Raw genomic sequence first — 72,089 nt, forward strand, 5'->3', positions numbered from 1 at the left:
CTTTTACCCTGATCCAAGCTGCCGTTGTCTCTTGCCTGGATTAGGCAATAGTCTCCTAACTAGTCTCTCTGCTTTCGTTCTTGTCACTCACTGTACAGTTTCTTCTCAACTGCAGCTGGCGTGAGCCTTATAAAACATTAATCAGATTATGCCATGTCTGTGCTTATACCCTCCAATGGCTCTCCATCTCAATGAAAGCACGAGATAAAGTCCTTACAGCATTGGTGGTTCAGTGGTAGAATTTTCACCTTCCAAGCAAGACCCAGATTCTATTCCTGGCCAGTGCACCTCATGCGTAGCCACCACCTGTCTGTCAGTGAAGGCTTGTAGTTGGTCTGATGCTGAACAGGTTTCAGTGGAGCTTCCAGACTGAGAAGGACTAGGAAGGAAGGTCTAGAGATCTACTAATGAAAATCCTATGGGTCACAACAGTCCAAGCCACAACCTATCATGGTGCAGGACCAGGTAGTGTTTCCTTCCATTGTGCATGGGCTCACTATGAGTTAAAGGCCAACTTGATAGCAGCTCACAACAACAACAAAGTCTTTACACTGGCCCACAGTGCCCTGCATGGGGTGCCCTTCGTTACCTTCCTTACCACATATCTTATCTCTTCACCCCGTCTCTGCACCAGCCCCGCTGGCTTCCTTGCTGTTCCTCAGCCAGGCCAGAAGAGTGGTACGGGCCACAGAAGCAGAGCCCTAGGTGAAGGAGCCATCAGGGCCACCAGAGTCGGGGAAGGGCTGTGAAGGGGCAGGGCATCAGACCCACCTTCAGGAAGTCTAATCTAGTGGGTAGAACACAGTGTGTCTGGGGTGGGTGAAGAACAATATATGGGGCACTCAGGGAGAAGAGGGAGGTTGAGCACACGTTGCATGTCTCAGCAAGCTGTGGACAGCTTCAGTGGGCAATAGTGAAAGGTGACTATGATCATGCCACTGTGTAAAATCTCCACTGGCTCTCCGCCACCCACAAAATAAACTTCCCGTTTCTTAGTTCAGCACACAAGGCCCATCCCACTCTCACCTACCTTCCAGCTCTTGCCAGCATGCCCTCCTACATCCCTTCCTACAATCCCTTACTCCAGCTGTACCAGGCTGCTGAGAGTTACCCACACTGATCATGCTGTTCCATATTCCAGAATTTCACATTTGCTATTTCTCCTTTTCCTTCTTCCCACTCCCTCAACAGTCAAAAATCAGCTTGTGTCAAGGCAGAATTTCTCCCCACTCCCTATGTCTTCCTCACCTCCCTCGAGTAGACACACACATACACACACCCCATATGATTTAAAATACTCCTCCTGTCTGCTCCTATAATGCCACGTGCTCACAACTATCACATTATTTGACCCACTGCACTGTAATGGCTGAATTGCTTTATCCCTACAAGACTATGAGTTTTTTGTTGGCGGCGACCGATTCTTGTGTGCTTCTGTATCCCCAGCATCTAACACAGTGCCTGGCACACTGTAGGTGCTTTGCAGCTCCATACATGTCCACTGAATCAATGAAGGAACAAAAGCAGGTGTTCCATCAACACAGGACAGGTTTAACAGCAAGTATAGAGCAAGTCACATCCCCAGGCCTGGGGGTCTGAGCCAAACCTCCAGCATTAAGAAGGCTAGAGAATGCAAAGTAGGGCCTGGTCTTAGAGGAATGGGACATAGACAGGTTGTCAGAGAGCTTGCTTCAGTACAGGGAGTCAGGTCCTGGAAGAGAAGGGGTGAGGATTAGTCTCAAGGAAAAAGCAGAAGATTCTGAGATGGGGATAATTTTTGAATAAGTCTCACAACTAGACTGATGTAGCTGCTGGGCTAGGCAGAGAAATGGTGAATAAAGAGGAGGGCAAATAACCTCTGCTGAAGAGAACAAAGGGGTGCAAGGAGACCGGCCACTCATTACACGTCCAGTTTCTATGGTATCTTGCTCAGTCTTCTTCCTCACCAAACTTGGAATGGACCTACTGATGGCAAGACCAACAGGGCCATCCCTTGGCAGAAACTAAAATTCATACAGTTTTATTTCCACAGATCTGCTTAACAGGTTTCTCCCTCTTTATATCACTTCCTTTCCAAAAAGTCTAAGGAAAGAAATTTGATCACCATGTTCACATTTAGCATAGAAGTTCTTGAGCCAGATAGCTTGCGTTAAAATTCCAGCTGTGCCATTTCCTACCTGTGTGACCTTATGCAAGTTATATATTCTTGTTTAGACTTGGTTTTCTCATCTATAAAATGAGGATAATAATAATACCTACCTCACAGGGTTATGGTGAAGATGAAATGAGATCATGCATGAAAAGCACTTTGCGCAATGCCTGATGTACAATACTCAGTGAATGTTGGTTGCTATTGTAATTGGTGGTGTGTGATTATTATTCATGGCATAGAGGTTATGAAACCAATGAAGCCAGACCATCAGGTTCAAATTCTCTCTCCACCTCTCCCTAGCCCCCTAATCTTGGACAAGTCCTCATCTGTAAAATGGATATAATAAGAGATTTGCTTCTCAGTTAGAACAGTGCCTGGGATATAACAAGTGCTATATAAATATTTGTGGAATAAATGCATTAAGTGACTTATTGTATCCACCCTTCCTGAGATACTTGCATTTTTTAAAGGCCTGAGGGTACATCAATCTTAACTCCAGTGGCATGACACTAACGGACATGGGCAAAGATGATATTTGGAGTTTTCTGGTATCTTCCACCAAACCAGTCGCCATTCTGACTCATGGCGACCCCATGTGTGTCAAAGTAGAACTGTGCTCCACAGGGTTTTCAATGGCTGATTCTTCATAAGTAGATTGCCAAGTCTTTCTTCTTTTGGTTAGCAGCCAAGCATATTAACCATTTGCACCAGTCAGGGACTCCTGCATGTCCCAAACACTGCCCGGTAAGCAGCAGCCCTTTCTCTCTGCCACACTCCTGGCTTTACAGGACCCAAACCAGCCCCAGACTTGCTGGGAAGGTCCCAGAGTCCTGACAACATATAACAAAGGTGCAGGAGGGAGTGGGGCCCGCTTGGAAAACCGCTGACCCAGTAGACCGGCTGCTGCCACGGGATCTATTTCCCAGCGTCTCGGAAGTTGCTGACTTCAGCCTTTCCAGAGTGAAACACCGTCCCTGGTCAGAGACAGCACTGAGGCGAGCACGCAGCACAGCCATAAATCTGCGAGCTGTATTATTTAAGAGACCTGACTTTCTCGTGTTGCGATATTAAAGCAAATCTGCCTCCTGCTCATAAATCAGCAGGGCCATTTCCGACCTTGGCCACTCTGCCCAGTCGTTTCAAGATGCACAAAGCATATAGTTCACCCACTTGGGAGGTGCAGGTTGAGAAAGTAAAGGAAGATGCATATTTACCCCCTCGTGCCACTCTGTTCTCGGGACCCTGCCTGCGTGCTCCTTCCCTGTCCTATGTATGAGCTTAGATTCCCAGAATCCTCTGAAAAAACCACAGAAACTACAACATGAACACCTGATATGGGTACAAGTTACTCTTGAAAGCGCTCTGAACAGATAATGTAGGTATTGTTAATCCCAGTCTAGAGATCACGAAACTGATTATCAAAGTGTTAAATAAATTTCCCAAAATATTCCCGCTGGTAAATAGAGGAGCCTGGACTAACCTGTGTCTTCTATCTCCTGGTCATTGCTCTTTTGGAAGCATTAAATCTCTCTTATCATAAATTTCTTCATATGCATAAAGCAAAGAAGCCCGGAAGCTCTCCTGGAAGGAAAAAATGATCTCAGCTCAAAATTGTTAAATGAACCTTGATTATGCCAGATGCTTTTCTATCCATCAGCAAAGTTTATCCTTGCATCAAACCTTCTGGGGCTTCCCGTCACCTAGAATGAAACCCAAGTTCTTAGCATAACATGCGGGGGTGGGGGGCGGGCACTCATGATCTGAAGTCATTTGGCTTCATCTCCTCTCACCACAGATCACTTCATCATTCCTTCCTCCAGGAAGTCTGCTCTGATCCACACCCCACTCCCAGGCTGGGTCCATGTCCCTCCTCTGAACTCTTATAACACCCTATACTTCCCCTGACCTCAGCACTTCCCACATTACCTTATCACGGTCTCTTCACTTGTCAATCTCCCCTTTAAAACTGTGAACTTCTTGTTGGTGTTAGTTGCAGTCAAGTCAGCTCTGACTCATGGCGACCTTATGTATAAGTAGAATAAAACATTGCCCGGTCCTACACCATCTTCATGATTATTGGTATGCTTGAGTCCATTGTTGCAGCCACTGTGTATTTTGAGTGTCTTCCAACCTAGGGGGCTCATCTTCCGTCACTGTGTCCGACAGCATTGTGTTGTGATCCGTAAGGTTTTCATTGGCTAATTTGCAGAAGTAGATCACCAGGGTTTTCTTCCTAGTCTGTCTTTGTCTGGAAGCTCCACCAAAACCTACACCATGGGTGACCTTGCTGGCATTTGAAATAGCAGTGGCATAGCTTCCAGTATCACACAACATGCAAGCCACCACAGTATGACAAGCTGACAGACAGATTGTGGGTGAACTCCTTAAAGGCAGCAATGTAGCCATTGTTCCTGGTATAATAGTAGGTGCTCAATAAATGTTCTTGGACTGAATTCTCACTACCATCCTATACAATAAACATAGCTATCTTCATTTAACAGGTGAGGAAATGGATGCTCGGACACACTGAATAAGCTGTTCAGCATCGAGCCTTTAGGAAGGTCCCCAGCTAGGACTGGAACTCGCCCTTCCAGCTACTGTGCTACATCCCAGCCCCTCTACCCCTTCCAGCTTTATTCAATCTCAGATGTTTCATTTGACTTCTGCTTTTCCAATCACCTCCAGCCCTTTATAGCTGCATACAATGAATTAGCCTTGCCATTCAGTACCATTCAAGGTGAAAGGGAGATGGAATCAGTCCTAGGCATCTCACTCCTCTCTATTCAGCAAGCTTCAACCATCTCTTGAGAAAGGACTCCCAGGTCACCCTTGAAGGAATATTGTCCTGTGTGCTCCCTCGGAGGGCTGACCAGGACCAGTGGGAGAAAACCAGAGAGCAGAATATTTGCATTAATTCACAAACGTTGAATGTTTGCTCTGTGCCAGGCATAGCCTAATGACTAGATCTATCAGAAAAGAGAATAGACTGTTGGCCATTGCTGGAGGCAGGCAGCCTGAGGCAGGATAAGCACCTAGCAGGGTTGCCAGGGGAGACAGAAGCATTTGATGGGGAGTGGTCTTAGATGAAGAGCCCTGGTGGGACAGTGGCTAAGCGCTCAGCTGCTAACTGAAAGGTCAGCAGTTCGAACACAGAAGAAAGACATGGCAGTCTGCTTCGGTGAAAATTATACTCTTGGAAACCCTATGGGGCAGTTCTACTGTGACCTACAGGGTCGCTAGGAGTCAGAATTCACTCCACGGCAATGGGTTTGGTTTGGGCTTGGGTCTTAGATGACAGCTAAGATCTCTGAATTTGTAGCCCTGAACCCATAGCTACAGGGACCCTGTCTCCCTTACTCTTCCTACTCCAGCCCCTTCCCAGATCTTCTAAGCACTATAAAAAGCAAAAGACTTTAGAACTGTGACTAATTTTGTGAAAAGTCCAAAATGTTCTTTAAGTATTGCTCTAAGTGATGTTGTTTCCAATACTTGCTGACAGAAAAATATTACCCCTGCATTTCAATGCAGAGGAAATAAGCAGGCTTCATTTGGCCAACTTCATTTATTTAGCTTATTTCCTAAAGTGAGTGTAATTTGGAAATCACCGGTATTATTCTCTCCCAGTGCAGGTTAATGCCTTATATATGGCCTCTGGAAGGGATACTTCTTGCAAAGAGAGTTATTAGCTTTTTATTTAGAATGTACTGTATGGGTGATTTGTGGGTGTAACAAACGTGAATAATTTAAAGTAGTCTTTATTTGCTGAGAACTGCAGTTTAAAGAAAAGAAAAGTAGATTTTAAATCTTTAAACTTTCAGAGATTAAAGAGATTGGCCAGGGATTTATTTGTAGCAGGAATTTCTTTTTCTTATGCTTGCATCTTTCCCAGCATCCATTCTTCTTCTGTGCCTCCATCGAGAATCATGTAATGTCAGTGCTCAAAGAGACCGTGGACAGCCATCCTTTAGCGCAGTAGTGTGCAGACTTCTTTATGGCCAAATCCTTTACGCAAAGAAAATCTCAGTGCCACTACCAGTAAAACAGGGAAAGACAGAGCTGCTCTGGTAGGGGCCTCCTTCCTCCCTCACCTCTCTACCCCCTTGTAAAGCTTCACAGAGGAATACACTTTAAAAACCCAAGACCGCTTATTCTACAGGAAGAGAACTGAGGTCGGAGGATGAGGAATGATTCACCCAAGATCACTCAGCAAGTATGAGGAAGTACCAGAATGAGAACCTTATCTCTTGACTCTGAACCCATGTACATTCCACTAAGTCCGGCTACTTCTTGCACTCAGCGTTGCCATTTTAACATAGGTCTATCAACTATCTTTCAAATTCTCAGCTATTTTGCATCTATAGTGCAAAGAGGCAGCCGAACCCAGGAGTACAGCACAGGATCACACTTATTTATGTTAGTGGCAAAATGATGAATGACCCAGACCACAGGTTCTGGGCAGGCGCTCCTCCTCAGGATGTGCCTGTCACTCAGCAGCCATACTCAGCCTCCAGCAATACTTAAGAGCTTGTCATTTCTAAGCAGGGCACGTTTTTCTGCAGTCCCCTTTCCAAAGAGCAAATGGTGACAGCAGCCTGGAACGCAGAGTCAGCAAAAGGAAGGCACTTTGCCTGCAGAGGCCCTACAGAGATCTCGCCCCCTCTGCGTCTCCTCCTCATGCCTGGAAGCCCAGCCCTTTCCTGGGAATTGGGGTGCTCCATGCCAGCCAGCACCCACCACAGGCCTTTTCTCATGTCCCATAGCCCACACTGATTCCATATGTAACCAAGGGCAATTTCTGTTTATTTTTGTGCTTTCTATTTCTAAGGGGGGTGGGTAGCATCTTGTTATATGAAAGACTTTGTTCTGCTGAGGACTTTGATGGGTTTCAGTCTGAATTGGGGTGGCGATGGGGGTGAGGAGATTACTGAAGAGAGAGCTGAACTGCACTGCATGAGAAAACGGGACTAATTGGGGTTTTGCGAAGAGTGGTGGAGGGGACAGGAGAGGGGACAGGAAAGAGATCTGAGGGGAGGTGAACTCTGCCCCATACCCGGAGGCTAGAGCCAGTTTGTTGATTGGCTAAAGGGTTTTTAGTACCAGAAATTCCAAACATGAGATTTTTAAGCTGTCTGTGTTTCTGCAATGAAAATCCCTCCCATTGTTCCACTTTCAGGATAGCTTTGTATATATACATCTAAACACTTTGCTATGGGTGGGAATTAGGAGAAAGGGCTGAGTTCACGTCTTGATCTGGTGTTGCATGGAACCAGACAACATGAGCGGGGCAGTGAGAAAATCCATAAAGTGAGATGATTAGGCTAAAATGGAAGTTCAAAGTCAGAGTCCACCACAAGAACAAAAGACTCTGAGTAAGGCTCCTTAATCTTGGTACTTCCACACTCCATGAAGTGGAGGTTTGAGTCTGTCTTATTTCGGCTTTAGTGAGTGTACTGGTGGAAAGACTCCATCTGATATCCAGTTTATCTATCCCTTGGCAGAAGCATCTAGCACTGAAGAGACACGGATTTTCCCAGCACTGTCAGGGTACTCTGTGAGTTAAGATACCGTAACAGTCTTTCATCCAAGATAGTAACATTTGCTGACTCTGACTACAAACTAGACACATTGAGAACAGCTTGCTTTCTCTCTCTATTTAGTGTATCTGTGCTTGCCTGGTTTTGAATACTGCCAGAAACCTTTCTTCTTTAGTCTCTGAACTCCACAAGCTCTCACAGGGCCAGGCAAATTTAGTGAAGCCATGAGATCAAGGGGAGAATTGCTCTAAACTAAAAGGCACAAAAGAGGGTCTCAGAGTATTAAGTCTTTTTGCTATTATTAATGATCAAGAATGACAGCAATAACAAACATTTCCATTCTTTGAAAAAAAAATCATCTGAGATGTTAAAAAGTCATAGAGATCAACACAGGTGACTGCTAAACACAAGACTTAAATTAGGTCCAACCAAAGGATAAGGCAAAATTTGAAAAATTTGCCCACCAAATAATTTTGGAAAACCGAGAAAGGATCCTGGGCTCCTGGCAGGTGTCTCTTACCTATCTCCAGTGTTCTCAAAGTTGAGATAGAGAAAGCTTCCCAGACAGAAAATCAGGGTAGAGGTGGAGAAGGGTTGATGGGTCCCTGGGATGAGAGTAGGGGTGGTAAGTATTTTTCAGGGAAGGGCAAATGAATGAGTGTGTCTCACTAACCAAGGCAGGTAGGGTCCCAAAGGGGGGCTCATTTGGAGTACCCAAACTTTCATCCCTCCATTTTTACCAGGCTTCTCCCTGCATACAACCCAATTTCACTTCCCACTATACCAACTCTAATTTGCCACATCTCTAGAGAGACCACCTAGGGTGGAGGCCAGAGCGCTAGCCTTAGATGCACAGACATGGGTTCAAGCTTCGACTCTGCCCTTCTCTGTTTGTGTGACCATGAATAGGTCTTTGAGCTCCCCAGTCCTCAGCTGTACATTACTAAAACAATTAGGTTTCAAAAAACATTTTTTTTAATTTTCGTAGCAGAACACTTCTTCAGGGAAAATCTTATATAAAAGTTCAATATATGAAAAAGATAAAAGCCAAGCTTGTTGGCAATAATTTGGACAAAGATTTTATAGAAAAATCCTGATCTGCAGGGGGATGTACATGTAACATAATTTCAATTCTCAATGGAAGCTAAACTTTCTGAGCCACTGAGGCTGGATGAGCCCCTGAAACTATCACCCTGAGATAATCTTTGAACCTTAAACCAAAACTATCCTCTGAAGTCTTCTTTGAACCAAAAATTAGTTTATCTTAATAAGTAAAGTATGTTTACCTTGAGCATTGTGCTCTATTAAAGAATTATCTATGTGAGATCAAATTGACAACAGCAACTCGAAAGGTTAAATGAGAAGCTTAAGGGACAGTGAGTCTGAGTCAATGGTGGTAAGACAATTCAGAAAAGGATGGTGAGAATGTTTACACAACTTAAAGAATGTAATCAGTGTCACTGAGTTATACGTGTAGAAATTGTTGAAATGGTGTATGCCTGTATATTTCCACCAAAAAAAAAAAAAAAAAAGCAGAGCTGTTGGACTACAGTAAAGGTGAGGGAGCTTAAAGCCCTGCCCTTGAGCGTCAGGTTCACTCCCCACAGCAGCCCCTGAGTCACCAGCAGACACAGACACAGGCACACCACTCACCTAGAATGCCCTGCAAGCGGTGCCCTTGGAGTTGTGCAATGTGGCAGTATTAACCATAGAGCGACGCAGAGCACAGTTCTAAAACTCACTGGACAAAACAATCCCCTTCCAGTTCCATAAGACTATGGAAATATGCTTACTCCAAAATCACTCAGTCACAGGGCTACAACCAATTCTTTTCTGCCCCAACTCTGCATCCCAGGAGACTAGTGTGTGGGGAACAAAGGATGAAAGTAGAGGACAGAGATGAGAATACAAAAAGAGGAAGAAAAACACTGTCCGTATAAGAGCTTGCCTGATGTATGCCTTGATTTAAACACAAGGCACAGTGAAAGAGGAAACTGCCGCTGTGGAACAGAATGAGTCTTGAACCAAAAGTCAGGAGATCATATTCTCAGGCTGTTCTGCCACTGGCCAACTACGCACCATTGAACAACTCAGCTGGGAAATGGGAGAAAAATGAATGCCTGCTGTACAAGTCTTTTTGAAAAACAAAAGAGAAATACTTGTGTTAAAATACATGAAAACCATAACGTGTTATATAACTTAAGATATTATTATCGTATTATTCTTTTTTTAATTTGATATCTTACCAGAGGGAGCCCTGGTGGCCAGTGGTTAAGCATTTGGCTGCCGACCAAAAGGTCAGCTGTTCCAATCCACCAGCCACTCCTTGGAAACCCTGTGGGGCAGTTCTGTCCTATAGGGTCACTATGAGCTGGAATTGACTCTATGGCAATGGGGTTTTTTAATCTTACCAGAAGTGCTATCGATTCAGCCCAACTTTTTATATCACTGAGTCTCAAACTGTGATCTCCTCAATGCTTCAGTGATTCCGGAAACGTGAATCAAATCCTAACGTATTCATAAATTCAAATATTTTAAACTATTATTAAGTGCTATGGAATCCTTCAGTGGCACAAACGGTTAAGTGCTCTACTGCTAGCTGAGAGGTTGGTGGTTTGAACGAGTGCGGAGGCATCTCGAAGGAATAGCCTGGCAATCTGCTTCTGAAAGGTCACAGCCTTGAAAACTCTGTGGAGCAATTCTGTTCTGCACACATGGAGTCGCCATAAGTCAGAATCAACTCAAAAGCAACTAACAACAGCATTATTTGTTGTGTGCCCTCGAGTGGATTCCGAATCATAGCAACGCTATAGGACAGATTAGAACAGCCCCCACAGGGTTTTCTAGGCTGAAATCTTTACGGGAGCAAATCGTCAGGTCTTTTCTCCCAAGGAACAGCTGGTGGATTAGAACTGCTGACCTTTTGGTTAGCAGCCGAGCACTTAACCATTGTGTCACCACGACTCCTTAACAACATTAAGTGCTCTAAAGAAAACTACAGGATGGCTGGAGAACTTTTGTGGTGGAAAGGGAGTGGTGTTGTGTGGCAGGACGGGGCCAGGGGAGAGGTCGGCCTTACATCGCTGGAAAAGGGAAGATATCCTTAAGGAAATTATGCTTGAAAGCTATAAAGGATAGGGAATGAAGGCCCAGGGGACAGCATGGATGAAGTCCCTAAGAGAGGAGAAAACATGGAGTATTTAAGGAAGTGAAAGAAAGAAGGCCAGAGTGGCTGGGAGAAAAGGGCAAAGGTGAGAGTAATGGAATGAGCATAGTGAGCCAGACCGAGTTTTCGTGACAAAGCTAAAACTTACCTAGAATACAGAAAGTCTGGCTTCTCATTTGTTTCTGAATAGCTAATGTATTTCCCTTCCTTTGCACACTGGTAGAATCAGAATAAAAATACTAAAATATTGAGGCATAGTGGCAGGTCTTGTTAAGTTCAGCCCCAGAGCAGGAGTTGTATCTAAATACTCCAGAGTACGAGGACACAGCATAGGGTGTATTCCAGAAGTGTTTGTTGTATGAATTAATGACTGAAAGAATAAACGGATGCACTTCTTGATCCTTAATTTATCAACAATTTCTGACCAAAGAACTGGAAAGGAATTCAGATCGCTCTCTGCGTTGGGCTGACCTCCCTGCCTGCTGAGAACCTACCCACTCAAGCCTCCATAGCAGAGAATAGATTCCTGGGTTTTTTCTTTCATGTTAAGTTGCTTCCAAGTTCCCCCACAGAATTCTGCTTTCATATTTTATGAAATCAAACACCCATAAAAATTTCAAAATTGGAAGAGTCCTTTAAAAATAGTCTAAAGCCTTCAAACCCCTCCCTCCCAACTCCCATACTTAAATTCTTTTTACCTTCCCTGCCTACTGATTTCAACTTTCCGCTCACATCCCCTCCTCTGATAGGCATCTTTTTGCCCCTTATGTTGTGGTTAGCTGCCAGTGAGTTGACCCCAATTCGTGACAACCCCATGCACAATAGAACAAAATGCTGCCTGGTCCTGCACCATCCCCATGATCAGTTGTAGACTGGACCATTGTCATCCATAGGGTTTTCACTGGCCACTTTTCATAAGTAGATCTCCAGGCCTTTCTTCCTAGTCTGTCTTAGTCTGGAAGCTCCACTGAAACCTGTTCATCATCATAGCAACATGCAAGCCTCCATTGACAGACGGGTGGTGGCTGCACATGAGGTGCACTGACCAAGAATTGAACACAGGTCTCCTGCATGGAAGGTGAGAATTTTACCCCTGAACCACCAATGCCCTTTTTTGCCCCTTAAATGACTCTAAAAGTTAAATCGGCTCATCCATAAGCCAAAATTTACCTCTCTGGTGTATCCACTCATGAATCCTAGTTCTACCCCTTGGAGAATATACAGATTAAGCCTATTTCCTCTTGCAAATGAGAGCCTGTCAGAGATTACCTACCTCCGTTTGCTCTATGGAAGTCATGTTTCAGTTTCAGATTGGAAAATTGGAATTTTGTTCTGAGTGAAGATTCTAACATCCCAAGTTTACAGGCACTAAACCCAGCATTTGTAGGTGGTGACAACATTTCCTTTCTATGCGCTTTATATCTTCTTTTAGGAAGCTCAGTAAAAAAAAAAAAAAAATCAGGACCTTTGGAGAAAAGGGCTAAGGTTTGAGTTCGATTTAAAGTCTCGTGTAAAATACGTTGGAGGCTTGGAATTCAGACACTTGTGAATAGTAGCCCACACAATAAAACCATCATACCTAATTCAACCCAACTGGAGAGGGTTATTTGGGGAGTACAGGGTGGCAGGGGTTACGTAAGGAGTTGCTTTTTGAGAGACGAACCTTGTATGATGATTGAATGATTTGTTAACCCCCAGAGAAGGTGTTACATATAGATCAAACCTGAGTTCATTGGCAGGGCAGCCGCGGTGAAGGGCTCTGGCTATAAATCCACCTTTTTCAGTCTTACAACAATGGGGCTAAGAAGAACTTCGCAGAGTGTCCAAAATAATTTAATAAAGCTTATTTCTGTCATATGGGTCTGCCTGAAACAGTGCCATGATCTTCATGTTTTATTTTTTTTATGACCAACCCTTAGGCAGGACTTTGAAACCCAGTTTCTCATCCTTATTGTCAGAAGTGCAATCCTCCTCATTCTCTCAAACAGGCACATGTAACAAGCAAAGGAAGAGTCAGTGACCCCTTGACCCTTTGGTCAGCAGTGTAGCAATGCCGTGACAGTAATCTCTGGGCCACCGTTTAGCTTAATGAATCCGCTTGACTTTAATTCTAGCCCAGATGTAATCTTTTATAGTCAGATGATTTGTTCTCCCAGGCACTCCAGTGAAATATAAACAGTTCCCTAGAATCCAGGAAAATAACTTTTATTCCTCATTTCTGTTTCTAATTAATTGTTGAGCAATTAGATTGAAGCTTGATCTATTGCAATCACTATAAAACTGTACTGTGGCAAAGATTCTTAATCAGGATCTTCATCACTGCAGAAATAGGATGCTCTGGAAAAAGTAAAACATTTTGAGGACAGATCTTTCTTAATTCATTCAATTAAATATATAATAATATTTTGCACTGAGACGATGCCTATTATCTGAGAACACTGAAGTGTAGTGTACATCTGAATTAATTAGGTCTCCCAGCACTCCGGTGAATGAGACAGCTACAGGAGGATGCTGAGGTTAAGTGACTAACTCCAGGCTAGAGTGATGGGAGGGCATGGAGGAGCTCAGCAGGGGACCCCTCTCACTAACTATCATAGCCCAGAGCCAGCAGCCACAATCTAAATTAAACACTCCTAACCCAAGAGAGTCGAGGAGATGCCACAGTCATACCAAAAAAATTACAACGAGGGTTTGCCTGAAAACCCTGAATGTGCATCAGAGGAAAGGGGTACGCGGTTTTTTACCCTCCGTTTCCTCACTTGGAAACATTACAGCAGTGCCATTTCTAATTCAGTGTTATGCTGGGAAGGTTGCAAATTAATTACAATTATGCCTTCTTTGTGCCAAGTGATAATTTACTGCAATTAATTATCAGAAGATCTACTGCTGTCAATTATGATAGGCGCTCTTAAGGGGAGGGAGGAGCTATTTGTGAGCATCTGAAATCTGTAACAATGTTATGTTTTGCCTTTTTTTTTTCCCAATTAAGCTATTATAATTTGTTTTCATTATGCCAAGCACAATGGTGAAACTAACAATGTTACTCTAAGCTTTTTCTTCATCTAAACATTATCTAGACTTTCATTGAGTCAACACTCCTATTGTTACACCTGCAAGATGTACATAGAGGGAGGCATACTTCAGAATTAATGAGCGCAGCTGCGGTCTCTCTTACATTCAGTACTTGTAAAATAGACCTCTTTAAAATGCCATTATCACAATATTGATAGAGTTATTTATAGCACTGCAAACGCTTTCAGTCATAACAGAGGACTTGTTATCCACAGCGAGTTCATGCTGCTGTCATCCCCTGGCCTTCTTCCAGAGCCTGGGAGCAGGCACCAGGTGGACCATCTTTCAAAAATGAGCTATAAAAGACAACCAAAAAACTTTCTCTCAAAGTGGCTCTAATCTCTGGAGTAGGTCAAGTGGCAAGTGACTACTTGCAGAAAGCATAACATGTCAACCTCAGTAAGCCCTACTACCATGCACCCTCGCCCCTGGTTGCAGGTGGGCTGCCTGGGTATATAAGACATGTCACTTAGTACCTGACCCAACATGGTTCAGGAAACTCAGGGTGCAAAGACTTGAGCTATTTCTTCATAACTAAGTCAAAGCGACATCAGTTCAGAAAGGAAATGTCAGGAGAAATTGTCTGCCTCCATGATCTCGCTCATGTTCTTTCATTCTGTGTATGGACTGCCCATTTGCATCTTTTCCCCCCATTCAATTTTAAGCTCTGTGTGGGTGAAAAGTACACCTTCCCAACTCTCTTCTTACCACAGTGCTAGACACATGGTCAACAATGTGACTATATTTAAGAAATCCTTGCTGAGCACTAGCCATGTGCTAGGCATAGCACTGTTGTTGTTGGTTGCGCTTGAGTTGGCTCTTGACTCACGTGACCTTAAGTATAACAGAACAAATTAATGCCCAGACCTATGCCATCTTCAGGATCATTGGTATGTTAGAGTCCATTATTGTGGCTATTGTGTCAATTCATCTCATCGAGGGTCTCCTACACATATACTGGCACTCTACTTTACCAAACATGACGTCCTTTTCTAGCAATTGGTCTTTCCTGATGATGTGTCCAAAGTAAGCACTGTTGTTTTTGTTGTTGTGTGCCATCAAAGTGATTTCGACTCATAGTGAACTTAAAGGACAAAATAGAATTGCCCCATAGGGTTTCCTCGTCTGTAAATATCTACGGGAGCAGATCACCAGGTCTTGTCTCCCGCAGTGCGGCCAATAGGTTCAAACTACTGACCTTTCGGTTAGGAGCTAAACCACCACTGTACCACCAGGGCTCCTGTAAGTAAGCACTGGGTGCTGTAAAACAAAGACATATGAAAGTTATCATTTATTCACTTAAGCTCACAATCTAAGACAAAGGTTCTTCGCCTTTTTGTAGTCACAAGGTCCTTTGTTAATCTGCTGAAGTAAAAGCTCTGAGATGTCTCCATAGAAAGAGACATGTAGCTAGAATACACTCCAGACCTCCGAACTCTGGGGCCAGGGATCTCATGACAGAGCCTGCCTCAGAAGCCATCTTACAGATGAAGGGATGAAGACGCAGAAAGCAGCCATCCAGGCTTTGTTTCTAGGAGCTGTCCTAGAGTGCAGATGGTGGGGCCAAGGAGGAGGACTGGCAGTGACTTACAAGGTCTCTGCAGTATAGGTGATGGTTCTGCCCTGGGCCCTCTGAGAGAAGTCACAGGCTTCTCTGCAGCAGATGGGCAGATTCTCTATCATTCTTCAGGGCACCCATGCAGGTGAGAAATCAATCAGTTTTGCACCCAGTTTCAGGGACTCTGCAACCCCTTGGAGCTCATCCAGGGCCCACTGCATAGCTAATAGCAATAAACGAATGGGCGAGTTGAGAAAAATATGTGTTGGTTGAAAATAAAGCTCTCAAGGGCAAGGTATGCTATGGCTTGGGGAAGGGGCTCAGCCTTCTTCCAAAACTATGTTTTTGTTTTCATTAGCTGCCATGGAGTCGCTCCTGCTCATGGCAACCCCATCCACAATGGGATTGGACCGTGGGATCCATAGGATTTTCACTGGCTGATTTTCAGAAGTAACCACCAGGCCTTTCTTCCTATTCTGCCTTAGTCTGTAAGTTCCACTGAAATCCTGTTCAGCGTAATAGCAACACAAAAGACTCCGCTGACAGATGGGTGGTGGCTGCACATGAAGTGTGTTGTCCAGTACTCAAGCCTGGGTCTCCTGCCGGCATGGAAGATGAGAGTTCTGCCACTGAACCACTACTGCCTTCCCCAGAAGCATATTCTTTCCAGATTGATTAGCCTGGTTTCCTTGGATACTTAGGGTCAGCCAGTCATTCTAAATTTTTATAAGTTTGTGTTTGGATTCAGGGGTTTAATTTCTCTTTCTTGCTTGTGTTCCATGGTGTAATGGTTAAGTGCTTGGCTTCTAACCAAAAGGTCAGCAATTCGAACCCACCAGGAACGCCGTGGGAGAAAGATGTGCCAGTTGGCTTCTGTAAAGATTACCAAAAAAAAAACCAAACCCATTGCTGTCAAGTCGATTCCAACTCATAAGGATTACAGTCTGAGAAACCCTATAGGGTAGGTTCTACGCTGTCCTATAGGTCACTGTGAGTTGGAATCGACTCTATAGCAACGGGTTTTTTCTGTTTTGTTTTGTTTTTTTAACCTGGATTCCTACCATATCCAGAGTGGGGAGTGATGAGAATGAGCACATGCAGATCAAAACTGCCAAGTGAATAGGTCAGCGCCTCTGCCAGTTCCCACCCTGGGCCCCAGGGTTAAAACCCAGCTGAGAGGGAGAGATAAGCCCTAATGCATAATCTTCCCCACCCACCCATATCTGAGCTCATGAATAGACATTCTGAAGTGACCCTGGCTCAGAAGGTTTTCAAAGTGATTCCATGGGCACCCAGCTATCTCTCACCTGCATGGGCAGACTAAAGGGAGACAAGGTATGTGCCCATCCCATGCAAAAACCCAAGCAGTTGTTAGATTGCGGAGACCTTGACGTATAAGTCACCACGATCTTCTGCCTAAACCCCACTGCCTGCATTTATTGGTTCTTAAAGGAGATTATGAGTCGGAATTGACTGGAGGGCATGTAACAACAACAACAAAGGGGATTTTTATCTGACAGAGGCAGCCCCAAATGGCTGTTTCCTGCATCTTGGGCACACTGAATTTACTGAGTATCTCTCAGAGAAACAGTCTCTGTCATAGGATAAGCTGGGGGAAAATGGAACCCTAAGATTCTAGTCCCAGGTTTGCTGTATTACAGTCATTTTTCTCTCCAGGCAAGTTTCCTTGTCTGCAAAATAAGAGGCTTAGCCTAGATCAGAGGTTGTGACTTCAAATGCCCTCCGGGACCAGGCAGATAACTTACATGACATAGCAGCCAACCTGGAGTGTTGGGAACTACAGTGAACAGAAGAAAGCTAAAGGCTTTTTAGTCTAAAATGTTTAACTGTGCTTGAATAGCAAAATGTGTCTGCAGTCTAAATCCATCCTGTGACTGCCGGTAGAGAGCCCCAGCTAATGATTAAAATACCGGTAGAGAGCCCCAGCTAATGATTAAAATACCGATACAAAATGATACTATTGGTATCTCAGTGGTTATTTTGCATAACACTAAAATGCAGTTGAAATACTGGTCCTTTATTTCAATAGCATTTCAGAATTTTTAAAATAAAATCAGTGAAGTCAAATATATATTTCAAATATAAAAATTTAACTGAGCATCCTTTGGCTGTTATGGTTCTGCTGCTGCCTCTGACATCCGTCCCTTCTGCTCAGAGCCCCTTGGAATGACTGTGTTTGATGGAACTAGACCACGTGAGCTCTGAACTCTCCTGCACAGTTCAGCCCCTGAACACAGCTTTCAGGACCACTGCCTCTGGGCAGCTCCTCTGCTCTAACCAACCAAACATCCAAACCTGTTGCCATGGAGTCATTTCTGACTCATAGTGACCCTATAGGAGAGAGTAGAATTGCTCCATAGTGTTTCCAAGGCTGTAATCTTTACGGAAGCAGACTGCCACATCTTTCTTCTGTGGAGAGGCTGGTAGGTTCCAACCACCAACTTTTCTATTAGCAGCTGAGCACTGAACCACTGTGCCACCAGGGCTCCTTCTGCTCTAACCAGGAGCTTCAATTTGCAGTAGTTTTGCTTTCCCCACCTGCCCAGGAGGGATGATCCTGCCTGCATCCTAACCTTCCTCTGCCTCATGTAGGGACGGGAGGTAGACAGAGGTGCAGAGTTCCATCCAAAGCTGGATCTCATTAATAAAAATTATAGGTGATTTTATTCTCTCATTTCCACCAGTCATGTGTCCAGCATGGCGGGGGGGGGCAGGGGATAGTGCATGTGACAGGGGAAGATGCTCAAAAGGCCATGGAATGGTGCCATGGAACTGCAAGAAGCTTTCCCAGACTATGTGGGAAGTTCCTCTGCACTGTGTCCCTCTAGCAGCACCTGTGCTTACCCCTGTCACTGCAATTACCATAAAACCAGTTGCAGCCAAGCAGACTCTGACTCACTGAGGCCCCAAGTATGTCAGAATAGACCCATGCTAGGGTTTTCAAGGTCATGATCTTTTGGAAGTAGATCGCCAGGCTTTTCTTCCGAGGAGCCTCTGGTGGACTTGAACCACCAACCTTTCAGTTAGCAGTTGAGTGCATTAATCATTTCCACCACCCAAGGACTCTATGCTATTACGCTGCAATGTTATTTTTGTTGTTTGCATGTCTGTTTCTCCCACGAGGGCTGTAAACTGCTTCAAGGTATTTTTGTGTCACCAGTACCTAGCACAGTGCCTGGCATACAGTAGCCTTAACGTATTTTGATGATTAAATGTATTTGTCCTGAACTCTTGTTTATTGCTAGGACTGGTTGAATTTATTTAAATTTATTTATTTATTTGTTTACTGAATTTATTTAAAGAAGATAGGGCATTCTGGACTTGTGAGGGAAGCATAAACATGCTTAACACAATTTATATGTATCTGTGTTTGAGGTCTATATGCTCCACTCCAGCACATTGCCAGCAGCTAGCATATAGTTTACTAGTGCATTGCCAGCACCCTGACATACAGCAGGTGCTGAATAAACATTCTCTAAATGAATGAATGAGGAGAGGAAGAGCACTTTGCAGGATTTTTATTTCTGTCAGCCTACAGCCTACCCGGACAAGCTGTTTTGGATTCCGTATTTTCTCAAACTCACCTACCAGGCTCTCCACTCTTGTGCAAAGGGTGATTCTTCTTTGTATTTTCATGTTGGTTGAGGGCCTGGAAATCTTAAAAGAAAACCCTGTGTGGAGCTCATGTACATATATGATAAACCAGACTGACAGTTACAATCAGAAAGGCCTTTTTCATAATTTAATTAAACTGCCTTAAATGTAGACATTAGTCAAGGACAACTTTATTGATTGAGTCTAATTGCATATATTTTCTTCCACTTTTACTGAAGCCTATTCTTCAAGTCACTTGAAAGACTGCTCCCATTTCTGAAATGGGATACGCCAAAGCAAGTTTTAATTCATTACCTTTTGGACATACTGTCATTCCCTGGCTAGCACTAATCTGTTTCAGAAAGTGATAATGCAATTACTTCTAGGACTCCCAAACCACCTTTTTACAAGAGGTAGCTACTAGAAAATTCTGAAGATCTGTCTGCCTTTTATTCATTTAGTCAGTTAGTCATTCACTCAACAAACATTTATTGAGTCCCTGTTATGTGCTAGAAATACAAAGATTAATAATACACTAAACCAGCTCTCCAGAAGCACCCAGTCAGATTGGGGAGGTGGATGAATAAATAGTTACTTTATATATCACAATGTACAAGGAGCTCCGGTGGCACAATGGTTGAGCACTCGGCTGCTAATGGAAAGGTCAACAGTTCAAACCCACCAGCTGCTCCTCAGGAGAAAACACCTGGTGATCTCCTTCTGTAAAGATTAACCCCATTGCCATCAAGTCGATTCTGAGTCATAGTGACCCTATGGGACACAGTAGAACTGCCCCATAGGGTTTCCAAGGAGCGGCTGGTAGATTCAAACTGCTGACCTTTTGGTTAGCAGCTATAGTTCTTAACCACTGCTCCACCAGGGCTCCTCCATAAAGACTGCAGTCTAGCAGACCCTATGGAGCAGTTCTGCCCTGTCATATGGAGTTGTTATGAGTTGGGATCGACTCAGTAGCACACAACAGCAACAAGACAACGTCCTAAGACATGCGCACAAAATGCCATGGTAGCTCAGAGGAGGATATGACTGACTCGTGGGAAAAGAGTCAGGGAAGACTTCACACAGAGAGTAACATTTGAGCTTAGTTTTCAATGAAATAGGAGTTCTCCAGACAAATAAGTTTGGTTAAGAGTATTCCAGGCCATATAACCATCAGAGCAGACAAAGCCATGAGAGGAAGTAGGCGTGGCTAAAGCACTAAGTGTCTGAGGTGGAGGAGATGCTAGTCGCTCTAGACAGAGAGCCAGGGACCAGGAAGGAAAGGCCTTCCAAGGATTGTAAGCATGGTCAGCTTTACATTTCAAAAAGATAACTGTAGCAGCTGTATGGAAAATGGTATATAGCACAGTAGACTTCTAACCTAAGTCAAACCTCTAGCACTCCCTCCCCCAGCCTATGATATCCTGCTGTGGACCAGCAGTGAGACCTCCTTGGACTCAGATCAGAATTGCTGGAAACAATTGTTGAGCAACACAGTGTTTACAATAAAATAGGGCAAAGCAAGAGGGTGAGTGTATCTGAGCCCTATCCTTAAGCTTGATACTTACAACTGCCGTTTACATAACACTCCGTGCCAAGAAGGCAGCTGGATAGCACAAATGAGTAAGCTCTGGACTACTAACTGAAAGGTTGGTTGTTCAAATCCATCCAGAGGCACCTCGGAAGACAGTTCTGGTGATCTGCTTCTGAAAGATCACAGCCTTGAAAACCCTATGGAGCAGTTCTACTCTGCACACAGGGGATCACTACAGCTAGGAAGGAACAGAGTCAAGATTCATACCTGGGTCTAGTTGTTCCCTCCACTTCCCCATGCTGAACACTGGCCATCTGAGGCTGGGCCCTCATTTACAAACAAAGCTGGGCCATTCTGGAATTTAATGAAGTACTAAATAACTCTTTGAGCCGCCTTTGGGGCTTTGGTGGAGAGGCAGAGAGTTGTAACCCTCTAATGATTTTTTCACTGATTTGTCCAGTCCAGTCCTACCATTCTGTCAGCCTGAACTACCCTCTGCTTCTCCATATGTTAAGGAGCTCTGGTGGCACAGTGATTAAGAGCTTGACTGCTAACCAAAAGATTGGCAGTTCAAATGCACCAGCTACTCCTTGGAAACACTATGGGGGCAGTTCTACTCTGACCTATAGGGTCACTGTGAGTTGGAGTTGACTTGATGGCAAAGGGTTTGGTTGTTTTTTGGTCTCCATATGTTAAGGAATCCTTGGGTGGTACAAACTGTTAAGTGCTCAGCTACTAACTGAAAGACTGGTGGTTCGAATTCACACAGAGTTGTCTTGGAAAAAAATGCCAGGTGATCTACTTCCATAAGATTACATCCATTGCAAACCCTATAGAGTGTAGCTCTACTCTGAGACACATGGGGTTGCCATAGGTAGAAATCTATTCCATGGCAACTGGTTTGGTTTTTGGTTTCTCCATATGGGAACTCCTACTCTTACTTCAAAACCTAGTCAATGCACCACGTCCTCCAGAAGCCTCAGGCTTGGCTGAATCCTCTTGTTCTGAGTTCCTTGTGACTCTGTGATTTTTCGCTTTAACATACCACTTATTACAAGGCCTTGCAATTTCTGTTTGTTATGTCTGTTCCCCACCCCTGACCACCCTCTCAGCCCCACTAAGCCATGAGCTTCCAATGGGCATGGACTGTGTTTTATTCATTTTCTTAAGGTCCACAAAGGCAAGAACCATTTTATTCAACAATATATTCCTCATCGTCTAGCACAAAGCTTAGCACAGATAGAAACTCTATGTATGATTAGTGAATATCTAAATAAAAGAAATAGGGAATTATCTCTATGTATTGTTGAATGTGTTTGTTTGTTTAAAGAATAGAAATTTGTTTTCTCATAGCTCTGGTGGCTAAAAGCCCAAATCAGGGTCTCAATCATGTCAATTCCTTCCTTGTTGGTAGCCCCGGGCATTCCTTGATTCCTTGGCATTGCTTGGCTGTAGATAGGTCCTCACCTGGTGTCTCTCTTCCCCGTGAGTCTCTGTGTATATTATGGTCTTTTTATTTGTTTATTTTTATTTTGTTGTTGTTGTCATTGTTGAGAATATCCACAGCAAAACATACACCTATTTAACCATTTCTACATGTACAATTCCGTGACAATGATTATATTCCTCGAGTTGTGCAACCATTCTCACCTTCCTTTTCTGAGTTATTCGTCCCCCATTAACATGAATTCATTGCCCCCTAAGGTTCCCATCTAATCTTTTAAGTTATTGTTGTCACTTTGATCCCATATAGATAGTTCTTAGAAGAGCATAATGCTCAAGGCAGACATTTTTTACTAGATGAGCTGAACTATTGTTTGGTTTTAAGAAGACTTCAGGGGATACGCTTGGTTTAAAGTTTAAAGTTTATCTCAGGGCAATAGTTTCGAAGGTTCATCCAGGACCCTTGGCTCCAGAAAGTCTGGATTCCATGAGAATTTAAAATTCTGTTCTGCATTTTCCTCCTTTTGATCAGGATTCTTCTTGTTTTACTCATTTTTAATTCTCAGGACTTAGTACACTATCTAGCACATACTGTTGGCTGAATGAACAAATGATACATTTACAAGACGCTGGTGGATGGGTTAATTCCAACTGGTCACAGGACTTTTTAGAGATCTATTTAGTGTGATTTCCAATCACAAAAATTCCTCCCCTGGGGAGGAGGCTTACTGGTTCTGGAAATTCTGGTATGGAAGATTAATCTTAAATCTCAGGACACTGATTCCTGAAAAATGCTGAAGCTCTTGAAAAAAAAAAAAAGTTTTGAGCTGGAGAAAAATGTAGAACAGAATTCTAACACAAAAAAAGACCAGACTTACTGGTCTGACATAGATTGGAGAAACCCTGAGAGTATGGCCCCCGGACACACTTTTAGTTCAGTACTGAAGTCAATCCTGAGGTGCACCCTTCAGCCAAAGATTAGACAGGCCCATAAAACAAAATGGGACTAAATGAGCACACCAACCTAGGGGCAAGGATGAGAAGGCAGGAGGGGATAGGAAAGCTGATAATGGGGATCCCAAGGTCGACAAAGGAGAGTATTGACACATCTTGGGGTTGGCAACCAATGTCACAAAACAACATGTGTACTGTTTAATGAGAAATTAATTTGCTCTGTAAACCTTCATCTAAAGCACAATTTAAAAAAATAAAATAAAATTTTCCCAGTAAGCTGTTAGAAATAAAAGTGGGGAGTTCTGAGTTCTAGTTCTCACCCATTCACTGCTACCTGTATGACCTTGAACAAGTCACTCAGCCTCTGTGGGATGAGGGGATTGGTTTAGATAGCTTCTGTCAGCTCTGTCTAGGATGCTGCTGTTACTCAAGGACAGCTGCAGACCTTTCCTGAGAGCAAGTTTCGATGACAAAGAGGGTTCATGGGATTGGAGGGTTTCAGCCCTTAGCATGACGAGCAGGCATCTGAAATATGTAGAAAAGGAATGTCACTTGCGACGTGCATTAGTTTCCTGTTGCTGCTTTAACAAGTTATAACAAACTTGGTGGTGTAAAACAACACAAATTTATCATCTTACAGTTCTGTAGGTTAGAAGTCCAGTCTCTCTGGGCTAAAAATCAAGATATCAGCAAGGCTGCACCCCTTTCTGGCTTTTCTAGGGGAGAATTCTCTCTCTTGCCTTTTCTAGTTTCTAGAGATTGCCCATGTATCTTGGCTTATGGTCCTTTTCTCCATCTTCAGAGTCAGCAATGTGGCATCTCTCTGACCATGCTTCCTTGCCACATCTCCGGGTTCTCTTCTTCTGCCTCCCTCTTCCAATTTTAAGGACCCTTGTGATTACATTGAGCCCACCAGGGTAATCCAAGATAATCTCATTATTTTAAGATCAGCTAGTTAGCAACCTTAATTCCAACTGCAATCTTACTTCTGTTTTGCCACTTAAGGTTACATATTCAGTTTCCAGGGATTAGGGCGTCGACATCTTTGGAGGGCCATTATTCTGCTACCATATGGGGAAAGGGTGCAGCATTAAGGCTTTTTAAGGTGGAAGGCATCATAGCATGATGGAAAGAGCCCATTTCACTGTGGATTTGGAGTTATAGATTCAAATAATAACTCATCTATTTACTAGCCCATGAATTTGGACAAGTCACTTGACATCTCTGAACCTCAGTATCTACATCTATAAAATAGGGATAAAAATAACTAACTCCAGAGAAACTAACAGGATAATTTTTTTTTAAGTTCACGAAGCAGTGCTTGGCCAAGAATAGGTACTCAATGAATGAGCACAAACAGCAAGCAATTGATTTTGGCTGGAGCGTTGGGAGCCAGAAGAGGACTAAAAGGAAAAGGGCTGTAAAAGTAAGCGAGATCCATACCATGATGAGGCTTGAATGCCAAATTTTATCTTATAGATTGTGACGTGCTATCAAAGGCACTGACTAGAACAACAGTGAGTAGCTTGAACATTCATCAAATAAAGAATGTCAGATGGATTAGAATCAGTAAATTTGGCATGAAGATTCCCTAGGGACAGGTAGGCTAGGCCTCCTCACGTCTAGATTTCGCATTTTAAGCCAATAAGTAGAAAATAAATCCCCCGATTCTGCTGCTGCCAGTGGTGAACAGCATGTTGCCCTATAAGTACTCAGTTCATGTTCACACATAATTTTAATTCTGCTTTAACTCCAGATCCATAGATTTCCAGTTTATCTGACATCTGGAACACCAAGGGCACTGGGAAGGCCATTCTGGGAGCCTGCCACATACACAGTGGAGCCTCAATAAACATTTGTTAATCAAAACCCCTCAACATGGGAAAAGGGATGATGTGGAAACCGAAACCAGGTCTTTTGAAGTGGAGAATAATTTGAAGGCTTTAACTGTGACATATTGAAAAGCATATTTTACAAGTGAACAGCTGGTGAAAATCATCAGCTAAGGTTAGCAAAACATGCTGGCAGGGGGGAAGAAAAGTCTAGAATCTTTGTGCTTATGAAGGGAATGTTTTGGACTTATTTTCATTTTTGTCACAGTAACACACACACACACACAACCTGAAACAATTCGTAATTGCAATTATTAAGCAATTGACTTTGAACATTCAGATTCTCTTTATACCATCAAATATTCATAACTAATATTTTTAATCAACAATAAGAAATTATCTTATAAAATTTTTCAGCCATCCACAAAATATATTTAGTGTGGCATTTCTAGTTAACTAGTTGGTTAGTTAGTTAATTGTTTTTAAATTGATGCATTTCTGATATTAAAAATGTTATTTTGTCCACCAGTGTTCATTACACTATTCACAATAGCTAAAAGATGGACACAATCCAAGCATCCATCAACAGATAAATGGATAAACAAAATACGGCGCATACATACAATGAATATTATTCAGCCATAAAGAGAAATGAGGTTCTGCTACATGTTGCAGCATAGATGAGTCTTGAAAATATGATGCTAAGTGAAGTAAGTCAGACACAAAAGGACAAGTACTGTATGATCCCATTTAGCTGAAGTATCTAGAATAGGCAAATGCATAGAGACAAAATTTTATTAGTGGTTACCAGTGAATAGGGAGTTATTACTTAAGAGGTACTGAGTTTTTGTTTGGAGTGATGTAAAACTTTTGGAAATAGTGGTGATGGTTGCACAACACGGTGAATGTAATTAATGTCACTAAATGTACACTGAAAGTGGTTAAAATGACAATTTTTATCATATATATTTTAGAATAGTAAAATTTTTTAAAAGGGATATTTTTTAAAAACTGTTTCTCCCTGATTATCTGACAACAAATGAACTCTATGCTTATTGCACGGATCTCTGCCAATAATATGAATTATTTCAGGGCATGTGTAAGTGAGTTCCAAATGTGTTGACTTTGGTTTCCTGATTTAGAATGCTTGTCAGAACCGTCATCACAGACCACAATGTCATTGTCTCCAGAAGTTTCCTTTTAAAATGTAGATTTGTTCCTGGGCAAAGCAAAGGGCAGGGGAGGCAGAACTAACATTTGTAGAACACCTCCCTGAGCTGGTCCTTCATGGACATTATCTCACTCAATCTTCACAGCAATCCTGCAAGAGAGCCATTACAATTATAAATTCTATTATATAGAATTATTAAAATTTTGTCAAAAGTCTTTCAACCACCAAGTGACAGAACCAGGATTTGAACCAGTTTTCTCAGCCATCAATTGCTCTAGCTTAACTTCCAGTTACCAAGACAATTGGAAAAGCACCACAGACCACACTCATTGATTTATGTTAAAGAAAACACTGCTGAACTAGGAGTTACTAGTTTTTTCTGTGTCTAAGAAGAAACCAAGAAACATTTCAGTTAATAAAGGAAGTACTTGAATTGCAGTTAGAAATATGGCAGATAGTAGTAACAACCATGATAACAGTAACATTTACTGAGTATTTAACTACATGGAGCCCTGGTGGCATAGTGATTAAGAGCTCGGCTGGTAACCAAATGTCGGCAGTTCAAATCCACCAGCCACTCCTTGCAAACCCTAAGGGGCAGTTCTACTCTGTCCTATAGGGTGGCTATGAGTTGGAACCAACTTGACGGCACCTAACAACAAAGGAGGCCTGGTGGCACAGTGGTTAAGTGATACAACTGCTAAGCAAAAGGTTGGCTGTTCAAATCCACCGAGGGCTCCTTGGAAACCTACGGGGCAGTACTACCCTGTCCTATAGGGTCACTATCAGTTGGAATCAACGGAACAACAACGGATTTGGTTTTTATATACTATATGCCAGACATTCCTCTAAGCACCTTAGCTGTATTAACTTTTTTAATCCTCACAACATCTCTATGAGATTGGTACTATTATCATCCCCATTTTATAGATGAGGAAGTAGAGGCACAACAATTTCATAAGGTAAGTGGCAGAGCTAAGAGTCAACCCGGGCAATCTAGCTTCAGCACCCTTGCTCTTAGCCACTAAACCATACTGCCTCCATAAAGAGAATCCAGGGTCCTACATTATCAGTGAACAACAGACCACTGACACAAGGGTGTCTTTTATCCAAAGAATGGCATGTTTGTAGAACTTTGCAGTTAATAAAAAGGACTTACACAGTCACTGTCTTAATTTAGTCTAGATGTACATTTTTATCCACATCGTGCAGGTTATTTCATGCATTCAACGAATATGTATTGAACACTTACTCTGAGTTAGCTTTGGAGATAGAGAAGAAATCAAAAAGGATCTCATCTTTGCCATTATGGAGCTTACAATATGGTGGACAGCACATTCTTTAATAAACAATCACATGAGTATATAATTACAAATGGTACTAGAGGAATAAATGAAAAGTATTGGGAATTATGAAAGCAATGATCTAATCAGACATTCTAGAACTCACTGATAGATCTAGTCTGGAAGACACCCCTGAGGAAGTTAAATTGAGTTGCATTCTAAAGACAACTAAGAGTTAATTGAAATGTTACCTACCACCCTATTTAGATTACAAATCACCCCCCCACACACACACATACACACACACAGCACTTTTCATATTCCTTACTCTTCTCTGTTTTTCCATATCAATTATCATTTACTAATATACCTTGGAAACCCTATGAGTTAGTTCTACTCTGTCCTATAGGGTCGCTGTGAGTCAGAATAGACTCGACGGCAACAGGTTTGAGTTTTTTTGGTTTAATACACCACATAATTTACTTATTATTTTTGTTCTGCATCTCCCAATTAGAATATAAGTTCTATGAGGGTTCATTAATTGGTTTAATTCACTCGAGTGTTTGGCACAGATAGACCAATAAATGTTTGTTGAATAAATGAGTGAACAAAGGAACTAGTGGAAGGAGGTTGGGGATATAGGGACCAGCAGTAAGGGAGGGATTTCCCAGCAAACAGATGTCTCTTTCAAAGGTCCTAAGGAAGAAGAGCACATTGGGCTTTTAAAGGAACTCAAGAAGGCCAATGTATCTAGAATACAGAGAACAGAACACAGGGAAAGTGGCAGGAGATGAGGTGGAAGGGGAAGATTGGGCCCTGCTATGAGGAAATGGATGTTCAGAGTAGACAATACAGGAAAAGGATCCATGAATCTGATTTCAGGTTAGATACAGCCTATTTCCTCATCTCTTAGAGCCCTCTAAAAGAAAAAAAAGAGCTCTACTTTCTCTTCATGGAAACATGGCTTGCTTGAGCAGATGACAGGAAGAAGCAAAACACTCAGAATGGGGGCTATTTAATATATTGTTAAAAGATAGGCACTTAGCATGTCTTGAGGCAGAAAAGCATGATGGATATAGCCAATTTATGAACCGCTGGATATTAATGAGCAAAACGTCAAAGTGCGTGAATTTTGTAGGGTTTCCTAATTCCAGTTTGTTAAAATGTAATATTGAAAAAGTAGTATCCTACATCATCACTGTCTCAGAGATAATTGATATTGTGGCAGATAGCCAGCTTTGTTGGAGTAAAGAGAACGTTATGGAGGCCAGCAACACCAGACGTGTTAGGACTTACTGAAAGATTTCTACCCGCCTGCCCCGAAGCATCATTCTCCTCTTATAGGACAGAGCAAAGTGTTCCTGAGGACAAGGTGGTGGATGGAATGTCCCTCTACCAGGCTCAGAACATAGAGGTTTGTGTCCTTTAATTAAAATGGGCCTTTGTCAAACTGGTGTTTTGACTCAAAGCTTATTTAACACAGACTCCCAGACTATGCCTAACACGTGGTAAAAGTCATGAAACTGTGTGGCATGGTATTACAGAAGGTGCTTTGGGCTTGCTTCTGTCAAACAAATGAAATGCCTGACTTCATACCCTTTACAAAGCCAAATTAAACACTCGTCAAAGGGAAGATGCTTTTCAACGTGCAGCGCCTGCGGACTCTTCGACACTGACTTTCTCAACAAATCCCAAACTGTCCTCGCTAAATACACCAGAGTGGCATTTTATCTCCTAGGCAGTCGTTTCCAGGATATAGTTCTTCCCTAAAAGAATGCTTCTTATTCCATCAACTCTGAAATTCTAGTTAGGACATGGAAAATCTTAGCTACCACAGATGGTTTATTCTTCCAAATAGGTGGTACCTACCCATCTTGTCCCAGTGGAGTCCCTGGGTGGTACAAATGGTTAAGTGCTCAACTATTAGTCGAAAGGTTGGCGGTTCAGACCCATCCAAGAGATGCCTCAGAAGACAGGCTTGGCAACCTGCTTCCAAAAGATCATAGTCTTGAAAACCGTAAGGAGCATAGTTCTACTCTAACACACATGGGGTTGCCATGAGTCAGAATCAACTCAGTGGCAACTAACAACAACAGCCCATCTTGCCCAGAAGGTAATTTATAGTAAAATAAATGAGACCACCATTCCAGAAGCCCTTCCCAGAAAGAGTGGCTAAAAGCCTTGGGTGTTGTCTATTCACAAATTGAGCCATGAAAACTTTCACTGTGATTCCACTTTCTGACATGGGCACTGCTAATTCTTTGGTTGTGTAAACTAGTGATATCGAGCACCCCATTTAGATTAAAATCCAGACAAAACCTGCAGGAAGTATGCCTGGCTGTAGTTTTTCCACAAATGCTTTGATGTAGTAGAACCTTGCTCTAAGTTACTTTCTTACATTCCCCAGCCTTTATGTTCATTCTGGAATCTTTGTGCTGAAGACTAAAATAGACTTTGAAAGAACATCTAGCCAAGTAATTCTCGAGTGCCAGTCAGCTAAACAGGTGCACTAGGATAACCTGAGGTTCTTATTAAAAACATAGTTTTCCAGACCTACTGAAGCAGAAGCTATGGTTATGGAATCTAGGAGTCCACATTAGTACAAGTTTCCCAAGTGACTCTGATCCTTAGCTAGGTTTGAGAACCACTGAATTCTATTTCTCTCCCCACCACCCAAACAGGATGATACAAAAACCATTCTGGCAGATGGGCCCATAGGTAGATATGCAATAAATAGTCACCTTTTTTTTTTCAATATAAGAATAGAGAAAAGCCTCAAACTACCAATATTAATTTCACATCTTCATCCTATCATGTGGGTTAGGACATTGCATTACAGGAAGAGTAATTCATCTTTCAAGTTAGTATCCACAGGGTTCAAACGTAGGGAGTGGGGTTACAGCTGATGTAGGTTCCAGGCAAAGCAATAGTCATTATCAAACAAGTGGCTGCATTGTTCCACCTGATACATCCACTTGGAGTAGGACTCTAGCACGTGGCTTCTATAATAGAAAACAAGTCCAAGTCACTCAGAAGAGGGGGCAGCCAAATTTGGGTGAGAGATGGAGCCTGAGTCAAGTAAGTATAACAAATGCTAACTCTTATACAAGGCTTAGTATGTGGCAAGCACTGTTCTAAATACTTTCCATGTATGAAATCATTTAATCCTGGTAGTAGCTCTTTAACATTATTTTTTTCCAGTTGTCATCAGGTAGACTCCGACTCATGGTGACTGCATGCATGTCAGGGTAGAACTTTGCTCCACAGGGTTTTCAGTGACTGATTTTTCAGAAGTAGATCACCAGGACTTTCTTCCAAAATACCTCTGAGTGAACTCGAACCTCCAACTTGTTGGTTAGCAGCCAAGCACTTTAACCATTTGCACCACCTGGGCCTTACATATATTTAATCATTTAAATCTGTCCACTATGGGTAACCCTGCTAGTATTTGAAATACTAGTGGCATAGGTTCCAGCATCATAGCAACACACAAGCCACCACAGTACGACAAACTGACAGACGAGTGGTGGTTAATCCTGATAGAACCTTATTTTTACACAAATAACGCACAACTGCATTTGTTTGCTGGCCGCGCCCTCCCATGCTGAAGTATTTTTGTTAAGTGCACTGTGCTAATTTTTTTAAAGCAACATGTGGAAGAGGATTGGCATGGTGGCACTTGTGAGGGTGCCTCATTGGGGGAGGACACGGCCGACAAACAAACACAGAAGGCATGTGTTGTCTGCGTAAAAATATAGTAGTCCTTTAACATAGGCACTATTATTAATCCCATATTTAAAATGTGGAAACTAAAGTACAGAGGAGTTAAGTAACTTGTCCAAGGTCACACAGCTAATGAGTGGCTCAACTAGGATTTGAACCCAACCAGGTAGGGTGGCTTTAGAATCCACATCTTTAATAATCAAACCACATTACTTCCTCAGCAGACTGATGATTAGGGTGGGACTAGTATGAGTCGGAATCAACTCCACGGCAACGGGTTTGGTTTGGTTTTTTTTTTAGTCAACAGGGGGAGCCCTGGTGGTGCAGTGGTTAAGAGCTCAAGCTGCTAAGTAAAAGGTTGACAGTTCGAATCCACCAGCCGCTCCTTGGAAACCCTAATGGGCAGTTCTACTCTATCCTATAGGGTCACTATGAATCAATATCGACTCGACGGCAACAGGTTAGTCGTCAGCTGGGGAGGTAAAGCACTCAATAGGAAAGACAAAAGCCCAGATGTATGCCAAGATCATGCTAGTAGGGATTAAAAGAAAACTGCATGTTGGTGAACACCAGAATACTTTCGGCACAATGCATTCCAGAATTTACAGCAGCAAGACCAATGCCAGACCAAACCCCACACCCACAGGTGGAGTAGGGGCTTCTCCTGTTGTCCCTGCTCTGGAAATGACTGGTTCAGGAAAAAAGGGTTTGGGCATTTAGGTGTAATGGGCATCAAGGACTCACCTGGAGACCCAACACCAATTATGACAATAGTAATTCCTGCCATTTAGGCATGCCTACAGTGTCCCAGGGAGTCCCTGGGTGGGGTAAATGGTCAACATGCTTGGCTGCTAACAGAAAGGTTGGAAGTTTGAGTCCACCAAGAGCACCTCAGAAGAAACACCTGGCAATCTAATTCCAAAAATCAGCCATTGAAAACCCTGTGGAGCACAGTTCTACTCCAACATACATGGGGTCGCCATGAGTCACAGTCAACTCAAGGGCAACTGTTCCAGGCACTGAGCTAAGCACTTCGTGTATATTATCTCATTTAATCCTTGCTCCACAAGGAAAGCATTAATAAACTCATTGTGGATAGGGAAACCAAGGATCTGAGATTTAGGTGACTTCAGAGTTAATAATTGGCAGCACCAGTTTCTGATTCTGGTCAGTCTGACTCTCAATGTGAATAAAGCTAGAAAAATGCACATTAAAAAAATTTTGCGTATAATTTTATAGGGTTTACCAGTCCTCTGGAGTATGAAGCAATGTGGAAGCATAGGGTAAACTTGAATTTTTTCCTGAAGCATTAGTATATCAGGTACATTATAGAGTGAAGCTACATTATAGAGTAAAAGCAAATTTTGCGTAAATTTCTAAGCTAAAGTGCGGACTTCAAATAAACTTTTATGTGGCACAGGTTGCATTGGGCTAAGCTCCCATGGGAGTAAGTTCATAGTCCTTTGACTAGGAGTAAGGAGGCTGCGCCAGGCATCCTCTGTCTCTTCCTGGGAACAGGTTTGACTGATGGGGGAAGAGGATAAGGGCTGTGAAGAGGTAGTAAAGGAGCAGGCTGAGGACACCTGAGGGCAGTGTTTTGGAACTCAGGCGTATCCAGGAATCAGGAAAATAGTGAAAAGACTGAGGCAGACCTGGTGTGGTAGGACTGGATGGGGGTGGGGGGATGGTCTCATCCTAAGGAGAAGCCCCTGCAGCTCTGGTCCACTGTCTCTGTAAGGAATGTGAGCTCGGTGAGACAGATCTCTGTTTTGTTAAAAGCAAGAAATCCTGATTTTTGTGTAAAATCTCCCTATTTTCAAATGTCTCCCCTTAAAAGATATGTGGACTATGAGGACTAAAAAGAATCCCATCCTGTATGAACCTCAGTTTCTTCATCAGCAAAATGAAAATTTTAGTAATGTGAGTCTCCTAAGATTTTTGAGAAAAGCAAATTAAATAAGGCATCTAAAAGTGCTTTGTAAAGTATAAAGAGCTATGTAAGTGTTAACAGAGAAACCCAGAAAAAACAAGCTGTCTCCAGTGGTACTGATGGTGTGTTTAATAACTGGGAGTCACACACCTATAGAATCCAGCAGCAGCCAGAGGGATCGTCTAAAAATGGAAATCAGATTATATCTTCCCCTTCTTAAAACTATCAAATACTGAGAAACATAATCAATGTCATTGAATTGTACATGTGAGGAATGTTGATATGGCAAAAGTTTTGTTACATAAATATTTACACACACACACACACACACACACACACGCAAATCCACCTGAACTGAAACCTCTAATGGCATCCATTTCACTTAAAATGAAATGGACACAATAGCAAAAAGATGGAAACAACCTAAGGGCCCATCAACAGACGAATGGATAAGCAAATTGTGGTACATACATGCAATGGAATACTACGCAACTATGAAGAACAATGAGGAGTCCACGAAACATAACATGAATAAATCTGGACGACGTTATGCTGAGTAAAATAATCACAAGAAGACAAATATTGTATGGTTCCACTATTATAAAAGGTCAAGAAGAGATACCCTCACAGAAAGCAAAGTTCTTTGATTATTACCAGGGATGGGAGGAAAAGGGAGAGAGAATCACTTTCTAGATAGTAGAGACTTGTTACATTTGGTGATGGGAAAGGCAAGACCAATTATGGGTGAAGTCAGCACAACTTGACCAAGATAAACAAAGACACAAAGAAGTACATGAAAAATAAATAAATAAATAAAATGGAAAAGTTTTCATGGCTCCCAAAGCTGTCCATGATCTGGGTACTGTCAACCTGTCTAGCCTAATCCTCCACCTTCCCCTAACTTAGGACACTCCAGCCACAGTGACCTCATTCCTCAAACACAACTGACTCCCTCCCCTCTTAGGGCCGTGGCACTAAACAGCTCCTTAACTGGAACACTTTGGCCCCTGACCTTTTGCATGATGGGCTTCTTACCATTCAGCTCTTGGTTTAATTAACATCACTTCCTGAGAAAGTCACCTCTAATCCGAAAGAGCTACTGGATCACTCTCAGCCACAGCACCCTGTTTAATTCTTGACATAGCCCTTCTCGCTGTCTGATATGGTTCTTAATTTTTATTGGTTTGCTTATTTAACAATAACTAGCTATAAGCTCCAATAAGCAGACACCTATGTTGTCTTACTCCACTGTCTCTGCCAGTCTCTTGAGACAGTATCGGGTACATGGCTGGAATTAATAGATATTCATTGGAAGAATAGAAACCAAAACCAAACCTATTGCCATCGAGTCAACTCCTACTCATAGATACCCTATAGGACAGAGTACAACTGCTGCATAGGGTTTCCTCGGCTGTAAATCTTTATGGAAGCAGACTGTCACATCTTTCTCCCACAGAGCAGCTGGTGGGTTCAGACTGCTGACCTTTCGGTTAGCAGCCAAGGGTTTAACCACTGAAGACTACTGAAAGAACAGAGCCTTAAAATTGGTATTCTAGTGGAAAGTTTAGCAGAGTAGTAGAAAAAGTATTGGACTGAGGCCAATGCAGTTTCCTGAGCCCCTTTCAAGACTTATTAAAGCAGAATCTCCAAATATGTGGCAGGGGTACCTGAATTTTTAATAAATGCCTCAGAAGGGTGATTCTGATGCAGGCGGTCTCAGAACGCACTTTTGAAAACACTGGATTTGGGGGCAAAAGACTGAGTGCTCCATAGGGTTTTTAATGGCTTCACAAGCAGATAGCCAGGATTTTTTTCCAGGGTGCCTCTGAGTAGGCTCAAACTGACAACCTTTCAGTTAGCAGCCGAGCACATTAACCGTTTGCACCACCCAGGATCTCCTGCCTATGCCCAAACTTACGTAAATACAGACCCAAAGCGCACTTCTTCCAGGGCGTCCCTGTGATGGGCCTGCAATACGTGCATTCAAGGGCAGAAAGTTCACTGGGGCAACTCTGTTCAATACAGAGGCCTTCTTACATGGAGTTGAGCAAATATGCTTCCTCTTTCACATAACACGTCTTCAAAGATTGAAGGCAAGTATAACGGCTCTCTTTAGCATTGCTTGCTCTTTAGCCATTCTTAGCCCCCGGTTGTTGTTGTTGTCAGGTGCCATCAAGTCGGTTCCGACTTATAGCAACCCCCTGTACAACAGAACAAAACACTGCCTGGTCCTGTGCCATCCTCACAGTCATTGCTATGTTTGAGTCTATTGTTGCAGCCTCTGTGTCAATCCATCTCGTTGAGGGTCTTCCTCTTTTATGCTGACCCTCTACTTTACCAAGCATAATGTCCTTCTCCAGGGATTGGTCCCTCCTGACAACATGTCCAAAGTACGTAAGATGAAGTCTCATCATCCTTGCTTCTAAGGAGCATTCTGGCTGTACTTCTTCCAAGACAGATTTGTTCATTCTTCTGAAAGTCCATGGTATATTCAATATTCTTTGCCGATACCATCGTTCTTCTTAAGTCTTCCCTATTCATTGTTCAGCTTTCCCATGCATATGAGGTGATTGAAAATACCATGGCTTGGGTCAGGCGCACCTTAGTCCTTAAGGTGACATCATATGTTTCAGTTTGTATATGCCATTTTTAGAGTATAGATTTTTATATTTTAATGAAATATTTCATTATTCTCTTTAGTGTTGTTGCCATAGTATCATTACACTGATATAAATATTATCTAAAAAAAAATAAGGATGACTGTAGTTTCAGGATCAAGCATTCAGGAATTTGCTTCTTTTCCAGCTCACCAAAAAATGAAGCAAATCCTAATGGAAAGAATCATCAGGGAACCTACAAAAGACTAATGTAAAAACTAAAAAGGCCAGTGTATCGGTTTACAAAACAACCGTAATAGCCAACATGTATTGAACCCTGACTAAGGGCCAAGCACCATAACACATTATTTCATTTAATACTTGCTACTCCACAAGTGAAAACCCTGGTGGTGTAGTGGTTAAGAGCTATGGCTGCTAACCAAAAGGTCAGCAGTTCAAAACCACCAGCTGCTCCTTGGAAACCCTATGGGGCAGTTGGACTCTGTCCTATAGGGTCAGTATGAGTCAGAATAGACTCAATGGCAACAGGTTTGGTTTTTTTGTTTGTTTGTTTGTTTTTGGTTTTACTCTTCAAGTAGGCACCCTGGTGCCGCAGTGGTTAAAGCAGTCAGCTGCTAACCCAAATGTCAGCTGTTTGAACCCACCAGCCGCTCCACGGGAGCTATGAGTCAGAATCTACTCAACAACAGTAGGTTTGGTTTTGGGTACTCCACAAGTAGGTATCATGATTCTCCCTGTTTTACAGATGAGGACTGCCAAAGCATTAGTAACTTCCCCCAAATCATATACTGGGGACAGCTGTCTAACCCGGTCCATGTGCTTAACATCGCCATGCTAAAACTTCCTTATCCTCCTGACGTCTGAATCATGCCAATCAGATCCTGAGGCCTGGGTGCCCTTTCCCTGGACAGAGATACACTGTCAGCTGTTTCCTCTCTGACTCTTCATTTTTTTACATTTCATGCTGACAATCTACCCGCTTCTGACTTGACACTTTCTCTCTTTAGATATGTTAATACCATTGCTTACGCCACAATCAAACTCTGTTTGCTTTCTCAGCTTCTGGCCTTGAAAGTGCCTTTGTAGTCAGAACAGACTAGAGGGCAACAGTGACAAACACATCCTTACGAGTTAATTGTGTAATTTAAGTCTTTGAGTATGGGGAGGTTCTTTAATGATGCCTGTAAACTTCCCTTAATGATCAATGGAAACCCCTAAATACTTTTCAGGTCTACTGACATAAAGCTAGGCTTGTATCCTTGTGCCATTGATTTTTTTTTTTTTTTTTTTAATCTAAACACAGAACTTTGGTAATATCCCTGTGGGATTTCAGCCTGTGGTTTTGGACCAGTTCTTGCTTGTCAAGATTATTTTATATCTTGATTTTATTATCTGCGGTATTAGCTATTCCTCCCAGCTTTCTGTCATCTGTAGATTTTATTAAATGAAACATCCATTCCTCATTCAAATAATTGATAGCAATGTTGAACTGCACAGGGCCAAGTACAGATAGTATGGCAGGAGGGATTTAAAAAAAATAAAAAGTATAGAACTAGACTAAGCATGAGGATGAGAATTTAGCTACTAGAATTGGCCACAGATGCACAATTGAAAAGAGTGTTTTTCCACCATCCCCCGCCCCTTGATTTCCATGATGCCATATGCAGGCAGATGCACTAGTGTCATTATTACCACTTTTGATGTAGCTTTTCATACATGTCCTTAAAACCAAAAAAATTACTGTCCGTTCGATTCCTACTCACAGTGACCCTATAGGACAGGGCAGAACCACTCCATAGGGTTTCCAAAGCTGAAATCTTCACAGAAACAGAATACCACATCTTTTTCCCAAGGAGCAGCTGGTGGGTTTGAACCACCAGCCTTTTGGTTAGCAGCCAAGCACTTAACCACTGCACCACCAAAGCCCTTTATATGTCCTTATCTTCTACAAAGCATTGCCTCAATAGTCAATAAACATTTATTGATTACTTACTATGTAAAAACCACTGTGCAAAACAGAACAACTAGACCAGAAATAATAAGAATTTTCATGCATTATGAAGAATGTAATCAATGTCACTGAACAACTTATGTAGAAATTGTTGAATGGGAACCTAAACTGCTGTGCAAACCTTCAGTGAAAACACAATAAAATATTATTTAAAGAAATCACTGTGCAGATGTGGTAGGGTTACAGAATTGGGAAAAATAGACAAACTGACCATTGCGGAGAGATGATATGGGAAACCACAGAAGAGACACAACTATGCTGGATAAGAGGCCAAGAAAGGCCTCCTGAAAGATAAATTAGAAGGTCAAGCATGAACTGACCAGACAGAGGGTTAGACCTGGGAGGTATCATGAGCTAAGATCACAAAGGGCCCCTAAGCCATGTTAGGAGACTGGATTAATAATACTAAAAGTTATAATTAAAGACTCTATGCATGAAATCTTCCCCATTCACTTCAACTTTCACAATCCCTCCTGCCTTCGAAATCACACAGCAGCCTTTCTCCATTCAATTCAGTTTTCCCTTAATTGTACGCTGTCTTGTATTTTTGCTTCATGAATGTGTATGTGCACCTTCTAAAATCCAAACCTGTTGCCGTTGCATCAGTTCCAACTCATGGTGACCCCGTGTGTTAAAGCTCCAATTTCATGGAAAAGCGTTGAGGACTGGGACTATATTTCACATTCTCAATGTCTCCTTACATACCATTTTGCACAGTTCTGGGCACCAACATGGTAGAGAACAAAGTCTTGATCAGTTGAATAGAGACAGCGGCAGTGCAGTTGACAACAGCAATGTAATGGCAGATAGTTGCAGTGGAAAGTCAGAATGGAGGGTGATAGCCAAGAAAAATAACATAGTCCAGAAGACTGGGAGGTAAACTCCATGAGGCGGGGGTCATATCTGTGATCATCTTCTCTTTGTCCCAGGGGGCCAGCAGAATGCCTAGTTTTATCTTTCGATAAAATGTGCTTCACTCTTCTCAGAAGAACTATAGATCATACTTACCATTTGTATGTTCAGTCTTACTTTCCAAAGACAGAATATGCATTTGGAGTTCTATGTTTAAACTGACTGGTGAGCTGGTGCTAACTTGATGTGCAATTTCTTTATTCATATCTCAATATAGTCGTGCGTTTCTGAGCTGGGTTTAGAGCTGGGTCCACATAAAAACCAGTATGATTATTTTACTGTATCTAACTAGTCAGGATGGAGTTCTTGGGTCATGCAAATGGTTAACGTGCTCAGCTGCTAACCAAAAGGTTGGAGATTTGAGTCCACCCGGAGACACCTTAGAAGAAAGTCCTTGTGATCTACTTCCAAAAACTCAGCCACTGCAAACCCTATAGAGCACAGTTCTACTCTGATGCACATGGGGTCACCATGAGTCAAAATCAATTTGACAGCAACTGGTTACCGGTAACCAGCCAGGATACATAGACAAGGGATGGCAAATAGATTGGAACTTCCATGACAAGTCAGTCAGGTTGACTGAGAATGGCCGGCTGGGCTCTGTAGAAATGTGTGCCAAAATCTATCAGTAATGTCTATCAGATACAGGTGAAGGATGTGATGATTGGAAAGTACAAGGGCCATACATACATGTGCCATCCCTGATAGCCATTGCCTTTCATGTGGATTTCTGAAAGATTTTTGGCACAAGGATCACAGCTTAAATGCTGAACATCAACTTTCACTTTATAAATTGTGTGCATGAAGTTCCATTCTTTTCTTTAACTATTTTATTATGAAATAAAATACATACCTAAAAGTTTACTAAACAAAAGTATACAAAATATACAAATATATAGATATATATACAGTTCAAAAATTGGTCCAAAGTAAAGACGTGTGATACCACCACTCAAGTCAACAAATAGAATACGATCAACATCTTAGAAACTCCTTCCCTTGGTCTTTTCCCAAATGACACCACCCACCATTATCCTGACTTATTATGGATATCACCTCCCCATTTCCCTTTATAGTTTTAGTTTTATTGTGTGTCATAAGTATATATAGAGATAGAGATAAAACATTTGCCATTTTAACACTTTTTACATGTACACATCAGTGACATGAATTACATTCATCATGTTGTGCAACCATCACCACTATCAATTTCCAAATGATTCCATCACCCTTAACAGAAGCTCACTACCCTATAAACAATGACTCCCTCTTTTCCCCTTCCCTCTTACCCATGGTGATCACTAAGAAACTTTGGTTTCTATACATTAACCTATTCCAAATATTTCATATCCTTTATAGTTTTCTCCCCTAAGTATGCATCCCTCATCACAATAGTTTGTTTTTGCCTGTTTTTGTTTTGTTTAGTTAGTACTCTATATAAATTGAATTATATAGTATACATTATTTTGTGTTGGACTTCTTTTGATCAATATTATGTCTGTGAGATTGATCCATTTACTCCTGCTAGCCCTGGTGGCACAGTGGTTGCTGTAGGGTGCAATGAGTTTGGTATTATATATAAACTTTGGAAGACTATACAATAGTGAAAATGAATGAGCTACGGCTAACACCAAAAAAGAACCAAACCTGTTGCAGTCGAGTCGATTGTGACTCATAGCAACCCTATAGGACAGAGTAGACCTGCCCCAAAGGGTTTCCAAGGAGCAGCTGGTGGATTTGAACTGCTGATCTTTTGGTTAGCAGCTGAGCTCTTAACCACTGTGCCATCGCGGCTATACACACACACAGTTTTATTTATCTAATTGATATATGATGGACATTTGGGTTGTTATCAATTTGTATTGAGTAATGCTCCTAAGAACTTTCTTATACACATCTCTTGGAGCACATATTTCTGTTGAGTCTAGACCTAGAGAAGACTTTCTGGGTCATAAAGTATTGTTGGTATAATAGGTGGAATAAATGGTTAACGCTCTTGGCTGCTAACTGAAAGGTTGGTGGTTCGAATCCACCCAGAGGCACTTTGTAAGTAAGGCCTCGCAATCTTACTTGTGAAAAATCAGCCATTGAAAACCCTATGGAGCACAGTTCTACTCTGACACACATGAGGTCATCATGAGTCAGAATTGACTCCACAGCAACACGTTGGTTAAGATATTATAATGTTCAACATTAGTAGACAAAGCCAAACTATTTTCCATATTAGTTCTATTGATTTCACTTCCACCAGCAATGTATGAGAATGTCCATTGCTCCATATTCCTACCAACACTTGGATTTGTCTGTCTTTTTTAATTTTAGCCTGCCTGACAAGTGCGTGACATTTTATTATGGTTTTAATTTTTATTCCCTGATGACTAATAAGACCAGGTACCTTTTTATGTATTTATTGACCATTTAAATGTCCTCTTTTGTAAAGTGCCTATTCAGGTCTCTTGCCCATTTTTCTACTGGATTTGTCATTTTCTTTTTTAATTACAGGGGTGATTTTTATCTATCCTGGACATGTCTTTATCAGTTATATCTGTTACAAATATCTTCTCTCATTTGATGGCTTTTTTTCCACTCTCCTAATGTTATCGTCAGAGAAAAAGAAACATTTAATTTTAATGTAACCTTTTATATGAATATTTTCCTTTAGAGTGTGTGCTTTATTTTGTCCTCTTTAAAATTATTTTTTATATCCCAAGTTTATGACGATAGTATCCTATGTTACCTTCCAGAAGCTTTATTATTTTATCTTTCATTTTTAGATCTACATCAACTTGGAATTTATTGTGGGTTTTTTTTGGGGGGGAGGGTAGGGAATCTGGTAGAAGTAGTCCTTTTCATTTTTTTCTGTAAGAAAAAGTCAACTGACCCAGTTTTGGAAAAAACTTCACTGAAGAGGTATCTTTCTTTTGAATCAAGTGTCCATATATGTGTGGGTCTCTTTCTGGGCTCCCCCACACATTTGTCAATTTGTTGTACTGTGGGGGCTTGCATGTTGCTGTGGTGCTGCAAGTTATGCCACCAGTATTGAAATACCAGCAGGGTCACCCATGGTGGACAGGTTTCAGCTGAGCTTCCAGACTAAGACAGACTAGGAAGAAGGGCCTGGTGGTCTATTCCTGAAAAGAATTAGCCAATGAAAACCTTATGAACAGCAGTGGAACATTGTCTGATACACTACCAGAAGATGAGCCCTCCAGGTTGGAAGGCACTCAAAAGAGGACTGGGGAAGAGCTGCCTCCTCAAAGTAGAGTTGACCTTAATGACGTGGATGGAGTCAAGCTTTCGAGACCTTCATTTGCTGATGTGGCACAACTCAAAATGAGAAGAAACAGCTGCAAACATCCATTAATAATCAGAATGTGGAATGTACAAAGTATAAATCTAGGAAAATTGGAAATCATCAAAAATGAAATGAAACACATAAACATCAATATCCTAGGCATTAGTGAACTGAAATGGTCTGATATTGGCCATTTTGAATCTGATAGTCATATGGTCTGCTATACCAGGAATGACAACTTGAAGAAGAATGGCCATTGCATTCATTGTCAAAAAGAACATTTCAAGATCTATCCTGAAGTACAGCGCTGTCAGTGATAGGGTAATATCCATTCACCTACAAGGAAGACCAGTTAATATGACTATCATTCAAATTTATGTACCAATAACTAAGGTCAAAGATGAAGAAACTGAAGATTTTTACCAACTTCTGCAGTCTGAAATTGATCGAACTTGCAATCAGGATGCATTGATTATTACTGGTGATTGGAATGTGAAAGTTGAAAACAAAGACGAATCAGTAGTTGGAAAATATGAGCTTGGTGATACAAATCATGGCGGAGATCACATGATAGAATTTTGCAAGACGAACGACTTCTTCATGGCAAATACCTTTTTTCACCAACATAATGGTGACTATACATGTGCACCCCGCCGGATGGAATACACAGGAATCAAATTGACTACATCTGTGGAAAGAGACAATGGAAAAGATCAATATCATCAGTCAGAACAATGCCAGCGGCCAACTGCAGAACAGAGCATCAATTGCTCATACGCAAGTTCAAGCTGAAGCTGAAGAAAATTAGAACAAGTCCATGAAAGCCAAAGTATGACCTTGACTACATCCTACCTGAATTTAGAGACCATCTCAAGAATAGATTTGACCCATTGAACACTAGTGACCAAAGACCAGACGAGTTGTGGAATGACATCAAGGACATCACACATGAAGAAAGCAAGAGGTCATTAAAAAGACAGGAAGGAAAGAAAAGACCAAAATGGATGTCAGAGGAGATTCTGAAACTTGCTCTTGAACATCCAGTAGCTAAAGCAAAAGGAAGAAATGATGAAGTACAAGAACTAAACGGGATTTGAAAGGGCAGCTGGAGAAGACAAAGTAAAGTATTATAATGACATATGTAAAGAGCTGGAGATAGAAAACCAAAGGGGAAGTACATGCTAGGCATTTCTCAACCTGAAAGAACTGAAGAAAAAATCAAGCCTCAAGTTGCAATAGTGAAGGATTCCACAGAAAAAAATATTAAATGACACAGGAAGTATTAAAAGAAGATGGAAAGAATACAGAGTTACTACACCAAAAAAAATTGGTCAACATTCAACCATTTCAGGAGGTAGCATATGATCAGGAACCGATGGTACTGAAGGAAGAAGTCCAAGTTGCACTGAAGGTATTGGCTAAAAACAAGGCTCCAGGAACTGATGGAATATCAATTGAGATGTTTCAACAAACGGATGCAGCACTGGAAGTGCTCACTCATCTATGCCAAGAAATTTGGAAGACAGCTACCTGGCCAACCAACTGGAAGAGATCCATATTTATGCCTATTCCAAAGAAAGGTGATCCAACCAAATGTGCAAATTATCGAACAATATCATTAATATCACACGAAAGTAAAATTTTGCTGAAGATAATTCAGAAGTGGTTGCAGCAGTACATGGACAGAAATTCAAGCCAGATTCAGAAGAGGATGTGGAACCAGGGATATCATTGCTGATGTCAGATGGATCCTGGCTGAAAGCAGAGAATACCAGAAAGATGTTTACCTGTGTTTTATTGACTATGCAAAGGCATTCCACTGTGTGGATCATAACAAATTACAGATAACATTGTGAAGAATGGGAATTCCAGACACTTAATTGTGCTCATGAGGAACCTGTACATAGATCAAGAGGCAGTTGTTCAGACAGAACAAGGGTGGTTTAAAGTTAGGAAAAGTGTACGTCAGGGTTGTATCCTTTCACCATACCTATGCAATCTGTATGCTGAACAAATAATCCAAGAAGCTGAACTCTATGAAGAAAAATGGGGAATCAAGATTGGAGGAAGACTCATTGACAACCGGAGTTATGCTGATGATACAACCTTGCTTGCTGAAAGTGAAAAGGACTTGAAGCACTTACTGATGAAGATCAAAGACCACAGCCTTCAGTGTGTATTACACCTCAACATAAAGAAAACAAAAATCTTCACAACTGGATCAGTAAGCAACATCATGATAAATGGAGAAAAGATTGAAGTTGTCAAGGATTTCATTTTACTTGGATCCATAATTAATATCCATGAAAGGAACAGTCAAGAAATCAAAAGATGCATTGCACTGGGCAAATCTGTTGCAAAAGACCTCTTTAAAGTGTTAAAAAACAAAGACGTCACCTTGAAAACTAAGGTGTGCCTGACCCAAGCCATGGTGTTTTCAATCATCTCACATGCATGCAAAAGCTGGGTGATGAATAAGGAAGACGAAAGAAGAATTGATGCCTTGGAACTGTGGTGTTGGAGAAGAATATTGAATATACCATGGACTGCTTAAAAGAATGAACAAATCTGTCTTGGAAGAAGTACAACTACAATGCTCCTTAGAAGCAAGGATAATAAGACTAAGTCTCATATACTTTGGACATGTTATCAGAAGGGATCAGTCCCCGGAGAAGGACCTCATGCTTGGTAAAGTAGAGGGTCAGTGAAAAAGAGGCAGATCCTCAATGAGATGGATTCACACAGTGGCTGCAACAATGGGCTCAAGCATAACAACGATTGTGAGGATGGCACAGGACCAGGCAGTGTTTCCTTCTGTTGTACATAGGGTAGCTATGAGTCGGAACCAACTTGACGGCACCTAACAACAACTTTCTGGGCTCTCTATTTGATCTTTTATTCTGGGGCCAATGCTACACCAATTTCTGTAGTCATCATACCCAGTGGAGCAAATCCCCCCGCTATTCTTCTTCATCTACAGTGTTTTGGCCATTCTTGAATATTTGCATTAACGTATGCATTTAAAAGAATTTTTTCAAGTTCCACCAAAAAAAAAAAAATCCTATTGGGATTTTATTTGGGAATGCAGTGCACCTATAGATCACTTTGGAAAGAAATAATATATTTACAATGTCTTACTGTCCAATTGGGAACATGGCATATTCAGTTTATTTAGACATTCTTTGATATAACGTTTTCTTGCCCATCTTTTGTGAGATTTATTCCTAGGTATTTGAGAGTTTTGATGTTGCAAAAAAAGCATTTTTTATGTTTTATTTTGTAATTGAGGTTGGTAATATAAAAATGTAATGTTTTGTATATTGACCTTATATCCAGTGATCTACTAAACTCACTTTTGTATTCAAATAATTCATATGTAGATTATTTTGGATTTTCTACATACTCAATCATGGCATGTACAAATAATGAGAGTTTATTTCTTGCTTTCCAATCCTTAACTTTTTATTTCTTTTCTTGCATTGCCACACTTGCTAACCCAAACCAAATACCAAACTTTTTGCTGTGGAGTCAGTGATGACTCATAGCAGAGTAGAACGGCTCCATAGCATTTTCTTGATTGTAATCTTTATGGAGGCAGACCACTTGGCCTTTATTCTGCAGTACCATTGGGTGGGCTTGAACCGCCAACCCTTAGATTAGCAAACTGCACCACCCACACTAGCTAGGATCAGTACAATATTGAATAAAACTGGTGATAGTAGACATCCTTGTGTTGTTCCTAATCTCAAAAGGAAAGCTTTTAACAGTAAGTGTGATGGTTGCTGTTGGTTTATGTAGCTACACAAAAAGCTACTCATTTTCTGATTAAGGAAGTTCCTTCACATTCCTAATTTACTAGGATTTTATTTTTTAATCATGAATGAATGCTGAATTTTATCATCTTCTTTTTCTGCATCTGTTTAGATGATCATATGATTAGTCTCTTTTATTCAGTTAATGCAGCATATTGGTGGAGTTTTGACAGTTAAACCAATCTTGAATTCCTGTAATAAACTAAATTTGGTCATGATTTATTATCCATTTATATATTGCTAAATTTTCTTTGTTAATATGTTGTTTAGAGTTTTTGCACTAATCTTCATGAATGTTGAGTGGCATGTAATTTTCTTTCCTTAAACAGTCCTCATTAGGTTTTTGTATTAAGATTATGCTGGCCTCATTAATCAAATACGGTTGTGTACCCCTTTTTTCTATTTTCTGAAAGGGTTTTTGGAAGATTGGTGTTATTTTTTCTTTAAATGATAGGTAGAATTTTCTGGGGAAGTCATCCAGGTCTAGATTTTCCATGTGAGGTTTTTAATTATAGCTTCAATTTCTGTAATAATTCTCAAACTATTCATATTTTCTCTTCCTGCTTATCCATTTTGATAAGTTGTATTTTTCAGGGAATTTATCTATTTCATTTAAATTTTCAAATGTATTTGTATAAAGTTAGTCACAATATCTTTTTATTAATTTTTTTTAATGTATGTAGCATCTGTAATCATGTCCCCTTTATCATTCCTGACATTGGTTATTTGTGTTTTCTCTTTTTTTTTTTTTGTTCTCTTGTTCAGTCTAATGAGTTTATCGATTTCACTAGCTTTTTCAAATAAACTTCTGGATTTGTTTATCATTTCTAGTCTATCTTTAATTTATATTTTATTAATTTCTGTTCTTACCTTTATTATTTTCTGCCTTACAACTTATTTGAGTTTAATTTGCTGCATCTTTTTTAAATTCTTAAGATGGATGATTGGCTCATTGATTTTTAGCCTTCTTTTCTAATATATGCATTTAAAACTACAATTTCCCTCTAGGCATGGCTTTAGCTGTATCCCACAAGTTTTGATACATAGTTTTTCATTATTTTTCAGTTAAAATTATTTTCTAATTTCCATTGTAATTTCTTCTTTGAACTGTGGGTTTTGTCATAGTCATCTAGTGCTGCTGTAACAGAACTACCACAAGTGGATGGCTTTAACAAAGAAATTTAGCCTCTCACAGTCTATAGGCTACAAGTCCAAATTCAGGGCATCAGCTCCAAGGGAAGCCTTTCTCTCTCTGTCAGCTCTGGAGGAAGGTTCTTGTCATCAATCTTCCCCTGGTCGAGGAGCTTCTCAGGCACAGGGACCCAGGTCCAAAGGACACGCTCTGTTCCCACTGCTGCTTCCTTGGTGATATAAGGTCCCCAACTCTCTGTTCGCTTCCTTTCCTTTTATCTCTTGTAAGATAAAAAGTGTTGTAGGCCACACTGCAGGGAAACTCCCTTTACATTTGATCAGGGGTGTAACCTTAGTAAGGGTGTTACAATCCCATCCCAATCCTCTTTAACATAAAATTACAATCACAAAATGGAAGACAACCACACAATACTGGGAATCATGGCCTAACCAAGTTGACACATATTTTGGGGGACACAGTTCAATCCATGACAGGGTTATAGAACTATATTTCTTAATCTCCAGGTATTTGGGGATTTTCTAGCTAACTTTTTGTTTTTTATTTCTAGCTTGATTGCATGGTGGGAAATTTTTGAAACTTTTGATACTTTCTTTGTAGTGCAGTAAGTTTTGCGTGTACTCAGGAAAATATGTATTTTGTCCTTATTAGGTGCTTTATTCTATGCATGTCCATTAAAATGTGATCATAAATGTTGCTCAAATCCTCTATATTCTTACTGACTTTTGGTCTGTCTGTTGGTTCTACCAGATACTGAGAAAGGCCATTAAGATGTCCCACTATGACTATGAGTTGGTCTCTTTCTGCTTTAGGTTTTGTCAATCCTTGCTCTATATATCTTTGTTCTAAGTTATTAGGTACATACAAGTTTCCTATGAATTACATATTTTGCTAATACAAAATGTCTCTCTTCATCTCTAGTAATGCTTTAAAAGGCCTGTAGCTATATCAGTTAGATAGATGTACAAGTCTGTTCTATTCATTTTTTTAATTAAATAATAATTTATATTGTTTTCTTACTATGAAAGTTAAACATTCCCATTGTAAAAAATTTATAAAATGTGAACATTAAATGTAATAAAAATCACTTGAAATTTCACCATTCAGAAATGCATTTCCAACTTGTCTTTTTTCTATGCATATCTACATTTTTAACAAAAATGAGATCATACTGTACTTATTATTTCATAATATAATTTCTTTATTTTATATATCACAAACATCTTGATTGTTGCATGCAGTTTTAGTGTATGTATGTACCATAATTCCTTTAACCAATTACCTGAACTGGATATAAAAATTGTTCCAGTTATTCAACATTATAAAACCATTGTCTCAAACATAATTTGGCCAAACATGTAAATAGTTCATGATTATTTCCTTAGGATAAATTCCTAAAAGTGGAATTGCTTGTCAGAAGATATACGTTGTCCTCCAGAAAAGCATTATCAATTTGAGAGTTATATTGTCCCATTCCCAAAACCATGTTAGAACTTCTAAGCAATTAGTCCCATACCAACATAGATGAGATTCATTATTTTAAAGCTATTTTAAAAGTATTCTACCTTTCAAGTTCTTTGTGCTGTCTTTTGCCATCATTGTGACTTGGATTTCCCTCTTGCTCTGTAAGATAAGCCACCAGCTTGGGGATTGGAGGGATTTAGGGGTTTAGCAATTGGAGCCTAACCATTTCTTGTATTGGGGGCCCCATACAAAAAGTGGATTATTGAGGATCACCAAGGACAATGACTGACTTCCAGCCTTCCAGGGGTCAAAGCAGGGCTCCTCCTTCTGGTTGTATACCCACATAACCTCTATTAAAAGGCAGAGAAAGTAAATGAGTTAGAAAACTGCTTTGTACAATCCAGGCAACCTAGAAATTAGTATAAGACCTAAGCAACGCTCTAAAGTAGACAACGTCAGGTTTAAATTCCCTATTACCTTCAAAGTAGAATCTGAACTCCTTAACAAGGTCTTTAGAGATCTGACCTATGCCTACCTCTCCTGCCTAGCTTTTCTCCTTTCCCATCCTTATGCCTAAACAGCCAGCAATCCTGACCTCTTCTCAGTTCTGATAAACCAAAAAACCAAACCCATTGCCGTTGAGTTGCTTCCGACTCTTAGCGACCCTATAGGACAAAGTAGAACAGCCCATAGAGTTTCCAAGGCTATAACCTTTACGGAAGCAGACTGCCACACCTTTCCCCTGTGTTCGAACTGCCAGCCTTGCAGTTAGCAGCTGAGTCCTTAACCACTGTGCAACCAGGGTTCTAGTTCAGATACAGCGAGCTCTCTGTCTTCTTCTCCCCTATACCATGGATACACAGTGTCCTTTGCATGGAATGTCCTTCTTCTGCTATTCACCACCAACTCCTATTTAGCCTTCAAAGTTCATATCAGATATCACCTCCACTAGGAAACTTTCTGTGACTCCTACAGCCTGGCATAGGAGTAAGTCCTATCTTTTAACACATCATGTTAATCTCTATCACAGCACCTCTCACTCTGTGCTGTACTCCTCTCTTGCATGTCAGTGTCCTCCACTACATGTTGTCAGGAACTATGTCTTATTTCTCCTTCTACCCTGAGCACTGCACCTGGAAAACACCAGATACTGGATAAACACTCATTAAATTATGCCTTTTCTTTCCCTGTAGCTATTCTTTCCTCCATTGCCCCAAATCCAGGACTTTTTTATTAAAGAAAAGGCAACCTAAAAGTCTCACCCCCACTAAGGTAATAGTAGAATGTAGTTGCATAATATTCTATAATATTTAAACTGGAAAAGACATAAGCAATCAAAAGCCAAGCGCTTTATTTTTATGGTGAATTTCAGGGAGATGGGATGATTTGTCCAAGTGATACTGTAAATTCATAATAGAACTAGAATGAGAAAGCAGGTCTTCAGATTTCTAGACTAATATTTGTTGTTGTTGTTAGTTGCCATCGAGTCAATTGCAAATCATGGTGAACCCATGTGTGCAGAGTAGAACTAATATGTTGTTGTTGTTGTTAGGTGCCACCCAGTTGGTTCCAACTCATAGCGACCCTATGTACGACAGAACTAAATACTGCCCGGTCCTGTGCCATCCTCACAATCGTTGTTATGCTTAAGCCCGTTGTTGCAGCCACTGTGTCAATCCATCTCATTAAGGATCTTCCTCTTTTTCCCTGACTCTCCACTTTACCAAGCATGATGTCCTTCTCCAGGGACTGGTCCCTCCTGATAACATGTCCAAACTATGTGAGACAAAGTCTCGTCATCCTCGTTTCTAAGGAGTATGCTGGTTGTACATCTTCCAAGATAGATTTGTTTGTTCTTTTGGCAGTCCGTGGTATATTCAATATTCTTCACCAACACCACAATTCAAAGGCATCAGTTCTTCTTCGGTCTTCCTTATTCATTGTCCATCCTTTGCATGCATAAGAGGCGACTGAAAACACTATGGCTTGGGTCAGGCACACCTTAGTCCTCAAAGTGACATCTTTGCTTTTTAACACTTTAAAGAGGTCTTTTGGAGTAGATTTGCCCAATGCAATTCATCTTTTGATTTCTTGACTTTTGCTTCCATGGATGTTGATTGTGGATCTAAGTAAAATGAAATCCTTGACAACTTTAATCTTTTCTCTGTTTTTTATAATGTTGCTTATTGGTCCAGTTGTGAGGATTTTTGTTTTCTTTATGTTGAGGTGTAATCCATACTGAAGGCTGTGGTCTTTGATCTTCATCTGTAAGTGCTTCAAGTCCTCTTCACTTTCAGTAAGCAAGGTTGTGTCATCTGCATAACACAGGCTGTTAATAAGTCTTCCTCCAATCCTAATACCAGGTTCTTCTTCTTCTGGTCCAGCTTCTCAGATTATTTGTTCAGCATACAGATTCAATAGGTATAGGGAAAGGATACAACCCTGATGCACACCTTTCTTGACTTTAAACCACAAAGTATCCCCTTGTTCTATCCAAACAACTGCCTCTTGATCCATGTGCATTTTCCTCATGAGCACAGTTAAGTATTCTGGAATTCCCATTCTTCACAACGTTATCCATAATTTGTAATGATCCACACAGTCAAATGCCTTAACATAGTTAATAAAACTCAGGTAAACACCTTTCTGGTATTCTCTGCTTTCAGCCAGGATCCATCTGACATCAGCAATGATATTCCTCGTTTGATGTCCTCTTCTGAATCTGGCTTGAATTTCTGGCAGTTCCCTGTCCATGTACTGCTACAACCACTTTTGAATTATCTTCAGCAAAATTTTACTTGCGTATGATATTGTTCAATAATTTCCACATTCAGTTGGATCACCTTTCTTGGGAATAGGCATAAATATGGATCTCTTCCAGTTAGTTAGCCAGGTAGCTATCTTTCAAATTTCTTGGCATAGACGAGTGATCACTTTCAGCACTGCATCCATTTGTTGAAACATCTCAATTGGTATTCCGTCAATTCCTGGAGCCTTGTTTTTCCAACAATGCCATCAGCTCAGTTTGGACCTCTTCCTTCAGTACCATTGGTTCCTGATCATATGCTACCTCCTGAAATAATTGAGCATCGACCAATTCTTTTTGGCCCAGTGACTCTGTGTATTCCTTCCAACTTCTTTTGATGCTTCCTGCATCATTCAGTATCTTACCCACAGAATCCTTCACTATTGCAACTCGAGGCTTGAATTTTTTCTTCAGTTCTCTCAGCTTGAGAAATGCCAAGCATATTCTTCCCTTTGGTTTTCTACCTCCAGGTCTTTGCACATTTCATTATAATACTTTACTTTGTCTTCTCGAGCCACCCTTCGAAATCTTCTGTTCAGCTCTTTTACTTCATCATTTTTGCTTTAGCTAACTGATGTTCAAAAGCAAGTTTCAGAGTCTCTTCTAACATCCATTTTGGTCTTTTCTTTCTCTCCTGTCTTTTTAATGACCTCTTGCTTTCTTCACATGTGATGTCCTTGATGTCATTCCAAAACTCGTCTGGTCCTCGGTCATTAGTATTCATTACATCAAATCTATTCTTGAGATGGTCTCTAAATTCAGGCAGGATGTACTTAAGGTCATACTTCGGCTCTCATGGAATTGTTCTAATTTTCTTCAGCTTCAGCTTGCACTTGCATATGAGCAGTTGATGGTCTGTTCTGCAGTTGGCCCCTGGGATTGTTCTGACTGATGATATTGAGCTTTTCCATTGTTTCTTTCCACAGATGTAGTCCATTTGATTCCTGGGTATTCTATCTGGTAGGGTCCACATGTATAGTGGCCGTTTATTTTGGTGAAAAAGGGTATTTGCAGTGAAGAAGTCATTGGTCTTGCAAAACTCTATCATTCAATTTCCGGCCTGATTTGTATCACCAAGGCCATATTTTCCAGCTACCAATCCTTCTTCTTTGTTTCCAGCTTTCTCATTCCAATCACCAGTAATTATCAATGCATCCTGATTGCATGTTCTATCAATTTCAGACTGCAGAAGTTGGTAAAAATCTTCAGTTTCTTCATTTTGGGCCTTAGTGGTTGGTGCATAACTTTGAATAACAGTCGTATTAACTGATCTTCCTTGTAGGCGTATGGATATTACCCTATCACTGAAAGCGTTGTACTTCAGGATAGATCTTGAAATGTTCCTTTTGATGATGAGTGCAACGCCATTCTTCTTCAAGTTGTCATTCCTGGCATAGCAGACCATATGATTGTCTGACTCAAAATGGCCAATATCAGTCCATTTCAGTTCACTAATGCCTAGGATATCGATGTTTATGTGTTCCATTTCATTTTTGATGATTTCCAATTTTCCTAGATTCATACCTCATATATTCCATGCTCCAATTATTAATGGATTTTTGCAGCTGTTTCTTCTCATTTTGAGTTCTGCCACATCAGCAAATGAAGGTCCCGAAAGCTTGACTCCATCCACGCCATTAATGTCAACTCCACTTTAAGGTGGCAGCTCTTCCCCAGTCATCTTCTGAGTGCCTTCTGACCTGAGGGGCTCACCTTCCGGCACTATATGAGACAATGTTCTGTGGCTATTCATAAGGTTTTCAGTGGCTAATTTTTTTCAGAAGTAGACCACCAGGTCCTTCTTCCTAGTCTGTCTTAGTCTAGAAGCTTGGCTGAAACCTGTCTGCCTTGGGTGACCCTGCTGGTATTTGAATACCAGTGGCATAGCTTCCAGTATCACAGCAACACGCAAGCCCCCGCAGTAGGACAAACTCACAAATGAGTGGGTAAGAACTTACATACTTCCCACTAAATTAGAGATTTTAGAAGGAACAGTCCAGAGGAAATAGCACTTAACTCACCAAAAGGAATCTCTAATGGTAGAATTTCAGATGCTCTGGTCCCTATGCTAGGGAAGTATCTGGTGTCTCTCAGCTTATGCCACATACATCGACCTAGACTGAGGAAAGGGAAACTCTACAATATCAACATGGAGAAAAAGACTATGGTTCACTGTGTTTTTTATAAAGAGGATTTTGTTCTGTTCATTATTATATATCTTGTTTAAGGTGGTATAGCCTAATTTTGGTCTTTTTGAAGATAGAGAAGTACAAAAAAGCAACAAATGTTTTTTAAACTAGGTATAGGTATTAAGGTAATTAAGGTTTGCAATTCCTGGAGTGTTTTTGGTTTTTTGTTTGTTTGTTTGTTTGTTTTAACTCTTGTAGATCTACTCTGTGGGAAAATAGCAGATATCTTCTTCTGGAATGTAGCATGACATAAGCTGATAAAACCAGCAAAGATATCTACCTGTCAACTACCTTTTATAACCCCTATTGTGTTATTTTAGTTTTGTTTCTAATATTATTAGAAAATAAAATATTTAGAAATATTCTATTCCTAAGGCCCTGGCTTAGCCCATAGGGCAGTATAGTATAGCAGTTAATAGCATGGCCTCTGGAGTCAGATTGTCTGAGTTTTGATCAGTGACTTCTAGCTAGCTGTAAGCAAATTACTTAACATCTCTTGATAATCGTACATACTTCAGATGGTTGTTGTGAGGATTAAATGAGATAACACCTGTAAAGTACACAGAACAATGCCTGGCACATGGCAAGACTTGGAGTTAGCCATTATAATAGAGACTCTCTAAATAAATGCATGTTGAAAATAATCAACACACTTATCCTGGTGGTGAGAGTTAACCACTCTTGCCCCAAAATGCAAAGCTTCAGCTACTGGAATAATTTTAGAGAACGGAGTATATCCCCCAATGACTCCCTATAATATTATATCCCATACCAGGACTCTGAAAGAAAACTTGATGAAATACAAGCATTAAATGTTATCATGTAACCATCCATAAATTCTGGATTTCCACAAAGCAGTTCTTCCAAATTGTAATTAAGGGTTTGAAAGTCAAATGATTTAAGTGCTAGTTTTAATTACCGCTTGGTGAACTTTAGTGTGTTAGAATTGTCACAACTTTCCTTAAGGATTACTCTGAAGCCAGGCAATACAGTGGGAAATTATTAACTCCTACTTTGGTACAGCAATTATCTGTATTACAAGGTTTATGCAATTAGCTGTTTAAGATATCATTATATTTTGCCATCTGGTACACAGGAGTCTATGCATATAAGCAGGCACGTGTTGAAGTGATTTTCACTATATGACTTGTTCTCAACCCAAGTCATCTCTCTAATGAGGGGAAGTTACCATGCACCGTACATTAGTGGCAGGTGCACACTATCAAGCTTCATTTTCATCCAAGACCTTCATTTTTCCATTTTAAAGTATTCTGCACAAGTGCTGGAGAATTAATTAGTCGTTCGCAAGCAGTTGAACAACGTCTGCAGACATGTTCCTCAGCAGTTAGAGGAGGGCATGGCTTCAGGCTTCAGTTAGGGGACGCTCCTTCTCCCCCTCACCCAAACGGCCACAGTGAACTCCCCCCTTCCGTGAAAAAAGCAAGGGCGTGAACCACTGCAATAGAATTCTCTCGGGAAGAGGGAAGGGGGTGCTGGCTGCAAGGCGTCCTGCGCCGTACGGGGTCATCTCACCCCGAACTCGCTTTCCCCCAAAAGGTGATCGCGATTGGGCAACGGGTGCAGTGTGGTCCCCACAAGATCACAGCTCCGCAGCGGGGAAACTGCAGCCCCGCGAGGCCTCGACGCCGCCACTCTCCCGGAGCTCAGGTCCCCGACCGAAGCGCATTAAAACGGCGCCCTCTGGTGTCCACTTGCATCCGCCGGGTGAGAGGACAGTCGTTTAGGGCTCGGAATAAACTTTTCACCCCATTCACAAACGGAAAGACTAACCAACTCTGAAAAGTTGTGCAATTCTGCAGAGGGTCTGTCCGAGGAAACGCTGTCGAACAAGGCTGGGCGACAGATCCGGAATCAGCACTCTTCTCCTCCACCCTGGCAGTGCCTCCCGGGCGTCGGGAGAAGCCGGATGCGGCGGGTCAGGGCGAGAGCGCCAGTCTCGGTCTAGGGTCAGGTCCTCCAGGGCGGCGCCCTCCGTGGAACAAGAGTGGAGGGCGAGGAGGGACCCTGGTCTCCGAAGTCAGGGAAAGAAAGAAATCTCAAGGCAGGACTGCAGCCAGGCTCCGGGAAACTCGGCGATAGGGCGTACCGGGCGGAAGCAGGCTCCGGCCACCGCGGCCCAAACGTGTCCCCGCACCTGCCCCACAGAGACGCTTTCGGGAATCGGGACCCCGCGGGGAGAGGGAAAGGCGCGGGGGTGTTTCTGAGTCTCCACGTGCCCGGTGCCTCCCGTTGGGGCTTTGTTGGTTGGTTCTGTCTGAATCAATTGCCGAGTGGCGGAGCCGTCCTGGAAAAGCGCACGGGCCCCGTGAGGGCACCAAGCCGAGACTGGCCCTGCGCTGCCACTGAAATGTGACACCAATGAACGAGTTAGGCCCGCTGCTTTCTTTGGGAGAGGTAGGAATCGCCAGTCGCGAGAAACGTGGCTCTCGGGTTCCCTGGGAAACGTTCCCTCCCACCACCACCACCCTGCCCCCCCACCTTTGACACCTTGGCCACCGTCTCCTCTTTCGCCCCCCAAACACACACACATAGCCCACATGTGTCTCTTTTACCACAGTGTGGGTGCCAATCTGACTGCCTAAATTGAGCTCCAAGTGTGTGGCGGGAAAGTACTTCCTGACATGGAGGTTTGTTGGGACTTGAAGGAAGCCCCTTGAGCCTTTTGTTTTGGGACTCCAGTTACAGCTGCAACTTTCGACTTTTACATTTGAGGCCTGAGGGGCAACAGTAAGGGGACAGGAGGAGGGGAACGAGTTCGCTGAACCTGGCGCCTTTGTCTTGTTTCTGCACCCACCCTTTGTTGGGGAAAGGAAGTACAGGCAGGCTGGTTGGATGCTTTATACACAATCGGCAAGTATTTCTGGAGGGACAACAGTGTGTGAACCACTGAACCAGACACAGCAGTTCTTGAGAATGGAAATCGGAATTTGCATGCTGATTTGAGAGAGTAATGCCCAAAAACGGGATAAATTGACTTGGTTAACCATACAAATGGATGCAGCCAGGCTGGGTGTACAAATAAAAGACAGGTAAAATTGGAAGGAGCTGAAAAGAAATAGCTATTGGAGTCTCAGGACTTCTGAATGCGGGCATCCCTACAAGTCAGTTGCAGGTCAGAGGTTGTTCTGTACACTTAGCACAGGAAAGACACCTAACAAAGTTTGATATAACAGTGAAAAGCCCAGGAGAATGAACCAATAGTTCCTGTTGAAAGATATATTTGGACAAGTAATTCAAGCCCAGGTTGAGATGGTTGAGGGGCCGGGAATCAGGTGGATAAAATAAGAAAAGCACGTGCTTTGGGGCCAGATTAGCTTTGGTCTAAACCCATCTCTGCCTCTTAACACTTCTGACTATGAGCCTCTATTTTTCCTGTGTGAAATGGGGATCCTCAGTGTTATGAGGATTACACAGGGTTAAATGAGACAACGTCCTTAGCCCTAAATACATTAAGTATTGATATAACTCCTTGTTCCCTTTCAACCATTTTCAAAATGCTTCCCATGATCTTTAAGCTTCTTGGGGGCATCTTTAGCAGTTCCTCAAACATGTGGCTATGCTGTGTTAGTCCCTGAGTGGCACAGTCAAGTGTCCAGCTACAAACTGAAAAGTTGGTGGTTCGAGTCCACCCAGAGGTGCCTCAGAAGAAAGTCCTGACAGAGTTAACTTGATGGGCATCCAGTCAGCTCTACGGCCTCTAGACACTCGAGAGTCCTTGCTGTCCTGATATCTTTTGCAGCATCTAAATTCTTTGAAAACACTGGGTTTTTACTACAAGGTTCTAGTAATTGACTTACTGAGCAACTATCCCCCCAGACTGCTCCATCTAAAGCCAGTAATACTCAACATCAGTTTATTAGACTCTCAACAATGGCTTTGGCTGAAAACTCAATCTCCTTGGATCAGGAGCAGCAATTCAGCTTCTCAAACAAATCCCACACCTGTCTGTTGTAAAAAGCTATTTTGGTCCATTAAGTATCTGCTTCCCCAGAGCTGAGACTATACAGAACAACCTCTGACCTGCAGTTGACCTGAGGAGAGGCCCACATTTGGAAGTATTGAGACTGGGACTTGGGAAGGTCAGTGCTCTTCATTTCAACATAGGTGATATGAAGAACACAAATGAGTTTCAGAGTGGTCTATAGAATGAATATCAGCTCTGCCATTTCATTATTAAAAAAGAACCCTGGAAATGCTTACTGTTGGGGAAAAGGACCAAAAAGGAATAGCTAAGATTTCCAGACACACACCCACACACACATGTACTGACCCATATGTGTTTCCATAACACAGAAACGCAATTATATATCAGTTAATAAAACCAGTGCCTCCAAAGTACAATGCTATCTCTTATCAATGTGTATGTATGACTATGTGTAATTTGAGGCCATAAGTTATAGCTCCCAACTTTCCTAATGTATTTTCTTGATATTGGTTTAAATAGCTATCCCTGAGGATGATGAAATGAATAACATTAAAATTCTAGGATGAAGATAGGAGTCAGAGAGGAAATATATCAGCTTGATGTTCTGACTAAGGTTGTGTTCTTTAAACATTTACTCCTTCACTACACTAAATGAAACTAAGGCTAGACCTGGGGAGTGGGAGAGAAGGAGAGGTTTCTTCACTAAATCTTAGAATGTAAACTCCAGGAGAAACACCGCTGTGTTTCTCCATATCTCCACTAGCACATAGAACAGGGTGGAACACATAAAACACATTCCGCAAATATGTGTTGGTTTTTCTTCACAAAGCCCTCCTAGCTAATTAGTAATTGATCTCCCAATGCCGACAATCCAAAGCTACCTGACCATAAATTTAATAACTTTATAGTGTTAGTTGGGCCCCTGGGTGGTGCAAACAGTTAACCACTCGACTCCTAGCCAAAAGGTTGGTGGTTTGATCCACCCAGAGGCATCTTGGAAGATAAGCCTGATGATCTGCTTCTGAAGGGTTACAGCCTTCAAAACCCTATGGAGCAGTTCTACTCTGCAGACACGGTGTCTTTATGAGTCGGAATTAACTGGACAGCAACCAACAACATTGTGTTAGTTACACAGTAAGGTTTTCCTGCTAATGAATCTCCTGTGGCATCTGTTTCAAAATGAAAACCTATTATATTATTAGAAATAGATACTCAGTGTATAGAAACTGGATGTGAATTGCAGTAAAAGTCTGAGCTCTCAATAATGCATCAGCAAGCAAAATCATCATGGCTGAACCCAGTAAGAGAAAGAAGAAGGTAGGGTGCTCACATTCACACCCAGCACCCTAATCCAAACCCTGCCATTGCTTAACTCCCAGACCTTTTGATGTGTTTAGTTGTTCTCAGGTATGAAAGAGAGTTGTTCTGGCGGGAATGATGGTTTGGTTTGGTACTTAGGTAAGTAAGGAAAAGGTAACTAATAAGTAATTCTTACACAGTGGCAAAAGAGCTGAAAGGAGTGTAATTTGCTTCCATGCACAATCCAGTCCTTTCATCATGTTACTATTACGTGGATATAGACAAGTGAAACTCTTTGATGCATAAAAATATTTAATGTAATAATTTTTATAACCAAACAAAAAAAATGAAAAAAAAAGAACACTAACACTATCAGCCAGTTGCCAGGATTTGTCAATAGCAATATTATACCAAACTTTTCATTGTAATGGTATTTGTTATAATGGGATTTGGTTGGTTCAGTCATTAAATAAATATAATCATTCATATTTATAAAAGTATAAATCAGTCCATTCTGTAGCTTCTCCCACTGCGCCTCTGCTCTCTTCTTCCACCATCAATATGTCCTTAAGAAAGAGTAACCTACTGTTACCTGAGGCCGCGAAAGACCATCCTTTACCACAACTTCAGCATCTCAAAACCACCAGGTGGCCACCTCTCTTGTCTGCTCTTTCTTGATAACTTTTTTTAAATTGCCCCAAAATCCCAGGGTGGAAAGGGGGAGTTTGCTGTCACATTGTGGGGGTTGCAACTAACATCACAAAACAATATGTGTATAGATTTTTGAATGAGAAATTAACTTGAGCTGTAAATTTTCACCGAAAGCACAATAAAAAAAATAAAAATAAAAAGTACCCCAAAGCCAGTTGGTGCCATCCTACATTGTGTTGCAATAGAAAACACCTAGATATGTAGGCAGACAATCTGGGCTTTCCCTGACCTGGCCCTGCCACTTCTCTTTGGTACCTTAAGTGATTCCCTTGTCTCTCTGACCCTCTGTTTCCTCTTCTGTGCAAAGATAATTTTAAATCTTACTTTACAGAGGTGTTGTGAGAATTACATAAGACCTCATATGTAAAATTTGTAACATATGAGCCTGGCACATAATAGGAACTTAATAAATTCATGTTAAAGGAAGATTCTGAAATACAGGTCTGGAGTTGCTGGAGTGGGAAAGTTTTAAAAAGTAGGAAAAATTATACCAACTATGGCTTGTATCCCCGAGACTTCAGTTGCTCATCTCTAAATGGGGATAACACATACCATATAAGGTTATGGAAACTAAATGAGGAAATTAGGTAATGGTAAACATGATAGTAAGTAATCCATAAATGTAAGATATTATTTTTCTGTGGGAAGGGGATTAGAGAGTAGCTATCAAAACTTCCATTAATCCACCCCTATATCCTAATCAGACACTCAAGCCTCTTGGCTCTCTCTGCCTCCATCTCAGGCCCTAATCTTCAAGGAACAGAAAGTAGCTAGACAAAGTCTTATAAGTTATATTTCTTAGGATCAAAGATGGTTTTTTCATATTAGAAATAAAGTAAAAACACCCTAAAAGGCACCTACAGTTTCTCACCTACATTATCTCATTTAATTCCCACAACAACCCTGTCAGACTAGTACCTTTTTAAGGATGAGGTAAGAGACTCAGATTCAGTAACTTGTACAAGGCCACACAGCTGCTCTTCTCAATGAACCATGCTGCACCCCATTAGAATAGCCTGGAGGAGATATTAGAATCAAAGCCTAGCCAAAATTTTCAGGGTGCAAACTTTGTCAGTCCAAGTAGAGCTGCTACATATGTGGTTTTTTGTTGTTGTTACATGCCATCGATTCAGTCCTAACTCATAGTGACCCTATGTACACAGAATGAAACACTGCCTGGTCCTGTTCCATCCTCACAATCGTTGCTATGTTAGAGCCCATTGTTTCAGCCACTGTGTCAGTCCATCTCATTGAGGGTCTTCCCTTTTTCCCTGACCCTTACTTTACCAAGCATGATGTCCTTCTCCAGGAACTGGTCCTTCCTGATAACAAGTCCAAAGAACATGAGATGAAGTCTCACCATCCTTGTTTCTAAGAAGCATTCTGGCTGTACTTCTTCTGAGACAGATTTGTTTGTTCTTTTGGCAGTCCATGGTATATTCAATATTCTTCACCAACACCGCATCTCAAAGGCGTCAGTTCTTCTTTGGTCTTCCTTATTCATGTTCCAGCTTTTGCATGCATAAAAGGCGATTGAAAACACCATGGCTTGAGTCGGGTGCACCTTAGTCCTCAAAGTGACACCTTTGCTTTTTAACACTTTAAAGAGGTCTTTTGCAGCAGAGCTGCCCAATGCAATATGTCATTTGATTTCTTGACTGCTGCTTCCATTGTGGCATTGAGTGTGGATCCAAGTAAAATGAAATCCTTGACAACTTCAAAATTTTCTCCATTTATCCTAATGTTGCTTATTGGTCCAGTTGTGAGGATTTTTGTTTTATGTTGAAGTGTAGTCCATACTGCAGGCTATAGTCTTTGATCTTCATCAGTAAGTACTTCAAGTCCTGTTCACTTTCAGCAAGCAAGGTTGTGTTATCTGCATATCATAGGTTGTTACTGAGTCTTCCTCCATCCTGATGCCCTATTCTTCTTCATATAGGCCAGCTTTTCGGATTATTTGCTCAGCATACAGATTGAATACGTAGGATGAAAGGATACAACCGTGATGCACACCTTTCCAGATTTTCAACCACGCAGTATCCCCTTGTTCTGTTCCCACAACTGCCTCTTTGTCTATGCACAGGTTCCGCGTGAGCACCATTGCTGTACTTCCCCTCGCCCCTCCCATTTCTCATCCTCAAAAAGCACACTCTCAGTGCTCTCAAGACTCTTGCTGTTGCCAGCAAACCCTTAACTCTGGACAGACGCAGAAGCGGAGAGATGACTTTGGATAAAACAACAACAGGGCCTTGCTTCAACTGGGCCTCATTACTTTGCAGGCGTTTCTCCCTTTCTTCTTCCTGCTATCTGGAACTCGCCTGTAGGTGGCGCCCTAATTCCCTCGGGTGAACTGGGAGGGCGAGGACATGGGTCACCAGCTGCTTTCCCTAAAGGCCAATTTAAACAGTCCCTTGGCTTGAGCTCAGAACAGGAACCTTGTAAAGTGGACGTGCCCCCTTCCCGGTCTCTCTTCCTCTCCCTACTCCATGCCCCTCTCCCTCTCTGGGCTGGCGGGTGGGGGAGCATGTGGACCACGCTTCCTCGGCCGGGCTCCGCAGTGAGATCTCCAAGCGCTTTGGACCGAGCCTGCGCTCCTGGGCGGCGCTTCGGGGCCCGCGCCTGGAGCCTGTGCCACCCTCGCTCCCTCCCTGCACCCCCTTTTCCCTTTGGCAGGAGTGGGGGATGGGGAAAGAAGGTGCCCCTCTGTGTGCTGGGCGGGACCGGGCAGCTTTAAAAACTTCTGAAAAGCCTCGTTCAAAGCCTTTGGGGCCGGAAGGCAGCTTCCAGGGAAGCGCTTGGAAGGGGGCGGGAGGCGCACCTGCAGAACCAGGAGCGCGCGGCCGGGAAGGGGGGTCCGCTTCCTCCCGAGCCCTGACGCCCCCGCCTGGCCCTCGCCGCCCAGCCTAGGCCTTGGTGTCTCCCGCCCCGAAGCCCCCGCCTTCTCTGGGACTGGTAGCCGGGCGGTCCCTCCCAGGCCACTTGGCTTTCATCCTCCCCACGGAACAGCAGCGGGGAGGGCTGGGGGTGTCTCTGCCCGCGCGTTCCCCGCAGGCTCTTCCTTCCCGCCGGCCCCTCCCTAGGAAGCCGAGGTTTCGAAGCAAAGTTGAATTCCCGGATTTTAACTCCAACCCACCCGGGTGGGAGACGGCTGAGGAAATGGGCATCGCTAGGGAGGCACTGTCCCCAATTCACCCAATGGCCCCACCAGAAACTGGTGAGGGAGAAGGGACGATGAGAAAAGAGGCCCGCTCTGGGGGACAGGGTAGCGAGGGTCGCAGGGGACTGATCGGATAGCCGGCTCGGCGGCGTCGACAGCGTTGCTGTCGCAGTGCGTCCGGGTTGTGCCATCTGGGGGCAAATGGGAAGAGGTGGGCCAGCCGCCGGCCGCAGTCAGAGCCGCGGCAGACAGGGGGAGGACGCGGTTCTTTGCGCGGCTGACAGAGACCGACTAAGGGGATTTTCATTAGTACCGTATCATGAGGATCATCCTCCTCCAAAGACCTTCATATAGAGGCTCTTGAGTGAATTAGGTAAATCATTTGCTCCATTTGTAGTGTCTGAAGAAGACATTTTCTCAGATCTTCTGAAATCGAGCGCTTTAGAAGCGGAGCAAATATCTGGAAGCTCCCTCTGAGAGGGTCGCCACACCCGCTGCCTCACTTGGTGAGAATTGCTGATTGGGTCGGTGAGGATGCTTGGCGAGACGTAGAAGTGGGAATTGAATGAAGCTGAGTGGTTCTTCTTAAGCAAGTAAAATAGCGACTGAAAAGAAAATATAGCTACTGAAAATCAAGTAGTTAAAAAATAATGCTACATAAAGTTTGTTACTTTGCTTGGAGTCATTTTTCTTGGTCTGAGAAAGTAATATATATGAAAGTTGATTTGTTTTCCAGTCAGAGCATATTAGGCTTTCTCAAAGGCCTCGGAAGAATTATTGTAGTGAATTTTAAGAAGCTTTACAGGCAGCAAAACTGTGGCGAACAGGTCGGTATATATAGTGTGAAAGAGTTTAGTTGTAACATTAGCTCTCAGATTTAGTGTTAACTTTTATATTATTTTATTTTTAAGCGTTGTTTTATTAATCTCTTGTACTTCCGAAGGTTGGGGTCATTGAGAAGGAAGGAGACCGAGGGAAAAATAGAGCGACAGAAACAAAAAGAGAGTAGACGTGAAATTAACTATAACAGTCTGGTCTTCAACGAGTCCCAAGTCGGTGTCATAAAGCACTGTACATTTCCAGTAGCGTTAACTTTATCCCGAATATTGGTGGGCCTTACTTCTAAGCACTTCCTAAGAAAGGACGGACTTAAGCAAAATACCTTCCTTTTTGAGAAGTTTTAGTACTTGCTTCATGCAATAGTCCCAACGGAAGAGAGGGCCCGCCTGCTCTCCGGGGCCTGAGCCGACTTCGCTGCTTTAAAATTCCCAGGTGAGCGCAGCAACCCAGGCGCCCAGCATCCCCGGCGGCTGAGCCGGGACCAACCCGGATGAGAGAAAAGGAGTACCCGTCGGCAGTGCGTCCCGTGTGCTTTGCCCTGGCGTTCTAGCAGACAAGGACTGGCTAAGAGATTGTGTTTTCTACAAATTTGCCCACTTGGCACACAGCACCCTCGGTATGTAGGATGAAAGCAACATTTTTATCCCCGAGGACTAAAATGTAGCCTTTAGAATATTCCCAACGCCGTGGGTTGAAAGCCGGTCAAGGGCTGGCTCAAAGGCAAGCTAGTGTTTGCGTACGGGGCAAAAGCAATTTATCAGGATGCAAATGAGCAAGAAACTTTGTAAAAATTAGCATCACCATTCAAAGAGATTCTTTAAAAAGGTGCTACATAATACTGTGTTAATCACAAGAAAAAGTCAGGATTACTTGGAAAGCGTGTTGTTTAAGAAGGGGGGGGCTTGGTGCCCCCTTGAATTTTTTAATGTTTTCTCGTGAAGCTGGAAGAGTATCTTTCAGGGTTCTTGCAAGATATTCTTACTGAATTTTGCCCCCGGAGTCTTGGGGTCTAAGACCTTCACAAGCTCTCCTGACCTTCTGAAAAATCACTAAACGAGCGAACTCTGCAACTTTTCTCTTGAGTCATTACACAAAATACAAAAACCTTGAATCCAAAATAATTTGAATGGTTTCTACAGCTGAAACTCCAGTGAGAGTTTCTGGAGATGTGGACCGTGTTAAAGCCCATACCTTAGTCGTGGAGTAGCGGTTCAAACAAGCCAGGCACAGACAGACACACCTTCATCTGCACCGGCATCCATACTTCCACCCTGAGTCCATACACAGCCAGCTAAAACACATGAACTTATCCACTTAGGGACCAGTTATCCTCAGGGAGAAAGACTTGATCCAGGGTCCAAACACATGGCAACAAAACACAAAATACAGGGGCTTAACTCTGGGTGTTGCCCAGGATGGGGGGGGGCTACTCCAAAAGAAGTCTGGGGACATTCAGCAAACGGTGAAGAATAGCCCTGGAGGTCTGCACTCTGCAACCTGTCAGCTCCAGGGATGGCCACTCCATCCCACCAGCCCCACAATATCAAGCCGCTGCGGTTCAAAAGTTGGAAACTGTGGTTTTTAATTGGGGCTGGGTCTTGCCTTTTCCTGCTTCCTCTTCAGGGGGCCCTCTCTGTAAGCGGATTTACTTTTCCATGAATCGCTGGCGAGTCACTTTTAGAAAATCTTGCCTCTGCAGAACATTTTAAAACGTGGTAATATATTGCAGTCTTATTAAGTCCCCCTCCAGAAGTGTGTGAAAGGGGCTCTGTTTTCCTGAAAGATTCAGGAACTCGACTATCTGAGCAAAGAACTGGCCCAAAGAAGTCTCGTATTGCCTCCACTATCCTCTCCATGTGAAGACAGAAGTTTTTTGTTTGTTTGTTTTTGGGGGGAGGAGTAAACGTCTTTTAAACTCACGTAACTCTCTCCAAAAGGAGGGGGGGAAAGCCTCGAACTTACTCTCTTCATTGCACGATACCCTAGAAGTCCGTCTGAGACTGGGTTCGTGCAACCACGAAGAAATGCAGAGAACTAGGCCGTCTTGGTCAAGTTCCTGGGGCTTGAAGACGCGGAGGGGCGGGGACAAAAGTTTCCCACAGGTCGCCGTTGGGGTGGGGGTGGGGCAGTGCAGAGAGACCCTTTAAAATTCAGTTGTGCTGGGCATCAGATCTTCCTTCCAGGACGGCTGGCCCAGGAGTCCCATGGGTTTTGGCTTCCACCATTGAAGTAAGGGTCGATTCTGCCCCGTCGCCCCCGTTTCTCCCGCAGGGACGTACCAGGCCGGTGGCCGAGAAGGGGGCGCGGCGCAGGGGTCAGCTCTAGGGCCAGAGGGCGGCGCCGGGCCACTGCGCACCGCGGCCTCCTGCCACAGCCTCGCGGTCGTGACCTTGGCGGGCAGCTCCCGCGCTTCCAGCTCTGTCCCTCCACGCGACCCGCCAGAACTCTTCCCAGGGCCTGGAGTGGGGGATCCCCGTCGCCCGGGTCGTTGGTGTTGGAGGACAGAATTTTATTTATGCTCAAATTTCCCCAGAGGCTCTGAAACTGGGAAAGTCCACAGGTCTCTAGAGGGTGATCAATGAAGACCCCACCGGGACCGGGACAAGGGAGGTCTCCGGTTGCTCAGGAAGGCCAACCGCCAGCGGCTTCTGGGTGCTAAGTTTGCTGCGGTTTGGGCGGGGGGAGGGGGGGGCAGGAGGAAGGAGGGGCAGGGGCGAAAATGCCAGGCTTTCTACCTTGGGGTCCCGAAATTTTGTAAAAGTTGGGTACCATGGATTTCCTTTCTGGCACTTTCAGCTCCTCATTAGAAAAGCTGTGCGTTTGCAATAGTAATGGAGGGGATGGGGGACCCCACCTACTAAGTCTCTCATTCCGACCCACATATGGGAAGGAGGAAGGCAAGCAGGTGGAGTAGAAGGCAGCGCACCCTCTTTTATTATTATTATCATTATTATTTTCTTTGAAATTGTGTTAATCAGATTGACGAAGTGGAGTCGTGTGCTCACGCTAGCGCTTGGAACGAATGAACTTTTCTCACGGCGCTCCCAGCAAGACGCTTTCTGGCTAACGGAGAACTTAACCCTGGCGCCTGTAGCTCTGAGTAAACTAAGTGTCCGATGCTATCCTGGGCGTCCCAGGCCTGCCAGCCCTCCGTGGGGAGGTCTCACTGCCGGGCCCTGGGAGGACAGTAAGTGCACGTGGGGCTTCAGGTACCACATAAGGAAAAAAGTGGGGCATTACTCTCCAACAGTGACCTAAGCGTGCTAGTGTCTACTTTGTTCTGGAAATACCTAATCTCCACTTCCTCTATAAAGCTTAACTGCAGCTCGCCTCCAATCCCAAATTGCAAACACTAGCAGAATTGCTCCCTTAAGCATTCCATTCCTGTAACCCCTCCTAAAGCCTCGTTCAAGTCTGCACTCTGGGGTTCTTATGAAAGGAGAGAAATTCATGAGGTTTCTTTTTCTCTTTAAACTAATAATGTCCCAAGGGGAGTATGCCCCACGCCCAAGATTTGGGATTGTTTTCACTTCATAATTCAATGACAGAGACTAGGCCTGAGGTAACAAATTGTGTAGGAAAGAAATTATCACAACAGGAACAGGCAGGAACTGATGCCTTGGAAACTTCTCTCCAAAGAAAATCTTGGCTTCCTCTCACCTGGATAGTCAAAACACACCTTAATAAGTATGCACACAACATATAGAGTCCATATTATATATTTGCAATGATCTGGTCAAGTGGCAAATTCTCCAGTTCTATTTGCATGTATGGGAAAGGAGTTTTGGTAGGGAATGTTCTGGCCTACTCTTAATAATAATAAAGACCGCTGAGTTCTTGCTTCAAGCTGACATCATAAAAGCCAGATAAAATAAACTACTTAGAGGCCTTAGTTGAAATCTAGGAGCAACTCAAGGATCCCTCTATTATATCTAACCTTGCTTTCCCTGTGTTTACATTGGAGTAATAATAACTGCTAACATTTATTGAGCTGTTTGTTACATGTGCCATGTTCTGTTGTAAGCACTTTAATATGATAACTCATTTAATCCTGACAACAACCCAATGAATTCATTGCAGTTACAATCCCCATTTTATAAATATGGGAAACTGAGGCACAGCTAGACTAAGTAATTAGTACATGTCAGAACAAGCTAATGGTTTCGCTCTGGCACCCATGCACTTGACTAGTGACTACACAGACAAGACAAATGTCAACCACTAGTCCCTGCCTGTAACCCTGCTTAGAGTTGTTTTCCCAAAAAGTAGAAAAGGAGTAATTAATCCCATTAGTTTAGTCAATCTAGACAGCCAATCTGGCACAGAAGAAATTTACCCATGAAAAAGTTATTTTCCCTGAATTATCCAAGTGATTCAATGCATATTGTATACAGATTATAAAGAAATGAGAATACTAAAAATTGTTTTAATCCCAAAATCCTTTTGGCTGATCTTTGACAATAGCTTTAAGAAAGTCTTTTCCCCTCCTCCCTCCAAAATATAATTACAAGATAACATCATTCTCAGAGCACTCACTACATTATATATATATATATATATATGTATGTATGTATATACTTCAGAGCTAGGGCAATAGCAGTTCTTAATATATACACAATCTTTATCGTTAAGAACTCAGCCATACTGGACTCATCACTTTCAACACCATCAGTTTAAACAGATGTCACCTGAGGATTGTGATCTCTTTTTCTCTCTACATTCAATACCACCTCCCATCCTCATTCTCTCCTGGATAGAACCATGGAGTATGAGCGCAAAAAAAGGGCCATAGATAGCATGTAGTTAACTCTCTCCAATTTTACATATGAGGAAAAAGAGAGACCTGCCCAAGGTTACAGACCTTCCAGTGACTGAAATGCAAGACCCTCACTCCCAGTTCTGTCCTCTCCCCCAAACCAGATTGCCCCTTAGAGGTGATGAACTATTTAGACTAACAGCACACTTAAAAAAAAAAAAAAAAAGTTGTAACAACCCTTTCTTGGCTCAAGATATATAAAGAAGCGGCTGTCTTACGCCTTTCTTCCTTTCAGATGTGTTCCTGGAACTTCTTCAGCAGATGTTTACCCAAGAAATTGCAATCCCAGAGCCTTCGACATGTGCGTGCATTTTTAAAAGCAGCATTTTAGATCTACACCCAATTAGGTTTTCTTTTCTTTCTTTAAAAAAGAGAATTTTAGTTTTGCCTGCAAGTGATCCTAGTCTTTACAGAGTCTGCGTTAACGTCAGTCAGTTTCACTCTAGGACGTGCTAGTCTCACAGTCTAGTTTTGTTCAGACTTTATTTTGCTCCAAGCTGCATTGCAAGCCACTTGTCCATACTGCAGAAGATGGGGGTAGGGGACTGGGGTGGCGGGCTCTTTTGCTCCCCCCAGCCTTCATATACATGAAGCAGTCTGGAATCATTCCATTTGGCTCTGGCGCGCGCGCGCGCGCACACACACACACACACACACACACACGCGTGTGCCATGCATGTGTGGGCGCCTATGGATTTGTGTTTGCGCGCATTTGTGATTTAAAGTGACAGGACCAAGAGCTGGGCTGAAGGAGTGAATTATTTTGCGTGATAAATCAACTTGATTGTCTCCACACTGTACTTCCATTATTCACCCGAATGCTCGGTGGTTACAGCGGACGTGCACTGCGGCAGAAACGTCCTCGGAGCCGCTAATTTTGTGGCCACTGCGGCGGTGGCGGCGGCGGCGGCAGCGCGGGGGCGCGAGCAAGGATTGATTTTTCCAGATTGCGTCTCCTTCCGTGCAACTTGCCAAATCGAATCGGGTTGACTGAAGAAGCCTCCCTGGATGCATGTGGTTTGGGTTTTGTACCTGTGATTTTAAAAATATGTTTTCTTTGGGGGGAGGAGCCGAGCTATTAGTGCAGGAAGGGAGATACACTTTTTCTATCATATTTTCCTTTTACTCCCTTTAAAAAAAAAAGGACGAAAATGGCTACCGTCGCTTCCTGAGCATTGGGGAGCCCTGACCTTTGCGGATAGGGAGATGACGCTTTTAATCCTGTTTCTTTTCCCCTCTATCCCTTCTTCCCTTGTCCTCATCCCCCTCCTCCTTGTCTGCTCTGCGACAGCAATGGGAGAGAAATGGTCACAGGCACTTGTGTGATTATTTGTCCTCACTCGTTTTTTTCTTCTGACAACTGGTTACCAAAATTTATTTACTTATTTTTACAAAGTGATCCTTTTTGTCTGATAAACATGTTTTTTAATAAAAATGCGTCCGGAACGTGTTTGATTTGTCTTCTGCTTGAAAACCGAGCGATGCAAGGGTTGAACGGCAGCGGCCGGCAATCGCAGAGGTCACCTGGGGCAGATACAACCCAGTGGCTACAGACATTTTTTTTTTTTTTTTTTTTTGAGGGAGGTGGCTAATCAACAGATTAATTACCAGATGTGTACTGGTTCCTTCGAGTTTAAAAAAAAAAATTCCCAAGTTTTACTTTCCCATATTTATTACTGTATCGCTATACTCTGTAGCCAAACATACGAATCACGCCAGGTTGATCATTTACATTTTTTAAAGTGGAATTGCAAAGACTTGGGGGACAGCTTTGGTGCCCTACTTTGTTGTCAGGACAAAACCTGAGTGTTTTGCGAGGGAGTGGGACACCTCTTCCATTCATAAATGTGGCACTGACGTTCTTACTCTAGAATTTTGTTTTGTTTTGTTTTGTTTTTTGTTTTTTTTTACTTCTCGAAGCTGCTTATAAAGCTGTCTCAGTATTTGCCAAGTTCAGAAGATAATTGCGGTGTCGGTGTGTGAGAAATGACACAGTCTTGCATAATAATAATTTAAGCAACACGTCTTTGTTTATGGTGATGTAACTTTCACAAAGTTTGTTTGTAGCTTTAAAGCATTTAAGGGCAGATTGGATTGCCAATGAGTAGCTGCCGTGAAGAAAGCTAGCGTGATCCAGCCCTTGCGGTTGGATTCTGCAGTCTCTATCTTTGCATGTAATCCCATTCTGGAGGTAGCAGGGGCAGAGTGGGAGAAGATCTCCTCTTCCTTGGAAGGAGGAGGCTGGAGATTGGGAAGGAAGAAGCCACTCTGATGACTTTAATTTGCCTGCCTAGATTGTCCATGAAATGAAAGAATACCCTTGTTGAAGGCAAATTCAAATTAAAAAGCTAGATGCAGCAACACAGTGAAAACCCATCTCAGTTAACTGTGAACATATACCTAGTGGAGTAAGCTATTCACACCCAGCTGCCGCATTTGCTCCAACATTTTAAATACACTAAATTGGTCATGTGTTTGGGCCACTGTTTCACAACTCATGATTTATAGACAGTGCACAAAAATCAAGTTATGACATGGAGAGAGACAGGTATTTTAATCAGTTATTAGAGAAGGGACAAACTAAAGTAGGTTAGCATCTACTTCCACACAGAAGGAGGGCTACAAACTCAGAGGAAACCCACACTTTCATAGAAGGCAATACCCCCATTGTCCTTTTTTCTTAAAGATCCTCATTCCAGTGCCTCAGAGTTGGGCATGAATCTGGTTTATAGCTCTAAAAGTGACATATTAAAATGTATAAATTCACATAAGAACACATGAAAACTATCAAAAAAAGAATTCTTTGTTGACCGTTAAGCAGAACTCTAAACTTCTGAAAGGTTCCTCTGAAGTTTTTATGAATTATTAGTTTTTGTGATATCTTATGTATAACCATGGTTTGCCACTTACAGAGAAGCCTAGTTAGGCAAGAGAGTTGGCTTTTTAAAATTTCTTGATACCAAAGTTTTTTTTTTAAGTGGAAAAAACACAAACCAAATTTTCTTATTATAGGAAAAGTTTAGCAAAATTCTAAATGTGTTGCTGCTTTACAACCATTTTGTTAAAAGTGAACAGGCCTTTCATTTGGTGAAATATCTGAATGCTATAAACGTTAGTGATGATGTTTTCTTAGTTAATTGATCATGTTCTTATTTTTAAGTAACAAAAACTTCCTTAGTAAAAACATCAGATATTCTTGGATTGCTCTATCAATGAAGTGTTTTTGGATTTTCATTCAATTTAGGATTCTTGTGTTAAACTTTCATAACACAAACTGTGAAAACTAAAGGTGTTTGTTTGCACTTTAAAGTTAATTCAATTATTTTGTCTACTGACTTTGGAAGTCTGTTACTATTATACCTAGCATACACACTTACACAAATAGTAACATTATACAATTTTTTTTTTAAGTAAAGCAAAGGCCTTGAGCAAATTGAAACAATTGTAGTGATCAAGTAACAATGAGAAAATATAGAAACTTGTGAAACAATGAGTTTGAGTCATTATTCACATTCAAATTTATAAGAGAAAAAGAAGGGAGGATGAGTTTTATATGCCCTTTAATACTTTTCCAATTAAGAACATTTAACTTGAGAAAGAACAAGTCTCTATACCAATGTTGGAGCCCTGGTGGCACAGTGGTTAAACGCTTAGCTCCTAATCGAAAGGTTGGCAGTTGGAATCCACCAGCTGCTCCTTGGAAACCCTGTGGGACAGTTCTACTCTGTCCTGTAGGGTCTCTATGAGTCGGAATCAACTCGATGACAACAGGTTTGGTTTTTTGGTTTCATATCAATGTTATTATCTACTAAGAACAACTCTCTCCTTTCCATACTACCACAAAAAAACAAAAAGTTATTCAAAATATAATTTAAATAGCACTTGACATTGCCGTGAGTGCTTCTTTCAATTATCTATAACTTATTAAATTCAATTGTCTCCTCAAATTTTCACCTTGAGAAACTAAATTGAACACTAATGACTACATATTTTTCAACATACTTTGAAGCAAGTATTATAAACATAATATTTTCAAAAGTTACTCAGATATCATGCTGTTGTTCAGGACATAGGATTTACTGCAGTCTGACTTTCAAAA

The sequence above is a fragment of the Trichechus manatus genome, unplaced genomic scaffold, assembly GCF_000243295.1.
Source record: "Trichechus manatus latirostris isolate Lorelei unplaced genomic scaffold, TriManLat1.0 scaffold00003, whole genome shotgun sequence".
NCBI lineage: Eukaryota > Metazoa > Chordata > Mammalia > Sirenia > Trichechidae > Trichechus > Trichechus manatus.